General features: G+C 30.7%; 7 protein-coding genes, 1 non-coding gene and 1 pseudogene across 9 annotated transcripts; 4 read left to right on the top strand and 5 right to left on the bottom strand.

Annotated features, from left to right (window-relative positions):
• Positions 1-5,311: 5,311 nt before the first annotated feature.
• LOC114380584 (cyclin-dependent protein kinase inhibitor SMR6-like) lies at positions 5,312-6,120 on the bottom strand. The gene has a single exon (XM_028339715.1). It carries the CDS (start codon positions 5,779-5,781, stop codon positions 5,467-5,469), a length of 315 nt encoding a protein of 104 aa, XP_028195516.1. The 5' UTR covers positions 5,782-6,120; the 3' UTR covers positions 5,312-5,466.
• Positions 6,121-14,514: 8,394 nt separating this feature from the next.
• LOC114380572 (glutamate--glyoxylate aminotransferase 2) lies at positions 14,515-22,029 on the bottom strand. Of its 2 annotated transcripts, XM_028339702.1 has the most exons (15): positions 21,691-22,029; positions 21,435-21,448; positions 20,863-20,996; positions 19,916-19,981; positions 19,651-19,768; positions 18,152-18,233; positions 17,934-18,021; positions 17,687-17,845; positions 16,937-17,110; positions 16,715-16,846; positions 15,882-15,947; positions 15,682-15,746; positions 15,410-15,501; positions 15,149-15,305; positions 14,515-14,901 (listed from the first exon to the last, which is right to left on the bottom strand). In XM_028339702.1, the coding sequence occupies exons 3-15, from the start codon at positions 20,977-20,979 to the stop codon at positions 14,772-14,774; spliced, it is 1,446 nt and encodes a 481-aa protein (XP_028195503.1). In that variant the 5' UTR covers positions 20,980-20,996; positions 21,435-21,448; positions 21,691-22,029; the 3' UTR covers positions 14,515-14,771. The 2 variants fall into 2 exon arrangements, with proteins under 2 accessions (XP_028195503.1, XP_028195495.1); XM_028339694.1 differs by lacking the exon at positions 21,435-21,448 and having other exon boundaries at positions 21,691-22,025.
• A 3,978-nt stretch (positions 22,030-26,007) lies between these two features.
• Positions 26,008-30,335, top strand: LOC114380564 (ribose-phosphate pyrophosphokinase 4-like). Its single transcript, XM_028339681.1, has 7 exons — positions 26,008-26,481; positions 27,370-27,685; positions 27,819-27,914; positions 28,294-28,362; positions 28,532-28,660; positions 28,786-28,885; positions 29,816-30,335. Exons 1-7 carry the CDS (start codon positions 26,099-26,101, stop codon positions 29,947-29,949), a joined length of 1,227 nt encoding a protein of 408 aa, XP_028195482.1. The 5' UTR covers positions 26,008-26,098; the 3' UTR covers positions 29,950-30,335.
• A 1,124-nt stretch (positions 30,336-31,459) lies between these two features.
• Positions 31,460-34,261, bottom strand: LOC114380556 (uncharacterized protein YuxK). The gene is made up of 3 exons (XM_028339670.1): positions 34,001-34,261; positions 32,290-32,457; positions 31,460-32,069 (listed from the first exon to the last, which is right to left on the bottom strand). Exons 1-3 carry the CDS (start codon positions 34,179-34,181, stop codon positions 31,849-31,851), a joined length of 570 nt encoding a protein of 189 aa, XP_028195471.1. The 5' UTR covers positions 34,182-34,261; the 3' UTR covers positions 31,460-31,848.
• A 1,111-nt stretch (positions 34,262-35,372) lies between these two features.
• Positions 35,373-35,568, top strand: LOC114404197. The gene has a single exon (XR_003664853.1). It is a non-coding gene; the product is annotated as a U2 spliceosomal RNA (small nuclear RNA).
• Positions 35,569-38,139: 2,571 nt separating this feature from the next.
• Positions 38,140-38,321, top strand: LOC114404561 (annotated as a pseudogene).
• A 182-nt stretch (positions 38,322-38,503) lies between these two features.
• On the bottom strand, positions 38,504-40,051 carry LOC114370402 (peroxidase 5-like). The gene is made up of 2 exons (XM_028327751.1): positions 39,592-40,051; positions 38,504-39,519 (listed from the first exon to the last, which is right to left on the bottom strand). The coding sequence occupies exons 1-2, from the start codon at positions 39,952-39,954 to the stop codon at positions 38,740-38,742; spliced, it is 1,143 nt and encodes a 380-aa protein (XP_028183552.1). The 5' UTR covers positions 39,955-40,051; the 3' UTR covers positions 38,504-38,739.
• A 2,549-nt stretch (positions 40,052-42,600) lies between these two features.
• Positions 42,601-47,526, top strand: LOC114380547 (AP-1 complex subunit mu-2-like). The gene is made up of 11 exons (XM_028339659.1): positions 42,601-42,826; positions 42,914-43,060; positions 43,155-43,217; positions 43,312-43,488; positions 43,577-43,680; positions 45,328-45,435; positions 45,560-45,656; positions 45,769-45,866; positions 46,018-46,159; positions 46,256-46,378; positions 46,929-47,526. The coding sequence occupies exons 1-11, from the start codon at positions 42,698-42,700 to the stop codon at positions 47,025-47,027; spliced, it is 1,287 nt and encodes a 428-aa protein (XP_028195460.1). The 5' UTR covers positions 42,601-42,697; the 3' UTR covers positions 47,028-47,526.
• A 3,319-nt stretch (positions 47,527-50,845) lies between these two features.
• LOC114380537 (L-tryptophan--pyruvate aminotransferase 1-like) lies at positions 50,846-56,218 on the bottom strand. Its single transcript, XM_028339647.1, has 5 exons — positions 56,046-56,218; positions 55,522-55,828; positions 52,581-52,864; positions 51,561-51,862; positions 50,846-51,230 (listed from the first exon to the last, which is right to left on the bottom strand). The coding sequence occupies exons 1-5, from the start codon at positions 56,132-56,134 to the stop codon at positions 51,034-51,036; spliced, it is 1,179 nt and encodes a 392-aa protein (XP_028195448.1). The 5' UTR covers positions 56,135-56,218; the 3' UTR covers positions 50,846-51,033.
• Between the last annotated feature and the right edge of the window lie 8,434 nt (positions 56,219-64,652).

Below are 64,652 nucleotides of genomic sequence, written 5' to 3'. Positions count from 1 at the left end.
GGGAGAGCATCTTGGAGTGTTTGTCGAATGAAATTTGACTATTCTTGGTGTCGCATTAAGTCTCCAAAACTTCTTTTTTTTTTTTTTTCAATTTAGGGTTGTTGCATTTGAGTTGTCACTACTCGTACCATAAGAAAGATGGATTTAATGAGGTGGTAAGCAAGTATTAGAGTATGAAAATGGTTTCCTTTGAAAATTGTCATAAATGAATGATTTGAGAAGCTTCAAAGGGTAAAAAATAAAACATTTGTTAATTAAAATTTTCAACACCTATAAGCTCAGGATCTTTAAGTTTTTATGCAATTGCTTCAAGATGTGGATGGCTGCTGGGATTCTAAATTTTAAATCCTAAATAAAGATTCCATACCATAATCTGAAATGAGAATTAGCCATTTTTCTTTATTAACAAAAGTCATCAGTATGATCTCATTTCGAGTCTTAACTTTTTTTATTGACTTTAAATAAAAATCACCCTTGGATATGATCAAAGACAAAATAATTAATATATTTTTATTTCTTTATTAACATCGAATAATTAATTTATTATATATTTATTCTGATTTGTCGTAAAATAAATTAACGTTTTATGCTATTTAAACTGGAATTATTTTATTTTAATTTTTACCTTTACAGTTTTTCACAATTCTTCATACTAATTTTTAATGGGTTTTTAACATTTTCACGTTCATTTGTAAACACTCCCCTCAGGCCCTTACACCTCTCTATATCTCTTTCATTTCAATGACATGTTTCGTCATATATTTTCGAATTAACCTTCAACACTGATACTGTTATTGTTAAGGCATAATGTAATACATATATAACAATAAAATACAACAATTTGTACAATATTATTCTTTATGTCTATTTTTCCCCTTATATCAATTATTATATTTTTTTTCTCTTTTTCTCTATTAATATTATAAATTGTCGTAAAAATAATCATACAACTAAGATTTCTCTGATGTAAAAGAAGGGTCAATGACTATTCATTCTTAATCCTTATATCTTTGCCTATATAACTTTTGTAAATTCCTCCTTTTAGTGTTGGTTCTAATCCCCAAGACCTTGGTGTTTGTGGTATGCAAAATTAAATGGCACGCGGGTAATTGAGTAGAACAATCTACAAGAACTCTAGACAGTGACATTCTAATATTGATTCATACTTGCGTAAGAACTACGTCACAATACTGTCATTTTTTGTTAGCATTCTTCAAGTACCTAATTAACATTGCATTCGTTTGTTGTATCCGATTGCAATTACTTACTAGTTTAAAAAATATTTTTGGTTTTTAAAAGAGAAAATTTTATTAATTGTTTTTGTTCAGTATTCTCTTTCAAAGGTAATAATATAGTAGTATAATTTTAGACACTTACACCATCAATCTATATAAACTGTACATGTTTACTCTATGTTAAAAAATCATATCCGAGATGGTTTATGTTTAATTAACAACCTAAAAATCTTTACTCTATTTCTTCTTCTTCTTTTTACATCAAAGTTATCTTTCAACCGATAATCAGATATTAGTGGCTTTTATCTTTTTCACGTTCATTTGTAAAAACTCTCTCCCTTCACACTGCACCTCTCTATCTCTTTCTTTCATTTCAATTAATTAATTATTACATTATTTTTTTCAATATAACCTCCAGCACTAATTTTTGTCAAGGTATAATGTAAAAGAAGTGTCAAAGTCTACATTCTTTCTTAATCCATAGTGTATCTTTGCCTATATAATTTTTGTAAATTATTTCCTCCTTCAATTGTCGGTTCTAAGCCCTAAAGACTTTGAGGGTATGCAACATTAAATGACACATGGGTATAAAAATTAACCTACAAGAATCCTAGGCAATGACATTCAAATATATTGATTCATCCTTACATAATAATTACGTCACAATGCTGTCATTTTATGTTAGCACCCTCCAAATACCTAATAAACACCGCTTTCATACGAATGTGATTTTTAACAGACGTAAAAAGCGTTTTGTCCAATAGTACGTTTGTATTGTATACGATCGCAATTAATTAGTTGTTTAACAAATATTTTTGTTATTTTACAAGGTAAAAGTTAAATGACGAGAGTACGTACAATCTAATACTATTAGTCATGTACATTAAAAAAATGTTGTTCTGATACGTAAAAAATAAAAGAAAATTTAGCACCTTCATCACTATCCCAGACTGTTATCCATATGATAAAGCGAAGGCATAGGGTTTATATACGCTACTCATAATATGAAGGGCACAAATAATTAATATATACTATTTTCCTCGTAATCCAGACTCAAGTTCTTATCTTAATTAAGGTTACGTTTGGATTATTTTCTCCGTATATAAATAATTCTAAAAAATAAAAAATAAATAAATTAATAAACGTCTCTATCAACTAAAATTTGTTTATGCATAAATATTAAATAATCTTTTAGATAAACTAACATGGGAGTGATTCTACATATGAGTTTATGTGTAAACTAATTTTTAACTTATAAAAAAATTCATTTTGATTTTCTTCTAAATACTTATGAACAAATTTATCTAAACACACCCTAATTCTACTGCCATTTTTGTGTCAAATGGACTTGTATGAAAAGAGAATATAATCAAGTTTCAGTGAGTTCATATAGACCACAAAATAAAATACCAAATCAAATCCCATCCTTCTTTATAATGAAAGCTTCACAATATTATATATGATATATAATATCCCAAATAGTCCACACCTCACTTTAACCAGTAGACACTCGAGTATAAATTAAGTTAATTAGTTTTAATTAATTGTTTGAATGACGAGCATTAAAATGTTCTTATGGTAAGTTGGTTCCTGGTTGTAGACTTGTAAAACCACCAACCACTCCAAATCTTTTCTAGAACATTTTGAAAATAAAATAATATAATAAAAAAATTCTTTGATCCTTGTCTCCCTCGTTAGAAAAACCAAGAAAAATAAACGAATTGCTAAGATATCAACACACCTGTATGTGTGTGGGTATATGCCAAACAACTTTGCTCCTCTCCATGTGATCTCCAATAATGAAACTCAATTAAGAATTAGTAGTGTATAGTAAGCCAAGCAAATTCTGCAATCTTTTTTCTGTTTCTTTTAGGGTACAAATCTTGCAGTGTTCTTTAGACGTGTTAGAATGCCATTCCCTGAATAACAGGCTCCAATCCCAAGAATCATATATTGTATTGTTTAATGCACGATTCCATGATGAACTCCCCCTGACCACTATTGTAACATTTGCTTTGCCTTTTCTTGCATCTTCCCACTATTGGAGTTTTGCTATGTCTATATATATAAAGATTTCATTCATTCATTATTTGATAGTGTACTAGAACAGGATATTATTAGGATAAGATAACAATGACTACTTACTATAGTAGCTTTCATTCATTCGGTCAATTATTGACCTTCAAATTTTAGCTTTTACAAGTTCAGAAATGTGAGCCATTCAACTAGCATAGGATTCTAATCTTCACCTCCACGTGATTTGTCGCTTTACACCACATGACTCCATGAGCTAATATCACAAAAGAATTTACACAGAACCTTCCCACTCTCTGCATGAATCTGATGAGGTGGGTGGGGGGTCATTTGCAGTTATGTCACTTCTTAATATTTTTTAGAATATTGTTTGTCATATTTATAGTAATTTCTTATTTATTACCTTAATTTACAGTACGTTACATATCACACCCTTAAGGGAAAACTTAATTTGAATTTCTTTCTCTTCAATTTTAACCATAAAAAGAAAGCGTAGAAGAAATATAAGAAAATAAATAAATTAAAGTGTAAAAATAACATTGTTATCAATTTTTATTCATATGAGACTAATTTTTTAATTCCACAAACTATATATCTCTTCTATCAAATCTCATTCTACATTTTTCTAACTTTTTAAAGCAACATTTGTTTTAAAAAACAAGTATTCCATGCATGCATATGTTACCCTTCCTGCCATTTCCTTTTTAGAGGCTATCATACTATATATATATATATAAATTCGTAGACTTAATTAATTACTACTAGTATAGTCGTTGGCGCACTAAATGTTAAGGAAAAAGTTATTTAATGGAGACGTGGGACACTATGTAAGACCCTGAAACTCTAAAAGGAGCAAGATGACAGCAGAAGACTACGAAGCTAGAAACTGGGGCTATGGCTTGAGGACCAATTAAGTGGGGCTTTTGTTCTCACTCAATCAACAACAATAAGATCGAAGCATCTGTCAGTGTATGCAGCATCTGCCTACCCCATTGAAAAAGGATTTCACTCCCACTTTGCATTTTGAAACTGTCACATTCAGATGCTTAGCTTAACTTGGCCTTATGAATTTTGATCTAGATTTTCTCATTCCTGCCCATGGTCATCAACAGTGGCACACAGAAATAGGCATTCATTGATACAGGAATTAATTAAGCTAGTTCAGTTCTGTACATTTACATTTTTTAAGTTTTGAATCAATTTTTATATAAGTTGATTTTCAACTTTCAAGAGCTTACTAAGGTCAAAATAGCACTATCAAAATTTAGAAAATTTATTTTAAAAATTCTCCCTCAATAAAATTATCACAAGTAATCATAACAACAATAAAATCTTATATTATATGAATTACACTATCAATATTCTCCCTCAATAAAATTATCACAAGTAATCATAACAACAATAAAATCTTATATTATATGAATTACACTATCAATATCATTCAATTTAAATTTATTTTTCTATAAGATATAATCTTATAAGTCATTTCTTATTTTTACCCATTAGACCAATTTTGATTACATTCTGTACATTTACAGGAATCAATAGAAAGAGAACTATTGTTTTATAAATTTACAGATAACGAAACATGTCTTTATGCAATATCAAAAGATGCAGATAAACATGCAGCAGACAATGTCCATTCAATTTGACGTCAGCTACTTCACCACATTACAATCTCTTCTTGAAGAGAGAGACTCACAACGAAACGAAATTAACACAGGCAACTAAACTAGAAGAAGATCAACCATGCAAGCAAGCAAAGCAAATAAGTAGTTTTAATTTGTTTATTCAGCTCTTTATACAAATACAAATACCCTAATAATCTCTAAACTATGTAATATTTAAGCTCCAATTAATTTGATTTTTTTTATCTTAATCCTCTACTTTATGAGAAGAAGAAGATTTTGATTAATATGAAATAAAACCAAAAAATAAGTAAAATATCATCAAAAATTATTATCATAAAAAAATTAAACTCGAATATTATTTAAATGATTTAACCTTTATTTCAACTAACTAGATTAATTAATAACAAAGAATTAAAATGACTTAAAAACTTGATAAAATATAAAATAGAAAGTTGCATAACAGAACTAAATTAATTCTAGCTAGCTCTAATTAATAACAAGCTAAGGTTTAATAGGTGAAGGGTTATTTTCATTTTCCCACCTCTATGAATTGATCAATTAGCTAGCTAAGCCCTTTCAACATGGCGTATAAACACAGTTTCTAAGTCCGGTGGAGTGAAGAACTCTCTTGATCCACCACCACCACGATAGTTGCACTTCAAAGAAGGTTTTCTCTTCTTAGGAGCTGGTGGACACTTCAACGAGGTTGGAATCTTTGCTTCTTCCCCTTTTGGTGTCGTTGATGAGCACTCTTCTTCATCATGTTCTTCTTCTTTGGTGGTGTATATTGGCTTCAATGGAACTCGTGAAGGGATTCCAGCAATGACCCATTTTCTAGTACTATCTGACTCTTCCACTTGTGGCTTCTCAGAGAACCCCATATTTAACCTCCAAAAGGGAAATATATGAATATGTATATGTATAGGAGGGAATAAAGATGGTTCTTCTTTTTTTCCTTTCTTCTTTTTTCTTTTTTTCTTGTTCACTGTACTCTTTTGGGTGTAAACTGGTTGAGGAATCAGATGAAACCAGTAGGAAAGTGTTGACTGGGGAAAAGAGAGAGTGAGATGAGGGAAAATAAGAAAAAAGTTTTGCACTGAGAAAGATGGAGAAAACGGATTAAAAGAAAAAAAGGAGGTGGTTTGGTTAAGGTTCAATGGAAGTGTTTCTTTGATGATTGTTGAAGGTGAGGGGACAAAGAAAAAGTGATGGTTAAAGAGTTTAGAGACTTTTATAGGGCTTTTTGCTGCGCGTACGTGTAAAATGATTACAGGGTATGGAAATTAATTAACTCCAAAAATGATACTACCACGCATGCAGTAATTGGTACAATAATTGTAATAAAAAGGGTGTTGACTGCTAATAATAAAATGAGATAAGCTCATAATTATTAAATTTTAAAAATCGCATAGATGTTTTTTTTATATGTTGAATCGAAATCAAATAAATATTAAAAACTTATAATAACTCACACGCTTTACTTCATAAATTCAAATAAATTCTCCATAATAATTAAATAGATACTCTGTTTGTGTATGTGTATTGTGAAGGAAAAAAATATACTTAAAAGAATAGACTTTATTAAATATAATTAACCAAAAAAATTAACAAATATTATTTATCAATAAATTTAATAGATGCTTATATTATATATTAACCAAAAAAAAATTAGATAGGTGTGTCAAGGAATAGGTAAATTTTTTTAATTATTTAAAATTAGACAGGTTAACGGTAAATTGCCCAAAATAAATAAATGGAGAGAGAAAATAATTTAAATATATCAAGATCAATAAATAGATAAAAAAATAATAATTTTACAAAATTAATGTTATTATTATTATTTTTTTTTACGGTCCATATCATTAATGTCATAAGAGATATAAATAAAATAAATAATTAATGTTATATTAAAAAAAATGATAATTATTTTGGAATAAGTTTTTTACATGATAATTATTATAGGGAGCAAGAAGAACAAATAATAAATAAATTTAGCTAGACTATTATATGCACTCTATTTAATTTAACCTAAATTATAATTTTAGTCCCCTTAATTTCTCAAATTCGTAATTTTGATTTTTCTGGATTTTAATTATAATCGTTGGTCTCCTTAATCTTATAAATGAGTAATTTTGGTCCTCCTGGTATATTATTAATAAATAATTCTAATTAATTGAATAATTTAATTATTAAGTTAATTATAAATTAATCAAAATTATTAAGTATTAAAATTTTAAATAAAAAATTATTAATCCTAATTTTTCATAACACTATATTTCTCTTTTTTTGCAAATATGTATTCTATCTTCACTATTGAATGTAATTTTACTCATAATAACATCACATCAGAATTAATAATCTTTTGTTAAATTTTTTAATAATTTATAATTAATTTAATATTTCTAATAATTATAATTATTAATTAATAATCTATAAGAGAATCAAAATCACAAATTTATAAAATTAAGAAACTAAATATTACAATTAAAAATAAAAAAAATAAAACCATAAATTTAAAAAATTAAAATAATCAAAATTATAATTTAACCTTTAATTTAATTTAAGGTTCACACATGTTTGGTGAAGTATTTATAAGTGCTCAATTTTATATTATATTTTAATATAAATTTTTTTAAATAAAATATTTAAACTCATTGATGGTCCTGAGTATGATTAAGATAGAGGATTGTCCAGGACTCCATTTATAGAAGGGACACAATTTTTTTTATTATATCTATATAAATATTAAAATAAAAAATTTATATAATGTAACAATGAAAATATGGATTTCAAGAACTTTTTTCATTTAGTTTTTATTTAATTGGGTTATAAAATGTAAAAATAAATAAAATAAGAACATGAAAGAAAATAATAAAAATAGAAATTTCTCTAAAAATGATAATTTTTAGAATTTTTATGGTGAAATTTTATTCAAATAATTAAAAGTCATTAGATGGGTTTTAACACAATTGAATTAAAATCAAATTTTATGACATTAAGTTGTTTCAAGGCAATTAATTACTTTTATAATGCATGTACAATCTATAATATTAATTATTCGTTATTTTTTTATTTATGTAAATTAAACACAGTATCATATGATTTATAATATTCCCATATCACCCACCCTGATTACCTAACTTAGTTAGACATCATTAGTATTCTTAATGTTATTATTGTATCTATTAAAAGAAGTTTATCAAAATTAAAAATATTAAAATCTTATTTTAGATTAGATGGTTTTAAATAATATTAATTATGAATAAATTATTAACGAATTTTAAAAAATAAACAGAAAAAAATATTTAAATAATTATGGGACATGATTTTTTTGTCCACCTAAGACAAAAAAAAACTCAGGTTTTTAATTTCAATTTATATATTATTTAACGAAATCAAATTTGCCATATATATGCTCACCAAACGATACGTACTGGTCATTAACACCTCCCCGCATTTGCAACATATAAGAAAGAGGTGCATTTTATACGTGGAACTGTGGAAGTGTTTGACAATAAATGCAAAATCCTTGAACGTTAGAACTTAGAAGGAAATATTTTGATAATTTTTTCATAATTATTTTTAAAATAAAAAAGTGTTTAATGTTTAGGCTGATTATATAAAATAATTTTATATTATCATTTAATCATAAATTATAATTTAAATTACTTTTTAAAATAATTATTAGATGATTGTGTAAAAAAAATTTACACTATGCCTAAATTTTTTCAGTAAAAAAGGATAAAATAAGTTAATATTTTTTACAAGTTAAAATCAGTTTATACATTTTATTTTTTATAAAATCTTTCTTATTTAACTTATTGAATAACTGAAATATATAAGTTAATTTTAACTTAGGTAAAAAAAAGATTTTTTTAAATATTTATATATAAATTTATTCAAATAGAACTTAAATATTACTATAAAGTAACATAAATCAATGAAGACATTACTATTTTTTTGGATTAATAAAAACCGATAAAACTAAAGAATCGGAAACATAAAATACATTAATTATTTAACTATGAAATAGTGTTATGTTTTGTTATAATTTTTATTAAATTAATATTTTATAAAAAAATAATACATTGAATATCCTGAAAATTTAGAAACATTTAATACATATTATAATTATAATAATTATAAGTGCTAAATAAGACAGTAAAAAATTATTATTTCAACAATTAATTTTATTGAATAATTATAATTAAATAAATAAAATTTTAAATTTTTAACAACCCATTAACTTTAAAATTTATAATTAAATTTTCAATTAATTTTACAAAACATAATCAATATTTAAATAACAATGATATGAACGGAAAAAATAAAGAGAGAAATGTGGGTGCCCGTGACAGTAGCTGACCGTCGGGCAGCAAATAATGGAGAGCAACAATTGGGTTTTGGCGCCAAGTTTTCAGGGTATTGGGATCACCAACCACCAATAATAATATAATTAATCCTATGTTATTCTTCTCCCTATACGCTTAATAAGTCTCATGCGATACATAGCAAAGCACTTTCGATTACATATTTTCATTCGATTGCACCCTTTTTAAATTTGAACACATACTATTGACTGATGTTTCGATCTGCATATTGGTTATGATTTTTCACCTTTATAAATGTATACACCATGTCCGGTTTAATTAGTTTTTAAAATTTCACAATCTTCGTCTGGGTAACAGAATAAAAACTTCCCCTAAAATAAATGGAATAAAAACTAACTATCACAAATAGTTTCACAAACCTTTTTTTTTTCTTATATATACGGTGTAAATAATAATAATAATAATAAATTTATTTTTTTCTACAAAATGTTTTTATTAGTGCTCTTAATTACTTTCTAAATAAATGAATTGTTAACATTTTTTTTTTGAAAAAATCTCAAAATCATTGAGAGGGTCGATATACTGTCAAGTTGTGGAATTCTAATTTTTTAAGTGTCACTGAGATCCCATAGGGTACAATGATAGTAAATGGTTCACCTGAAAGAAATAAGACAATAATGATAAGGATCACAACTCAAGGTAGAAACTCATGAAGCTGTGTTGTCCATCTTCGTAGTCATGGATGCTAGAAATTTAGGAGATGATCCATATGCTCATTGCCTAGCTAGGTAATATTTTAGGATAAAGAACGAATTAAGAGTGCGGCCTAACGTCTTGATTTAACAAACTAACTATTTAAGTTTTCAAAGTAACAAATAGAATGCTATTTTTAAGCAAGACGGTAGCTCTTTCTTAAGAACATACCATACAAAAACAAAAACACATTGTTTATACTAAATGTTATATAGTTTGTATGCCATACAAGAAAGACAACGTGCTTACAATCTTATATGACTTAGAACTTAGAAGTACACTCAAAAAGTTTAAAAAGCTAGGTCAATGAGATACAAGGCTACATAACTCATGAAAATACATTTCTACCTATAAGAAAGAGAATTACACTGTAGTATCTAATCAAAAGCAAATATATATGCTCATTGCCGCAAGATTTTCTATACAAGCTAGAAATGAGACATAGGCAAACTCTTTAATCTTATCCAAATGACTAGGTGAAAGATATTAAATGCCTCAACAAACATTTTCTCTCTTTGAAGGAAATAGAAGAATGAAGCTCTTTTCAAGTCTCAATAGATACTTTCAAAGACTTCCTATAAATATCAAGATGCCTTGTACAAGACAACAAAGTTGTTGAAGCTTAACAAACTTATGTTCTAATCTTGTAGCAACCTTTTGTAAATGTAAAATATCTGAGTGTAGAGTCTTGAGCTTAACTTGTACATTGTCTAATAATAAGATGATAGAGATCAGTGAACTTTATCTTAACCAAGTTTTGTGTAACTGTGATTGAAACTACCTAAAGAGACTTTATTGGAAAGAATATTTGGATGTTTGCTTAAAGAAGCAAGTGAAATACTATTTGGGTTTGAGCATGAAAAGGCTAGTACATAAGAAGAATACTTATAACTTATTCAAAGTTATATGACTAGAAGTTGGGAGTATCAAGATCTAGACGTAATTTTGGGATGAGACGAACAATATAAAGCATTTTTTGTATTTTTATCTTTATTTTCTTATCATATATGTGGTTAATCATGTTTCAAATTTTTATTTGATATTTTTTTATAAAAGGTTTTGATAAAGAGATTTAAAACAATTTTGCATATCATCTTATAAATTACGACACACAGTCCTTCAAAAAGATTTGTGAAAAATATTTAAAATATAATCTAACACGTTTCTTGTGTTTTGTAATTTTACATAATGCTTTCCGACACTAATGACTATTTTAGTGCCAGTCTCAAGGTCAATGCTTAAGCCACACGCTACTAAGAATTCAATACCTCCTTTTTTAAATAAAAAAATAGTCCGAATTAGCGTTGACCTAACCAAAGCCTTATTTTTTTTACTCTTTTTTTTTTTTTTTTGCATCCTCTTCCTCCGCTTCAACCTTCACTTTTTGATACAGTTATGAAGTTAGATATGAGTCTCAATGTTTACAGCCCCCATGACGCTCCATGCATGAAGAGCTCTCGTTCTAATTCAGAGCCTTGAGGGAGGGAATTTTTCATTGTCAAACAATCCCCCATGCTTCCTCCAAACCCTTGTTTGATTCTAATGATGCCCTTTGCATCTCCAAACACCCCAGCAAATATAGATAGATAAATAAATAACATTATTATTGGTTGGGGAGAAGAGAGTGGTGGAAGGTTCGAATTTCTTTCACTTATAATATTCTAATAAAACTAATAATTAATATTTATTAATAAATAAATAAATAAAGATAACATTATTCATTACATGATCAACCTCTAATTTTTTTTCCTTTCTTGCTTGCAAAAGACGACTATTTTGTGCCATTCTAAGAATGTTTCAGTAGCTTTGGTTCAACTTCAAGTCTATATGAGAGATTCCCATTCCTATTATTATTTATAAAAAAGATTGAGGAGCTAATGAGATGTTTTCTTGGGTAAAAATCAGACGATATGGATAAGAACGGAGTAATTAAAAACAAACGGCAACAGCTTTAAGCAACAAGGTTACTTTTAAATGCCCTATATTCCATATCTTAATACCTTTTTTTACATCTCGATTCCCATTGCTTTCCAATTTGGAAAAGAAATGACTTTTTATCCATCTGGATTGAAATGCAAAAAAAATTATCCTCACAGCTTGAAACAAGAAAAAGAAAAAAAAAAGGGCAAGGATCAGGCCAATTTCTAAAGAAACAAATTAAATGCAAATTCCAACACACCTTTGCAACTTCTTGAAGCATTAATTATTGGCCCATTGTATTTTTGCTTTTGTAAGAAATGTCTCCCACTGATTCTAGGGCATAATTTTCTCTGACGTATGGAAGATAAAAAGGGTAGAGTCCTCTAAGTTAAGTCGTTTTTTCTTCTTTTTTTTGGGGTGACTTTAAGTTTTTTTCTATTTACAAAGAGTTGGAATCAAATCCTATTATCCCAACTTCTTATTTAAGAGGGAAAATCCTTACCACCCATGCCAAGGTCATGAATTGATTATTAGTACTGACCTATAATTTAATGCTTTAATTAGTCAAGCTATAGGACAGGGAAGAAGGTCCAAAATGTGAAATGTCCAATAAGAAGACAGGGACGACGATTATAATAATATAACCAATAATAATATAGGAGGCAAATTTACTATAGGGGGTCCCCTTTACAAACTATTTACGTAAAGGGGTCCCTTCTTTAACATTTTACGAAGGGGGTCTCTTCTTGGGGTGGTGCCGCCAGCGGAATTAGCGGCATAGACGTGCCGCCACTAACAGAAGCGGGAACCGCAGGGGGTGCCGCTATTGGCAGCAGCGAGACAGGGGTGAGCGAGGATACCGCCATTGGTACTGGCGGGACATGCCTACGTGGGCAGTCCCGCCATTGGACATAATCCAAAACCAGTGTACGTAATTACGTATCCATATTTCTTACCAAGAGTAGTATTTTACTAAGCTACAATATTAAGTCTACTATATAAAATTAATAAGTACGTATTATTTAGTATTAGTCTTAACAGAGCTCCCAAGACTCAATTCATAAAAAAAATTCATCAACAAAGAAAAAAGATATCAAATCCTAGAGCAATATATTTGTTCTCAATTGTCATAGCCTTATTAACACTTGGTAACATTGCAAATTCTTTTACTAAAGCTAAAAGTATTTTTCTTAGAGTCAGAACTATTTTTTTCATTCCACAAAGTGTTGGAAATTTTTAAGAGATGATGTGAAAGGTTTAACTATTAAATCATTGTCACAAACTTGTTGGAAAAGACATGTAAATAGCATATATGCAATTAAACTAAAGTTTCAAACAAAAGAAATTTCCAACTAACTAAAAAGAATTCTTTTTCAACCATCTCAAATTACTATTTCAATTTATTTTTTTTCATATTTTTTATAAATTTATTTTCAATTACTTTCTTAAAAATTATCAATGTTAAAAATAACTTTGTATCACATTATAAATCAATCATAAATCTAAAATATAATTTATATTTTTAAAAATAACTATATTTATTATAAATTTTAATGATGAAAAATAAATATTTATTTTGTACATTACACAAACTAAATAGTAATTTTAACTGTATAGTGAAAACAGTATAAAAAAATCATCAGTATTCCGAAATTATCATTTTCTTTCATTTTCACTTGCTCAACCACGTACCTTCTTATCGTTATAATTACTAAAGGCAAAAACCATGAAAGGGAAACCTGAAAATAATATTTAATAAAAGATAATGAAAAATAAGAAAAGGGATGATAGATAGATGAAGGTATCAAATCAAGTATCACTTTTGTTTACGTCAATAAAAGATTAAAATGTTGTTGCTTCTAGATGTCTTCATTCCCAATTGTCTAAGCAGCAATATTCTGCCGGTAGATGATAACTACATCCACTGTCTGAGAATCTTTAAATATTTGAAACCATCATCATCATATTATATATATATATATATATATATATATATATATATATATATATATATATATATATATATTAACAATAATTATAGGAAAATACACTTTGAGTTTGAAGGGTGTGCATCACATTATAATTTTCCTTTTCTCGAAGATGGAGTATATTGGAGTTTCAATTTCAAAAGGGACTACACTCTTCTGTATAACAACGTGTTGATTTCAGATCAGAAGGAATATCTTGTAACACTTTTATATATGTTTAAATATGTTTTTGTTCGAGGTAGATTTATTCTTTTAATTTTAGTTTCTTTAAGTTGATGTTCTTCTAATTTTAATTCTTGTAAAAAGAAAAATTCATTTTAGTCATTATAACTTGTAAGTTTATGTTTTTTAATTTAGTTCCTTTAATGATTTTAATTTTTTTATTTATAATTCCCATAAATTCGGACTTACATGAACTAAAATGAAAAAGATACAGGATTAAAAATGAGTACAATATCTTATAGGGATCAAATTTAAAAAAAAAAACAAATTTTTTGAAACTAAAATTAAAAAAAGTTAAACTTACAGGAATAAAAAAAACACTAACTTACCAAGACAAAAAAACATATCTAGACCTTATATATATCTATGTCAAATCTTTTTCTTAGGACATTTAAACACATGACGCAAAACCATCACATTCAAGACGATTGTTTGATTGCCAAGCATAAAATGATAAAAGTTCAAGAGAGATTAAATATACAGCCGAAATATTGTAAGTTCAGAGATGATATAGAAGAAAGTGTAAGGTTTAAGAATAATCTCCAATGCAGGACAAATAGTAGAAACGGAGGTTATGTTTTTTTTCTCTCCAAGGGATGGATGGATGAAGAACTTCCAAAAGCGCAAGAGTATAATGCAGCTTTTACAATGATTTTCTTACAACCTTGAATAACCTCTATCGTCTTCGTATTGCTCCATGAATTCATCATTGAACTTTTTGAAACTATCCATAATATCAGGCATGTCTTCCTCAGCTGGTAAAATAGTTGTCCTCAAATGGAACACCCTGTAAGCATAAGTTTGACATACACAATCATTAGAAAGTAGTAAAAGAAAACCAGTGGAATATGTGCTTTCTACATCATATATGTTGTAGTTCTTGAAGTTGAAGATATATATACTTCAGAAATATATATGGCCTAGCTAAAGCACATTCTCATTGCATGAAAACCATAGGAATAGGCATGTGGAATCACTCTAAAGAAAGGAAAAGAAAAGGGGATAAACATGAGAATAAATGTATAAGTTTGTACCCTTCTTTCTGACCAAATCCTGAACCAGGAACAGTGGATATGCCAGTGGCTTCCAAAAGCTTGAGGCAGTAGTAAACATCTGGAACCTTTCCAGCCTGTTTAGCAGCCTCTAAAGCTCTTGGCGGCAAGCGTATTTGAGGGAATGAATACATGGCACCTGAACAAAAACTTGAGGAATGACAAATGTTGTACGAGGCAATCAAAGATTGAAATTGAAGCACGAGAACATATGAAATTGTTTTGGAATACTATTGTTTATACCTTCAGTAAAATTACAAACCACATTTCTGCAACTGTTGAATCCATCAGTCATTATCCTTGCTCTTCTTCTCAGTGATTCAAGTATTCCGGTGCTGCAAGTTATAGGTAATTGTCAATTCTACATAATGACCCCTTTTTTCTTATGATTTCAAACATTTGGGAAGGTATGGGAGAAATGATGAATTTCTCATGCTCAAACATGGCCTATATAGAAAATCAAATTAACTTGACAAAATATTTGGCATTTATCAAATTAGTCTTGGCATGATTACCTCTCCCTAACAAATTTGTCATAAGAAATATCTCCAGGTTGAGGTGGATTGAGCATAACTCCCATCTGTAGAACAGGGTAAGAAATATGAATAATGAGGAAATGCCCAAGGAAAGAGAACAGTACTCACTCAAATAACACTTTGAACAGGTATATTAAGTCTAAATTAAAATATCTGAGAAACATTCAGATCCAACTCACAAATATTTGTGCTGGAACATTTGGACTAAGTGATATTGATGCAACCTTGTAGATCTCATCAACTGTCTGCAAAAGAAAATCAGGATAAAAGAAAAGCATCATCAGTGAAGCTATAGCAAAAATTGAAGAGGTGACAATTTGTATGAACACCTTACATGTAGAGTCAGAAGGTCCTACATCCAGACAAACAGGCAATGAGTGCAAAAAAAGTATTTTACAACAGAAAAGTTATTCACTTCACTATATTACAAGTGGCATCCATATGCCTAACCCATTGGTTAATGTGTAATAACCTAAATTTTCGGAGCATTATAGTCATCGACATATATTCAGGTATATTGTTAGTACTCTTTGTTCATGTTCAACAGCTTTTCTAACCCCTCTATTTTTGACATGGCCTGTCAATGGTTTAAACTTTGAAGCACTAAACTGGAACTAGATGCAATAAATCTTGACAGGTATAAAATCATTTATGTGCATTCATCTAACAGCTTGGGATAGTTCATTCATGACATAGTATGACCATAAGGCCCACAGTTTTAATCACTGTCAGTCTGCCACCCTCATTCTTCTAAATAAAAGTTAAACTTCAGCACAAGGTTGGGTGAACCTGATCATTGTTCATGCTTCAAGTGGAGCCTAAAGGTCTCTCGCTTGAGAGAGGGTGTGTCAAAAATAAAACCATTGATGAGTTTTCACCTCACATTTTTAAGCTTTTAGAATAGTTTATTCGTGACAAATTTGTACTGAAATTTTAACATAATGCAAACGTTGCAAGAAATACCAGTTTGAAATTCATAAAATTCAGTAACACAAGATATGAAAAGGCAAACCTCTGGAGGAATGTTGGTCATTTCAAAATATCCACCTCGCTGTCCACATTCACCATAATAACCTTTTGACACAGAGTGAAAAGAAATAAGCTGAACTTCCTTGCTTATAGGTGGCCCCAATTCCATCAAAACCTTCTCGTGTAGAAAAGTATATATTATTAGTTCACATTAACAACTGAGGCAAAATATCAGTTTACCAGCGCTGCAGCACAACAAGCATACCTTTCTAGAACTGATGAAGGGTCGTTCATCCTGATATATATTCGTCTGGTAAACCTCATCTCCAAGCAAGGCTAAATTTTCTTGATAGCAGAATTGCAAAACCTCTCTTAGATTAGCTTCACTAAGGCATTGACCAGTAGGGTTTCCAGGATTTATGATCACCATTGCTTTAACCTACTCAAAATTAAATTTATGATTTTGTTGCTTCATTCAAATAAAGCATTACATGAATTGATAAGAAAAGGTTTTGACAAATACAAAGAACATATAAGAAGGATGTTAAGTTTGGCCATCCAAATTTTAGCATAACAAAAATAATTCATCATTACATGATTTCTTCACTGGTAGAAAATTATTTTCAAGAAACAGCCAACATATTGTAAAATTTCATGTGGGAAGATAGTTCATCAATCAGCCATAAGCTATTTTGTTTCTTTTTCCCTTTTATGTTGCACAAAGCAACCAGCGAAGTCATTTCTAGTAGTCAACTTAGAAGTAGGAAGAGAAGTATCAACAATAAATACTTTCAATATGACAAGATTCACTTCCTTCACTGGCATTCCTAGTGTGTATGGCAATTGTTGTATGACAATTTCATATGGCACCAGTTCGAATGCTAGTAAGAAAGAAAAAACAAGATTCACTCCCTTCACATTGATTCAGCATCTTCCAAACATTTAAGTGTTTAGCTTTGTAAATTTAATGTTGAAACAGAGTGGAAACATAACATTGTAAAGACAAAACACATACAGTTATTCCTTTAAAGCGAGCCTGTTCAACTGATTGACGAAGTTCATTAACATCAAGACCCCAATTTGCTGTCTCTTCAAGGTAGTATGGAACAAGGGTACCACCAAGCAGAGCAATTGTTGCTGAGTAGAGTGGGTATTGTGGGACTGGAACCAAAATCTGGCAATAAGAAGTGTTGGGCAATTCTTTCAATGGCACTGTGAATATAGAAAACTAAGGTACTAATAAGAAAAAATATATATATTACCCCATCGTCTTGACCCCTGATGATAGTATTTAATATCTGCATCACTCCTTTGCTTGCACCATCAGTGAGATATATGAGCTCTGGATCACTGTAATGGAGCAAGAAGCAATTAATCCATTTGCCTAACAAATTAGAAACTAAGCTTAAGACTCCCTTTTAAAGAAAGATTTTACAAGATAAATTAGAAAACAGAAAGAGACTGTATAGAGTATAAATACGTTGGATAACCATCACGCCTGAGTATGAACTCAGCAACTTCCTTCCTCACTCCTGGAAGGCCACGGGAGTCACTATAAGCACCTGCATCACCATTAGTTGCAGTTCATTAGTCAAGATTCTCATATCAAAGAAAAGTCTTAACTCCTGTGTCGGTTATAAGTAAAAGAATTGGTAAAACGCCCAATGGTACACTAGTTATAGTAACATGTAAAATTTTACACGGGAACAGCAAGAAATTTTGCAAGCTAAGAAGAATGCTGCTGGGCATAAAAACTTAACATGCTCTCAGTAAAAAGCAATTAATATGGTTCAGACTTTGAAACATTTCTTTTGCTTCTGCTGTTGTTTTATCAGATTAAGTCTTCAATTCCAGGCGCATTTTCATGTGATAGATTGAAAGCGGAAGACCACTAATGATATATAAAAACTTGCTGATGGTTAGATATAAAATCATTCGTGATTCTACACCAAACAGTTTAAAATTTAGGGATAGTTGATTTATGAGAAGGTAGCAGAACTCTATGACTGAGTTGTCAAGAGTTTGTTCCCTGCCACGCCATTTTATATACGTATGTGAATTTCAGCACAACGTAGAGTGGGCATGTGCATTTGTCCATGCTTAAATCCCAAAGTGCACTTGGGTGTGAGGGGGCGTGTTATATATAATATCATTTATGATCCTTCACCTAACATTTAAGCTTTTGAGACAGTTTATTTATAACAAAAAAATTTCCCTAATATTTTTTAAGTGCAACCATCTTTTTGGGGCAATTTCTTCTTTGGTCAACTAAAACTTCATCTGAGATCCTTAGGCAAGAAAAACAAAGGATAGTAAAATGGAAAATTCAGCAAACAGATATAAAGTTACCTTAAAACTATGACTTGTGTACTCAGTTAATGGAAATTGTCTAAATATTTCAGAAAATTGTTTTAACAAGAGAAAAACACATAGAATCTGTGTTCAGTACATAATTTTTATTTTTCATAAACCAAGTTTTAGTTTTCCCCATGTTTCCTAGGAATTTTGAATAAGCTGGTTTTACACACTAAACATTAAGCAACTGATAAGAGTACAAGGATTCCTAGTGCATGAAGCTCCTAGGCTCAAGCAATGTGAGGTTTTGGGAGGTCCAGATGTATGAGGACCTTATCCTTGAAAGAAGAGAGGTTGTTTCCACAATTAAAACATGCATGTTGGCTACAAGGTTAACCTTACCCTCATTTCAAGGCTCCCCCCACTATGCAACTGATAAACTACATCTAACTAATTTTATCATGGGCAGTATACAACCAAAAAATATATATTTAACAAATAATGTAGTTTTTTGTTGCCAGGTATTGCTTAAATTATTAGACTTACCAGTATCGCTACTTAATTTTAGGCATCAAGAGACAAGAATAGGGTAAAAACTAAGGTTGCAGAGCAATACTTTTAAAGCAGATCAAAATATGTAAAATTCTACCATGTTATAAAACAAAGTAGTTGACATATGAATACCTAAACCACCCGAGGTCAATGAAAGATAGTGTTTAGCTCTTGCAATTGCATCAGCAGGGAATAGCAGTCCAACATTAGGATCATCAAGTAGGAATGGAGCTTGGCACAAAGCAACAACCTGCAACCAAAAAAATGTTGTATGTTAGCATAATCAACAAATAAAATAGCTTAATGCTATTTAATTAGATAAGGAGTATGTTTAGCTATTAACATAATAAAAATTACAAGATCCAGTAAAAGAAGAAATATGACAATTATGTTAAACCTGGCGAGGGAAGCTCAGTGGTTTCTGTCCCAATGCATGCGGGTTGCCAACATTAGTAAAGATAATCTGCCAACAATTGAAAATGAGTTACTGTAAATATGAGTAGGGAATTTGACTCCTCTAAAGTTAGCAAATGTGTAGTGTTAGTAAGAGCACATTTACTGTTGATTTGAAGTTAGTTAAGCTATCATGGTAGTCCAATTCAAATCAATGTACTCTTACTTCTTCACATTACACATTTGTTCATTTTAGAGGAGCTAAATCCATGACTAAGTACAGGAACACACATGTATAGATGATGGCATGAATATAAATATATTTTATTTGTGTAATTTGGCTTGAAGGTAATGTAAGCTGACAGTATTCATAATAAGACTATGTTTGCATAGACATCATGGGTAATGATGCTCGCATTTTTATGCAAATCCATTTTCAGGATACGCAAATGCAAGTTGGCGATAATAAAAATATAAATATGTTTAAATTCAAGCAGCTAAAGAGTTTAACAACAACTGATTTGCTTTACGGCAGATACTTCAATGTAAAAAAAATTAGAACAACTACTTTGCCAACAAGCCTTTAAGAACAAAAACTGGCTATTATAAAGTGCTTACTATTAAGTTTCAAATGAAAAACATGTAATAAGTAACATACTACCACTACTATGATGGCCATGTAATAAGGGTCTAAGACACAACAACAACTTGTTCAACATGGTGCATACTTATGGTCCCCTCTAAAACCATATAGAATCAACGAACAATTTGCAATAGCAGGCTTCAAAGTTACTTTGAAAACCCAATTCTTTATAATACCAGATAAAAGACAAATTCAATAGAAGGAATTTTTTATCAAGATCAATGTATTCCTCCAACCAAAGGGTGCAACGTGTAAGTCAAACAAATATAACATTTTGTAAATGACCTGGAAAATAACTTATAACCCACCTTTTTGCCCTCTTTCTGAAGTTCAGAAGCTCGAAGGTATAATTCACCTCTGACAGCATATTGACTCTTCTTCACGTTTTCATTTATTGACCCATAGTCTAAAGGCTTTGGTGGCATGGTGAAGCAGAAGAATTCTTGCAGATATTACAGAATAAGAAAAAAAAATCAATTGCCAACCAGAACAGTTCAATGAGGGAAAAGGGAAAATAATGAGAACTGTCACGCAGACATGCCTCGTGAACAAAGCACCATAAGATTACCCTATTCTACTACATGTGAAGTGTTTCGGTTAAGGAAATTAGATTTCTTCAATAACAGAATTCAAGCTAACTAGTGAAGTAAAGACTGACATGTAGACTCAGCTCCATAATTAGACTTCTCTGATTTAATCATAACTTCATCAAATATGTAGACTCAGAATACTTAAAGGAATATAACATATGGCTTAACAAATGCAACACCAACCAGTTTGCAAGATAATAGAGAAAACACGGTTAAACCATAACAGTGAAAAAAAAAAAAAAGCAAAAGCTTGTGCACTGTGCACTGTGCCCTGAGGAATCTGTGTTCACCCCTAGTCAAATTTCTGCAATGAAACGATGAAAAAGAAAATAGAAAATAGAAAACAAAAAAAGGGTCAGATTCCTGAAAAAAAATCCCTTCAAGTTAGCGACCAAAAATCATTTTTTTAAGAGAGAGACAAGAATCTAACACTAACCCAGTTGACACGAAAGCCAAAAAATTCGATTTTTAGTTTTTTACCGCAAGTGGGTCATTTAGTGTTGTATTCATATAGATCGAGTGCAGTTGATGAGAAATGATTGTTACCTGTGGAATTGGGTTTGAAGGTTTTGTGAAGCGTAGAGTGTATCGTGGATCACTTGCAATCGAGACCACCTTCGCTTGATTGAAGAAGAGTGTTCGGTATGGGAAACACCAAGTAGTTGTAGTAGAGAATGTCATACACTTATACGTGTCTGACAAAAGAGTGTGAATTTTATTTGTCTGTAGTGAAGTGTATTTGTGTGGCAGTGGCGGTTGGTGGAACGTAATGGCAGCACCAGAGCCACTGAAAAAAGTGCTAACGGATTATCGAAATTGAGATTTGAGATGGCTATATTAATCCAAAGGGATAATGCTCTCGTGCTTCAATTGTGGCCAAGCTTTGGACTACAAGTCTCTACGTAGATAACACTGGCCTTTGGCTTCTGCACGAGTTTGATTGAAGAGTGTGTGTATGTGTCATTGTCTCTTTGGGGAGTGGTTCTTGTTAGTTCCTTTTGATTGTTTGGATACGTGCCATATTCACAAAGATGTTTCTCGGGCAACCTTGAATTCTGTACAACTTTAGAGAAAAAAGAAGGAGTGAATAGACAATTTAGTCCCTGAGATTGTATCTATTTTGCATATTAGTCCCTGTTGAATTCAAAATAGTCTCTATCTTTGCATAAGTGTTGCAAAATAATTCTTCCGTTAAATTTGAAAGTAACGCCGTTAGTGAGGTCAATTTTAGTGATACGTGGACTATCCAACGTGGCACTAAAGGATGACGTGACATGACACGTGGACGTGCCTCCTAAAAGATGTCACGTCATTTGATGATAACAAAACGAGTAAATAGACAATTTAGTCTCTGACTTTGTACCCCTGTTGCATATTAGTCCCTAACTTAATGAAAAATTCAAAATAGTCTTTATCTTTTGCATAAGTATTACAAAATAGTCCCTAACTTAAAAGATGTCAGAAATCGTGCTTAAAGTGTTCATGCATTGCAAAGGTTGTGCCTTGCATGATTTTTGGCGGCACAAATTCCTCCTTGGATTCCTTGTCATCTTTTGATTCCTCTGGTTTTTTTCTCTTCTTCTTTCTTTTCTTCTTCCTCTGCTTTTTTCTCCTCCACTTTGTTTTCCTCTGGTTTTTTCTCTTCCTATTCAAAACACACAAAAAATCAAAACTCAGAATGATACATTGATGGTAATTGAAGAACAAAAAAAGGAAAAGAGAATGGTTATGCATACCTCATCCATTGGTGTTGACGGCTACAGAGATAAGGTTGTTGCTATGAATTTTTTGTTCTTTTTATTTGTGCAAGTGTGTGAGGGTTCTTTTTCGTATATATGCCTCAATTGGTTCAGAACCATCAAATTTGAAGAAGCCACTAATTCTATCATCATCAAATGACGTGACACTAAAATTAACCTCAGTAATAGCGTTACTTGAAAATTTAACGGAATGACTATTTTGCAATACTTATGCAAAAGTTAGGAATTATTTTGAATTTTTCATTAAGTTAGAGACTAATATGCAACAGGGGTACAAAGTCAGGGACTAAATTGTCTATTTATTCGTTTTGTTATCATCAAATGATGTGGCATCTTTTAAGAGACACGTCCACGTGTCATGCCACACCATCCTTTAGTGCCACGTTAGATAGTCCATGTGGCACTAAAATTGACTTCACTAACAACGTTACTTTAAAATTTAACGGAAAGACTATTTTGCAACACTTATGCGAGGATAAAGACTATTTTGAATTTAATGTATTTGTTTAAAATATATATTTATTTTAATAAAATAAATAGATTTATGTTTTTTAATGTATTTGTTTAAAATGCTTTTGTTTAAACAAATAATTTTATATTTATTTTAAGAAACAAATCTTATATGCTTCTTAAAAAACACTTATATAAGACATGTTATTTTAAAGTTAATTTTTTAAGTTGAAACAATCTCATCCATTATTATTTGGAGCCCCTAAACTTGAAAAGGTTATTATACTTACTAAACACAAAAATAAGTAAGCAAATGAATGATTTCAGTCACAATGCTCAAGTTAGTTAATCATATAATTAAGAAAATAAGGGGAAAAACAATTACAAAGGAAACATTTATTGAAGAATCAAATAAAAAAAAATCGAATATTGTTAATAAGCTAATAGAAAATCAATTGCACAAAAACACTAATTGAATAAAATAAGAAAAATCAATTCCAAAACACATAATATATGTCACAAGTTACAACCCATATTTTAAGTTTACAAAACAATGATGAAAGAAATGGTTTTGTAAAGATAATGAACATAGATCAATACATTCAATTTGGAGTCGTCTTTTTTTTTTTTCAATCAATTTAACAAACTAATTTTGCATTTTGTTGCTTCTATTTACTAATAAAGATTGAAAATTTATCAACTCCATACATTATTGGTATATAAGTGTTCATTATGTAAAAGATTAAAGAAAACAAGATTTTCTAATAAGAAACTTATAATTTAAAGATTTTAAAAATCGAACCTATAACACCCCAATGAATCATATCAGAAAAAAAGAGATTCAGAGGCTCTACAAGTATGAGACTGTACAGTTGATGATAATTTAAAAAGAATTAATTGGTACTACCTATACAAACAAAATGTTTCTACTTTTCAGTAACTCGTCACTTAAGAACTCCACAATTAATCATGTTCAACTTGAAGTAGTTATAAGACGAGTGACTTTCTGAGATATTTATCGAAAAACATGTGAGTGAGGACAAAACACGCTGAAAAAGTTTTGTATTGGTTTGTGGGGACTGTTATTAATCCTGAAAATTAGTCAAAATAGATTTTCGAGGTCTCAAAAAGGACCACCTACGAAGGATTTTGACCGATGGAGGGTTATGATCAATGAAGAGTTTAGTGAAGTGCCACAGTGTGAAGTGTCGTGGTGTGTGAGCTGTCGAGAAGTCGATAATCAATAATGCTACAAATGATATAAGAGCAAACTTTTCTTCTAATATGGTGTGGTTTGAGGAAGAATTAGACGAAAACTGTTGGACATGTAACACCTCAACGAATCACACATGAAAGAGAGGGATCTGGAGGTTGTGTAAGTATAAGCTTGTACAATTGAGAATGACTTAAATGAATTAATTGATATTACCTATACAAACAATATGCATATACTTTTTAATAGTCTATCACTTAATAACTACATAGTTAAGCTACTTGACTTGAAGTAATTATGAGATGAGCCACCTCTTGGAAAGTTTTGCAGAAAACGTGAGCGAAGACAAAACATGCTAAAAAATCTTGTGTTTTGTAGGAACAATCATTGATCCTAAAAAACAACCAAAACAGATTGTCGAGTTATCAAAAAGGAATACCTATGAAGGGTTATGATCAACAAGGAGTTGAGTTGTCATACATAAAATATCATAGTGTGTGAGCTACCAAGAAGTCAACAATCAGAAATGTTATAGGACCAATCAGTAGGTGACTATAAAAAATTGGAGCATTTCATAATCAGTGAAAATCGATACAAAATTGGTGTTAAATCCAAGTTGAACATCTTTTTAATTTTATTTTTTTTACTTTTTTTAATTTTATTATTTAATATAAAATATTTTTTTAGATAAATAAAAATACATTTAAGATCGACTATTGGCTCAACTATTATTAATTTTTATGTTATGAAACATATAATTTAATTATTTATATTTTTTAAAATCCTAATTTTTTTAATTATATATTATTTTATTATTTAAAATATTATATAATATTAAAAAATATCAAACCGGTTTACTACCATCTTCCAAATATTTTGAGAGACAATCAAATCACCAATTCAATTTTTAAAAACATTGATAATTTATGCGAAATCAGACAATCAATCAAAGAACAACATACAAACATCAACATTGTTGAATACAACTTATAATAGATAATTATTTTGAGAGAAATTACATAATCTATCACAAATTACACACATATCACTTATCTAAAAGTAACCACTTTGTACTAACAAACCCTTATCTTAGTACATAAATTTGATTGTGTAAAAAATCAAAATCATCATATATAAAAGTTAGAATACATAACCAAAAGTCAATGCACTAAGACATTAATTTACAAAATTCAGTTAATAATGACAATAATTAAAAAGACATGAGAAGCAAAAGAGACAGCATATAAAACATAACAATATTAAAAATACTAATCTTAGTTTTGTCCTACGTGTTATTCAATCAACGGGAAATATTTTTGATGATGGGATGACACTTAAAAAGAGATCTACACTAGTACAAGTAGGATTTAGAAACTAATTCAATCAAGTCTGAAATATTATTTATTGTTTTAACTTTTTGTAGAATACTAATTAACTAATATAGTATCGAACTACGTAGCAAAGTATTTTCCACCAGTCCCCAAAAGCGAAAGCGATCTTCCAGTGAACAACCGGGCGGTTGTCGCCGACAATGGCGGCCACGCCACCCCCTCCGTCTTTCTCGCTTCATTCAAACAAACCCTCTCACTCTCACTCTCTGCTTCGCCTCTCTTCCAACGAAAACAGAACCTTTTTCTCTTTCAATTCGAATCTGAGGTGCGAGATCAAAGGCTTCGAGAGCCACCGTGGCTGGACCATCGAGCGCGTCTCCGACATGAGCAAAGACTCCGCCAATTCTCACATCACCAACCCTTCTTCTCCCTTCCTCTCTGTCTCCTCTGTCACCTCCGCTTCCCAATTCCCCACCAAAAATGCCAAAAGAGTCGTGCTTTTCTACTGCCCCGAGACCAAGGTTCTCGCCGAGAAAATCGCCGCGCAAACTGATTCCATTGAACTTCGTAACATCTCTTGGGGGTTCGTTGCTTTTCCTTCACATTGCACTCCTCGCCATGGATTCGTTTTTTTGTTCCTCTATTCTGCTGTTTTGGTTTCGATTTTGACCAATGTGGTGGTTTGTGTGTGTTTTTCGTCTGCCCCATTTGGGTGAATTGCTGTTTTGTGTTGGAATTCATGTCTTGGTGGTTGCAATTTTGGAACTTGGAAATGCCCATTACGGTTATACTTGTCTCTGTTTTTCATCAACTTCGAGTGCCCCCATTTTGCTAAATTGCTCTGTTGTGTTGGAGTTGATGTAACCGTGGATGCAATTTTTGGAACTTGGAAATGGCCATTACGGTTAGAATAATTCTAAGACAAATGATTTAAATATATCAGTTTATCTTCAAAAAAGGGAAAAATGGAATGAATTGATCGCAAATTATTATAAGATTTTCCGATTTCGAATTCCCTTAAGGCTAAGCACTATCCTTGCACATTGATTAAAAAACTAAAAGAATAAATATTTTTAGTGTGGTGTGCAAAAATGCGTTGTTCATTATTTTTTTTATGTTCTCATGTGATTTCCATAATAAATATTTTTTTTCTTTTAGTTTCTTAAACAATCTCTCAAAGGATACTGGTTAACAACATCCTAATTCTTAATCACACTACATCCTCCTACTTACTTTGTATAAGTATTAAATGCGTATTATATTTCCAAGACACTAATTGCATTACTTTTTCATTTACTTTGTGGTAGGAGCATTTCTTGGAGGATGTAGCATTACTTTATGCTACCCCATTGTGAATCTTGATGCCTGAGATTATCTGGGTTGTTTATTTTTTATTTTTCTAGCTAGTTTGTGTTATGAGTGAATTGTATGATTTGTTTCACTGAAGTACTCTGTGCAACTGAAACTTCAGCAAGTTTCCGGATGGCTTCCCCAACATTTTCATTCCGAATGCTCAAGGAATTCGTGGGATGCACGTGGCTTTTCTAGCCTCATTCAGTTCTCCAGCTGTGATTTTTGAGCAGATTCCTGTTATTTATGCGTTGCCAAAACTGTTCATTGCTTCATTTACCCTTGTCCTTCCGTTTTTCCCAACGGGAACTTCAGAGCGTATGGAGGATGAAGGAGATATTGCCACAGCTTTTACATTGGCCAGACTTTTGTCAAACATACCTATTTCTAGGGGAGGACCTACCAGTCTGGTGACATTTGACATTCATGCCTTGCAGGTCTAATATGGGTGGAATTGCTTTTTACAATTTTTTCCCCATTTTTTGGTTGGTCCTTGTCATGTTTTCCTTGTCTTTCTTTCTCAGCTGTGAAATTCCTGGCTATAATATTTTATTATTTGTTCTGATTCAGGAGAGATTCTACTTTGGTGATAACATTTTACCATGCTTTGAGAGTGGCATACCATTGCTTAAAAGAAGGCTCCAGGATCTTCCTGATTCTGATAACGTGAGGATTTCATGTATATGTATTTCTTTTATTTGTGGCTCTGTTTTGATAGATTTTTTTTAATAGTTCTGGTTTTTCCACAGTATTCTTTTGTGAATTTTTGATGATGGAAATTATGTTATGGCTTAAGCACATGAGTAAAACTCAACTCAAAAGACTATTCTATTTAGTGGGAGAGATTCATAACTTAGTATCACACCGAGCTTATTCTACTCAACATGGGAATCGTAACAAGTTACTGATCTTTCATCTTGCTAGTTATAAAAGTGGAACAGACCAATATTTATATTTAATATATAATAATGGAAAAAGTGAATGAGAATCACTGTTTTTATACTATCTCAAATTCAATGACAACTCTGGTTTTCTTCTTTCTCAGATATCAATTGCTTTTCCTGATGATGGTGCTTGGAAACGATTTCATAAGCAACTGCAGCATTTTCCAACGGTATTGAACATAGTTAATCTAACGATGTTTCTCAAATTCAGCAAAAGTTATAAATATCAAACTGGTACTAGTCTAGTGGCTACTAGTTTGAACTTTGAAGTCTGAACGTAGACTAACTTGCTACAGTGGTTCCATCTGTTAGCACTTACACAATGGATATGATATGCAGATAGTTTGTGCAAAGGTTCGGGAAGGAGATCAACGGATGGTTCGTATTAAGGAGGGAGACCCTAGGGGTCGGCATATTGTGATTGTTGATGATTTGGTTCAATCAGGTGGAACTCTGATAGAATGCCAGGTATAAACATCTGTGTATGTGGATTCTTACATGGCACAAAAGGCGAAATTTATGCTGTTTTATTTATTGTAGCAAAGGTGCTTTCTCTTTATATCTTGTTAACTTGGTAATTTGCCATCTTTCAGAAAGTCTTGGCAGCTCATGGAGCAACGAAGATTAGTGCTTATGTGACTCATGGGATTTTTCCAAATAAATCATGGGCACGCTTTGGACATGATAATGGGGGTAATGCTTGCTTTATTTTGTTCATTAAGCCAAAGTTCATTGCCTGCTCTTTGTTATAAAGGAAAATATGTTCATTTGAAATGTTTATAAATTAATACTACAAATTGATGAACTTGTGCTGATATCAACTAGGTGCGACATGTTAATCTGTTCTCTTACATTAATTTGATTTAATTGAATTTCTTGCAATTTTTTTCTTCTTTTGAGTGGGCCTTAAGTTCTTCTATAAACATGTGGCCAGATGTCAGTTAACTTCAAGATCCGACTGGCTTGAACCCTTTAATTTATTGTTTAGCACAAATATGCCAAACCTAGAACGGATATCCAATCACCTCTCTTTTAGACCATTGGCCATATGTTTACCATGATTTTGTTGTTATAGTTATAGTCAAGTTTCTAGTTTTTGGCAAGGTCTAACTCTTGTCAGTACCTGTTCCACCACTTGTGAGTGGAATAGGCATTTAGATGGCTTATCATTCATGTCTGGTTAGTTATTTTATATGGAGGACTGGAGGATATTTAACATATTAGGAAGAACAGTTGTTCTTCTCACTCTATTATGAAACCATTCTGTCTTGTGATTGAACCTTCACTCACAAATATAGTATTGCTTTCAGTAACCAGTCATTACTGTATTTGGTTAAAGGAGATATAAGGTTAGGCCAGTGATTGGGGATGGGTGAAGGGAGAAGGGGGGGGGGGGAGAGCTCACGGGTTCAAATCCCTCCCACTGACATTTCTAACAAAATTAACAAATTAACATTTGCCTTAAAAAAAAAAAGACTGTATTTGGTTAAAAGGAAAGAAGAAGATATACTTCCATGTGTTAATAAGGCTTTTATTTTGTGTGTCAATCTAATATTTGATTTAATGGCTTACAATTTACACTTTCTTTTCTCACCTTGGGCCATTTCTGACTTTCATGCACAGGGCATCCAGAGTCTGCATTTACTTATTTCTGGATCACAGATTCATGCCCCTTAACAGTGAGAGACGTGATGAATAGGCCACCATTTGAGATTCTCAGCCTTGCAAGCTCCATATCTGCCAGTCTCCAAATCTGACGGGAACATACTGTCGTCATTTTCATTCCCTGCTCAAAATAAAATGGAGAAAAAAAGCGACCCGGTTAATAATAATAGTCAAAGTTGAGCTCTTAGGCTTTAGTATGCGGCTTATAGTAACAGGTAGACAAGGGAGTAGAAGACTGCACAAATTGTTTCATCTTTAAAAATATCTCCCCTCAACATTATCATCTAGTTTTGCCAAGGTTATTGCTGCGGCATCTACCTGGGTTGCTTTCATCTAGAAATTGCTGCTTAGTGGTAGTCCATAGAATACTGTTGTGTTAAAAACAATGTACTCTATCTTATGGATTTTGGTAGTTTCAATTGTGTGTCTCATCCTTACTCTATCTTTTCAAATTAAATAAATTATGATTTCAAATTTCCATCTTAAAATTTTTGCTAAAGAACCTTTTGAAGATCCAAATTGTCAAGTACTGAAAGAATGCTTCATTTTAGTTTAAAGTTGTTTGAGGTCCTAACATTACAGTTTATAGATTTTAATTCCTCTTAGGCTATGTTTGATTTGCCGGTGGGGAACTTCAAACTTAGTTTGGAGAGAAAAATGCTTCACATTATGTTTGGTTTCTCATAAAAAATATCAAAATTTTGTTTGAGGCTAAAATTTAGACTCAACTCAGTTTGGAAGAAACAACTATTTGATACTTTTGCAAACTCAAATGAGTTTGCAAACTTAAGTTTGACATACACTTAATTGACAAGAGGTGTAAAATGAAAAAGAAAGATTTATCCACTGTTGATTTTAAAGTAGCTTAATTAAAATTAAATAGATGCATTCTTATTTTATAAAGTCACTAACATTGACAATTAAATAATAATTAGAATTTAAATTCATACGAAGTGTGGGTAACTCTCATTTTCTTAATATTTTTAGGAAAAATAAAAACAGATCAATCGAAAAAAAAGAAGTATAAAAGGTGATATAATTTAAAATTTAAATGAAAACATTGAAATGATAACGAGACTTTTTAAATTTTTAAATGTTTACTCATTATAATTTAAAATAAAAAAGTCATGTGAATAGTACTAGATGTAACGTCATTTTAAGATTTTTTTTAAATTAGCTTATGATAAATTAAAATTTTTGTATTAATAAGAATATTTTTTTTTTAATTTATTAATAAATTTTTTATAATCTAAAACCAAATTAAGATAAATAAATTATGTGAAGAAAAGTGAGGAAAACTATTTTTTTTTATAAAAAAACTTCAAGTAGTTGTGAGTGAAAGTTCCTCTCAAAGAGAAAAGACTAAAAGAGACAGTGTGAATAATGACCTAAGTGAGAATTGAGAGAGTGAAAAAAGTCGGAGTCTCGTTTACTAAGTTGTGTACTTTAATTTATATATAGAATAGATTATTTTCTAACATTTTTTAATTAAAAATTAACAAGACTAAATCAAATCATCAAAAACACAGTCATCAACTTATGACTGCCAACTAAATTCTAAAATATAGAAGATGTATCTATAACTAACTATGAACAAATTAATTAACTCATCAACTATCTAACTATTTACTATCATAATAATAACTGCAGCAACAAATAATGTACTCTTGAAGCACCGTGTGTTCCCAAGAATCCCAACAATAAGTTCTCACCAAAATGCGTCCATGATTTAACATTTGCACTTGTGCTTTAGCAATCTATTCTTCGACCTTAAGCTCTCCCTTAGCTCAGATCAAATACAAGACTGCTAGTATACAAGACAAGTATCAAATAACAAGTTTAGCATTTGATTCTTAAACTAAGCCACTCATTACTTGTCCATCACTACAGATACAAGTGTAATTTGCAATTCTTAAACATTTTTTTAACAAAAGAAAAAATCTTGATTGTGAATGTGAATTGCGGCTGATACCTTCAGGCAGCAGCTAAAACTAGGAATCCTTATCTCGACTCATCAGTTCTTCCCTATCTATGAAACGCTCAAGCAGCTCTTTCTCTTGCAAAACCAAATAATCGTCAGCCTTACCAAACCATTCGTACCTTCGTTTTGCTACATAATTGTAGACACCATCTCTGAGTGGAGATGGAATCACGCAGAGCGCACTAAAAGCAGAGTAAGGTAGTGGCAAGTGCGACAGTACTCGCAATGCAGCTGCAGAGTCAGAACTCACAATGAGATTGACACACAAAACCACGTAGAAAGCAGCAGAGTGGTGAAAATATAATTGATAAATGCTCATTTGTGAATTGTGATGTATACTAGTATGCCAAAACCAAAGTTATGCAGTAAAATAGTCTAAACAATGTAAAAAATAAAATAAAAATATAATGAATACCACTGAAGTAAATCAAATGAGAAAGAACATCCTAACCAGTGGATCCCTGAGAGTAAACATTCAGGCCTTCAACAAACAGAATGCGGTGCAAGACATCCTCTCGTTCAAGACCACAAGCTCTCAGATAGAGCTCAGCAGTATCAGACTGAACGCAACAAAATTTGATCTTTCTGTCCTTGTCTGCTCTGATTACCCATTTTACTCCTGTCAATGCAGAATTATATAAAATTGTAATACAAAACACAAGTCTACATATTAAAAGTTGTACTATGAAATTAAATGAAACATAAAAAATTAGAAGAAACTTGGAACAATGAATAAGATAGTCCAGAGTAGGGATTGAGGGGGAGTGGCAAAGATTTTTCTGACAAAATGAGGTGAAACTAGTTTTTACTTTGCTTTTTGCCCATGCATTTTTTTTCACATGTATGGAAATTAATGAGTGATGACAAGCCAGCAATGCCAGATTTTAAAAACATTAACAAAGACCCACAACTAGAAGTGTTATAATTTTATAACAACTAAAACTTAGTATAACACCTATAGTTTCTCGTCCAAGTCTATCTTATTCAACATTATATAAATAGTTTCCTTCCCACAACTAAACCTACCCACAAGAAACTACATAAATTATACTCTAGTCTTTAAGATTATTTCCACATGAAATGAAAATAGTTTAGTGGAAAACTCACTGCTCAGCTGAAATAATCCAGCAAGTTGACATTGATTATCAGATGCTAATGTAATACTACAAATGTTCAAAGGATGAACAGACAAGGGTCAGCAATTTATCCAACATCATCTAAACATCTTCAATCCCTATTACACAGGGATACTCAAATTGTCATCTACCATGGATACCAATTAAAGTGAACTACATTCTTCAACTCCTCAGCTAAGAATACTCTTAGCTATATGTCTCCCTTCAAACACAAGGCTGTATAGAAATGCAAAAAATCTGAACAAGTGAAACTAAATCATTACGCACAAACACACACAAAGTAAGTACCATTTAGCATTCTAGGAAAGAAACAAAAGGTCTGAAAGTTCCAAACTAATAACGACCATAAAACAAAGAAAAATCCACCTCACATTATAAGACAAAAAAAAAAAGAGACTCTTATAGGAGAGTAACAAAATTCCAAAAAGAACTAGAACATTTGTCACCTATGTTCAAGGTTTTAAAAAATTGTTCATGACTACAATTTCAGCCACATCGTCAAGGTCTTTGGAGTCTCTGCAAAAGCAATTGCGGCTTCACGGAGATATAAGGTTGGTTGGGTGGTTAAGAAAAAATAGAAAACGAAAGGTAAGGGCGCGATTCCTTCTGCTAAAAAAAAATCTAAAAAACTAACAATTAACATCTGTGGACAAAAAAAATAAAATTGCGGCTGCATCAGCTGCATTTGTCTACAATTCCCCACAACATCAAGGATCGTGATGAAACTGTGACCACAATAGCAATTTAAAACCTTTCCCATGCTAGCAGACTACTTAGTTAATTTCCTTAAGCATTACATTTATTAACATTTGTCAAATGGCCAGATTCTTAGAGCAGCTTAGATACGTACCCATTAAGAAAGGTGCCATTTTTATTCTACCCGAGGCAGCGAACAAGCAAAAGAACACACACCCACGAGTTGGATCACACGAAAAAGTGAAAAACAGAAACCCCACCAATTGAATAGAAAATGCAAGCAGAGTGATGATCCTGAAGAATGAAGAAATGGGAAAGGGAAATGAATACCTCGGTGGCAGAGGTGAGAAACGGCGTCGTAGAGAAGCACTCTGGGCTGAAGCAGAGTGGGGGTGGTGACGCCCTTCAACACCGAAGAAGAAGAGTTGAAACAGCGCAACCCATTACCCCACCCTCTCTCTATTGGCGTCTTGATTAAGCTTGCGAGTCCTCTCTTCATCCTAATGTCCATTCTTCTTCTTGCGTGTCCCCTCTATATGTAGCAAAAAAGTTTCAACCTTCAACTTTGTGTTCAACACTCTGTTTCGTGTTCTAACAAACTCAATTGCTGGCCCACTTAGAATTTATTATTATTTGAGGAAATATACAATTTGGATTGGAAAATTCTGTTCCCTTTTTACTTTCTGGTCAATTACAAAAAATTAATTTTTAAAAGAGTGAGCTTATTAATTTAAGTAATATTTACGTCCATATAAATGCATATTTTGTTATTAATTAATTATAGTTAAAACTTATGATAAATAGTAAAAATAAATATATTTGAATATATTAAATTTATGATGGAGAATTTAAACTGATATAAAAATATTTTTAATTATTAATAATTTTAAAATTTATTGAAATTCAATTTAAATACAGAGATAAAAGAATGTAAATTGAAAAAACAGGCTATTAAAAAATTAAATATATAAATAAAAATAAAAGAATCTAATTTGAGGTGGCTGAGGGTAATTTTTAAATTAGTTGTAGAAATAATTTGTAAAATGCATGTTTGAAAGGAAGAAAAAAGATACTATTGAAACTTATAAATCAATAAGAGCAAGGGGAAACCACCGATAAATCATTAAATCAATACTCTCAAATGATTAGGGGCTGCTGATTCTATATCTTGTTCTTCTAACCAAATTAATCAACTCTTCATCACTCTTCAGATGGGGTTATTGCCAGTGTGCCATTTTGTATGGTGTGCTTCTTCCCTATCGGATACATTTACTTGTGAAAACAGAGAAGATTGGGTTGTTGCATGGATAAGAATTTCACATTTGAGCACTAAGAATACACACAAAAGATCGTGTTCCCTTAGTAAACCTTTACTTAACTCCTTTCTAGTTTGAAACAAGTCCTATTAGTTCGAACCATACATGGTTAGCAAAGGCCCGGAGAAGAATTGGCTTAGTAACTAATAGAAACACATCCAAGTAAAACATCTGTGAAAAGATTACAACGTGTTTGAACTCAATTATTAGTCTCAAGTTTGAAGAGTACTGGATAAACTCAACTGCTGCATTAAATTTGAAACTGTTAGTTCTTGTTTGGAGATTTTAGAAGCATCTTACACAAGTCAGAGCCCCACATTCGTCAGAACACTGACAAGCAGCTAATGCTCACAGTATAAAAGTTGAATACTTAGACGTTTCAAAGCATACCTTTCTCGGCCTTTTGGCTAAGATCAAGTGTAGTATCTGTTCTTATCAGTTTAATATCTGATATGTGGACCATTGGTTCACACGATATTAAATTTATTTTTTGAGGGAGAGGGTCCAATGCAGTAGCTTGCTACTGTGGTTCTCTAGTGTCGCTCTTGTCTTGCACTACTGCAAGGGCCTGGCGCATCCCACCTAAAACAGTTCAATTTAGCAGTGTAAGTTGGCCACATGAAATTGGCTTTTTGGTAGTAGGTAGGGATTGTTGGAACATGTTTGATAACCTGTCGCGTTAATTACTTAAAGGCAACGAAAGACATTATTTTTCCAGAAGTTGTTTGGATCCTCTGTGTGTGTTAAGAAAAAATGATCTTATACCCCTAGTTTTCCATATTTGCATTAAGAATAATAACTTTAGCAGCTTATGAGTTTCATTTTTTTTTCTCTGAATCAAACACATGGAAGCAAGTAATTAAGTAAACATGAATATGGTGAACATTTGAACCCAGCAAGGTTGCATCATTCTATACACAGGTAAGTATGCCTTACATTGACAGCAAGATAGGGAGGTTGTTGCCAAATAAACTCAAGGCAAACCAAAGAAAATGGGATAAAGAGCATGAATGCATGTGCATATACCAACGAGAGAAACTGTGACTAACAATATACATCCCAAGACTAGATAATATAGAATCAAAGTAAGTCTGAAACCCACCTCTAAAAATTGCTGGGGGATGTTTCTTTATATGATCCCTTAGTTATTCTATTTAATGAGTGGCTGACTGGTTGCAGAGAAAACAACACGTTTAACCCCTTGATTGAGTCATTCCAATTTTTCCGTTACAAGCATAGACACAAATATCGGTCCCAAAAGTAACAATCTAGCTCCAGCAGATTTTGCTGGATGCCAACAAGTAGATGAATTGCCCTACCCTACGACAGTACTTTCTTGCAAAATCCACTTTTCGTTAAATTTGAAAAGAAAAGGAATCAAAACATCAGCAAGACTCTCCTTCATTATGAAGTTGACACCACTGATAATACATTACTCTCTCGAATGATTAGTAGCTGCTCATTCTACATCACGTTATTCATGAACTCTTCATCACTCGTCGGGAGTGCTCCATATGATTGCAAGTCTGCCATTTGCTATGGACCCATATGCGAGGGTCAATATATATCCATATCTTGTGAAAACTCAGATTTCTTTTTTCTTCTGATAGGCAATGAAAACTGAGAAAATTGTGTTGTTTCCATTGTCTTTTCTTTCATCAACGTTGGTGTTATTTAGTGACAAGGTGAACTCAGGTGCCGGGACTGACAACAACAACAACAACAACGCCTTATCCCACTAGGTGGGGTCGGCTACATGGATCAACTTCCGCCATAATATTCTATCAAGTACCATACTTCTATCCAAATCATCAAGTGCCGGGACTGACATTGTTCCAAAATAACTAGCATGCATTTTAATTCACAACCCGCGTAAAAATTCATATTTGAACACTAAGAAATACATACAAGAGATCTTGTTCTTCTGTTAGTAGAATTTTAAATAATCCTCTTCTCAGTCCTATCAGTTCTAATAATCCATGGCGATTAGCAAGGTCGGAAGAATAAACATAGTAGGTAATAGTAACATATCCAGGTAAAATATCTCTGGGAGGATTATAATGTGTTTGAACTTTTATTAGTCTCAGGTTTGAACAACAATATATAAATTCAATTGCTGATCTAATTTTTAACCCTGTTTCTCTTGGGATGCGCCAGGCCCTTGTAGTAGTGGAGGACGAGCATACCTTTCTCGGCCTTTTGGCTAAGATCGTCTCAACACCTAAGTTCTGGCAAATGCGGGTCGATGATTTAACATCTGCACTTGTGCTTTAGCAATATGTTCTCCATTTTAAGCTCTCCCCTAGCTGAGATTAAATACAACAAGACGAGCATCGAATATCATGTTTAGCATTTGATACAACAAGACAATTTTTCACAAAATTTGGTTTACAATTGTTTGCTGTTACAAACTCTGTGATCATGCCATAATGTTATTTTCCACCAATTCAAACAAGCAGAGCTTATGAAAACAAACTTTATGATGTTGTGCATCGAATTTCCGTCCAAATTGCAGATATGAAAGAATGAATAACAAACCTGATGGAAACAAGCCGAAAAGGATTGCTGTGAACATGGATTTAATTGTTAAACAAGTGATTATCACTATCTAATCTAATGCATAAAATTTTCAAACTCCCTCACCCCCTCTACAACAATTATCCTTCAAGCTCCTCTTGCTACATTTCATTTCTCTGACATCTGTTCCTGTAGCAGCAACGTTGCTATGGATTAATACCAAACTGCAGTTTGAACTGTCCACAATCCATTGATCCGTATGGCATGACTTTTTAGAAGCCGATGAAAACATAATTGAACCCAGAAAGGCTGAATCGATATGTACAAAAATGAAAACAGGCCTTACATTATAATAGCAAGTAGTGAGGATGCTGCCAAATAAACTCAAGCCAAAGCAAAGGAAGTAGGATGAAGAGCATTAACACATTGCATATAGCCATATACCAATGAGAGCAACGTTGTGTAGGGGTTATTAACACATACGGCTGATTCAAATTTGAAACGTTGCTGCTCTTGGGTAGGGGTTTGACCGTTTGGGAGCATATGACACAAGTAATGAAGTCCCACATCTGTCAGAACTTTGACAAGAAGCTAAAGCTCAGAATATAAAAGTTGAATGCTTAGGCATTTCAAGGCATGCCTTTCTCGGCCTTTTGGTAAAGATCAAGTGTAGTATTTGTTCTTATTAGTTTAATGTCTGATATGTGGACCATCGGTTCACACGATATCTTTAAGTGAGAGGGTCAATTACAGTAGCTTGCTAACACCTGCAAATATCAAATTTGTTCAAACTCAAAGGCAACGCAAGATAACATTTTTTCAAAAACTGTCTTAACTCTATGGCAAACAATTCTTACTGCTTAACTAATTAAATGTGTTAGATAACCGATGGCATCAAGTTGGATCCATGTCCCTTTGAAGCTAACTGTTGTTGCTTCAGCGTATTTTGTTTCTTTTTTCGTTATGTTGGACGTAATATATAACTCAAAGGCAAACATACTGAAAATCAGCTTTTGAATATTTCTTCTATTGTGCTTCTCAAACACTACATTACTATTAAAATGCCGTTGGCTGTTATTACATGACAGAAATTCCACATGAAATGAAACCAAGCAAGGAGGCACCGATCATAATCACTATCAGGACAATGGCCCCATGAAAAAAAAAAAAAAGAATAACAAATTTAGTTAAACATGCATGCATGATCTCCATAAATTTATTAATTTTATGTCATGGTTAATTGGTGGACCTACAAATCTTCCTGATCTCGCCTTCATTCCCTGTGAGGACATTCAAAGAACCGAGCTTAAGCATGACCTCAGGAAATCTCCTGGGGAACAAGCTAGGGTCATGTGCAAACTGTTGCACAAGTGGCAAAGTCCTCTGATCTGTCAACAAATGGGAATCCGTAATGAGAAAAGTTCTGTTTCTCTCGACCATTTCCATGTAGAAGAGGTTATCAAGCACAGTTGGTGTTGCATCAAAGTTGACAGGGGGGTTCCTGTACTTAGGTGTATTAACATTGGGGCATGCCTTTTTGAATTCCTCAACCGCTTCGACGGTAAGGGTAGGGTCGGGTTTCCCTGTGTTTTGGAAGTTGTATGCCCTTTGGATGAACAAGTCACAATGAGCCATGCCGATAGAATGTGCACCGAGTAGGATCACCATTTCTTCGATGTTGAAGCCCTTTTTGGTGAAGAGTTTTACCATTTGATCCATGGTCCAGTCTGGCAAAGGGAGGTTGTCGGCGTCTGCCGCACTGGAAAGGGAAACCAGCGCGTCTCTACGGCCACCGAGGGGTTTCCGAGGGGGCAAACCCGCCATGGTCATTACCTCGTTGGCTGTAAATGCCAATGTGTCAGCACATGACACAGTTTGAGGACACTGCTCCTCCAGCTTCAACTTTATGTCATCGATCATATCAGCTCCTTTCAGGAGTAGACCATTCACCATTGAACTTTTCTCCACGGTGTCACCGCTTGGCGAGTAATCTAGCAAGATCGATGCATCGCATCCCTGTTGAAGCAAACGTGTGAGTGTAATTTAGAGAGAAGAAATAATAGTATATGATAATAGGAAAAAGCTTACATTAACGAAGCAGTCATGGAATTGAAGGCGAAGTAGGTTTCCGAGAGCGCCGGGATTCTTCTTAACGATGTCTGCAAGTGCATCGGCCACGATTTTTTGGGCATTGGGGCAAGTTTTTATGTAGAAATCTGGGCTGAGTTTCTGAGGTTTTTGGTCGGCGGCCTGTTGAGGCACGTTCTGAAGGTCGTCCTGTGGACCCTTTAGTGGTATGTTGGCGTCTTCTGGACGGCCGAAAAATGGAAATAGAGAATGAAATGTAAATGGAAGTTTTTGGGGAGATCCAGGCTGGGCCTTGGAGAGATTCAGCTGGAGGAGCAAGAGGCACAGGGAAAGGGTGCTAAGGAAGATCCTTGTCATTTTCATCTTATGATTCAAAACTCAATGTTCTATGGCACCAACCTTTTATAACCAAACAATAACAATGTCTTTAATTCAACTTGCCATGCCCAGCTCTAGGAATAATCAAACAGTTTGAGGCTGCCACATTTATAGATCTCTCTCTATATAGTTGGAACCTATGCTTTATTTCCTTCATTACCATTAGGCCAAATATAGAGTCAAAGGACTTTCTCAACCTCTCTTTTTATTTCCCCTTTATATTCTTATTTACTTGTTTTGGTTAGAGGAAGGAATGGCGGGAGAAATTAGTTGTTCTAAACAGAGTAAAATACCCACCAGCCAGCACTGCAAGAAAAAACTGATGATGATTTATTAGTTGGAGCAAATTTTATTTAGTGTAATATTTTAAACTTAATACTAGAAAATAAAATTTTCATGATACAAGGTAATATAATTTTAATCGACAGTCATAATAAATTTTTAATATTAAAATGTTTAAATAAAATAATCTTGACTATTTATGATATATTATCAAAATTAATACGTGTTTAGTTTAGCTTTTAGAACCAAAAATTATGGTTTTGACAAAAGCTACAACCCAAACCACGGTTTTAAACTTCCATGTGTTATAAAAGAGTCTATTTGATAGAAATGATAAAGAGGTTACAATTGTATTAACTATACTATATAATTTTTAATATATAGTTTGGTGAGTCCATATGATAAGATAAATATTTTATTAGATTTTTATTTTTTAGCAAGATTTTTCTATTAGCTTAGTCTACATTGTTTATTAATTAAAATTCATCCAAAAAAGGAGTTAGGTTAGGGAGAAGTAATAAGATACAATAAATAAATTTAGTTTAAATTCTTTCCTTTTTCTTACAAATATGTTAGTTTTTACTTTTAGTCCTTGTATTTTATTTTGTTTATAATCTCTGCAATATTCAAATTTTTCGTCTTTTGTCTCTCTTCTTAGTCTTTGTTTTAAAAAAAAAAACTTTATGTTCCATTTGACATTGTCACATAAGCATTTCTGTAATGTGGTGTTGCCACATGTCAATGTTGATAAAGCCACATATGCATTTTTATAACAAAAGGACAAAAAATTAGTATGTCTGAATATTGCAAGAATCATAAAAAAAAATAAAAAAAATCAAAGAATAGAAGTAAAAGTTAGTTATTAGCGAGGACATAAAATATATTTAAATGCATATAACTTTTTCCTTTCAATTCTTACTCTTACATTGTACTTCCTTTGCCTACTTATCGGGCTTATGCTTGTTACCATTGTCATCCCTTACTAACACTACTCTTGTTCCTATCCCAACCATCATTTATCTTTCTATCCTACCACTTTCATAACTATCAGTGTTATTACCATATGCTTCACAATCATTATCTCTACCATTGGCATCACCTTTCATCACCATTGTCATAACTTTTGCTTGTTACGATAAACTTACCCCCCTTTTGGCTGGATTTTAGTTTTAAGTTCTAAAATTTCTAAAAACTAAAACCAATTTTCATTAGTTTGCAGTTTCAATTTTTTTTCAATTTTAACAACTTGTTTTTGATCTTATAATTTTCCCCTTAAAACAATCACTAAAAGAGGAAACTATTTACATGAGGATGTGATGAGAGAATCTAAAGTGAAAGTATAACAAAATATAAAATAAAATAATTAAGTTTTTTAATAGTTTTTGCAAGTTAAGCTCAAATAAAGTTATTATCAAATTGTGCTAAAAATTTCTAAATTTAATTTGTTCTCAACTTTTAAAGCTGGTACCCTTTTTTTCATGATTAACTACCATTAATAATAATGATCAGCAAAAGGATTTTAAAGTGAATCTTTTAATCCTTGAAATTTATATTTTAATTTTTAAATGTTACTCTTTTAAACTTGTTAGTTAAAGAATCTTAATTGAGAATTAAAATCAAAATTTTATAACTAAAAAATTCATTTAATAATTACATGGACTAGAAATGATATGTTTAGAAACTATAAAGATTAAATAGACAATTAAACTTTTGAAATAAGAATTTAAATCTACATATTTTTAAATAATTATTTACTTTTAATTTTTTAAATAATAATCATCTTAAAAATGTGTTGTAAAACTTTATTTACTTTTTCTTATCATTATTTCTTTTTTCAATGTAATCAAGCTTCTTTTATAAATGATATATATAGATATATCTATTCTATAATTATTATAAAAAAATAATATTATTTAGTGACATCTTTCTTCTAAACTTTTTTTACCCTCAAGTATTATAAATCATTACAGTATTTTATTTAACTTTCAGTTATATATTTCAAAACAAATTACACTTAATTATATATATATATATATATATATATATATATATATATATATATATATATATATATATATATAATTAACTTCAAAGTGTCTTGTTTGCACTAATATAAATAAATAAGTCAGAACTGCTTATAATTTTAAAAAATCGTACTAATTATATATTAAAAAGTCTTAAAACATAATAAATTTTATATTTTCAAAACCAAACAATCTAATTCAAACATTTCTCAAAACGAGATAAATTAAAAAAAAAAAAACTAAACACAATTTATTTGTAATTAACTATTGTTCGAAATCTCAGTCGCTTGAAAAACAATAAATAAACAAAATAAAGAATTAGTTAATTTACTACTTTCTGAGATAACGACGACGTTGTATAGCAGTCCTTCTTCTTCTTTCTGTGTTGACGGTGGCGTTGATCTGATTGGAATTCAGGATCAATGGCAGGGGCAGCCTCTGCTCTGTTCCTCCTCGACATCAAAGGCCGCGTCCTCATCTGGCGCGACTACCGCGGCGACGTCTCCGCCCTCGACGCCGAACGCTTCTTCACCAAACTCATCGAAAAACAGGTTTCACCTTTTCCTCTCTCTTGTAAACCTAATTTCGCATTCTCATTCTCTAGCTCCAAGCTCTTCTTGTTTTTCTTTTTGTTGAAGGCCGATCCGCAAGCTCAAGATCCGGTTGTGCACGACAACGGCGTGACCTACATGTTCATCCAGCACAGCAACGTCTACCTCATGATAGCCACCAGACATAACTGCAATGCCGCCAGCCTCCTCTTTTTCCTGCACCGCATCGTCGATGTACGATAATCATTCTCCTTTAAACCTTTCCAAATTGAGAATTTCGCCATTATTTCGTATAATAATTATGGATCCGTGTATTTGTTTCTCGCAGGTGTTTAAGCACTACTTTGAAGAATTGGAAGAGGAATCGCTTCGGGACAATTTCGTCGTCGTGGTAAAATATCACCGAATTTAGCTGTCTCTTCTTTCTTTTCTTTTTTGGTTAATTGTGTGAATGTATTCGTTGAATTGTATTGTGTCGTTGGCAGTATGAGCTACTTGATGAGATTATGGACTTTGGCTACCCTCAGTACACCGAGGCGCAGATTCTTAGTGAGTTTATTAAGACTGATGCTTATAGAATGGAAGTTACGCAGAGACCTCCCATGGCTGTGACTAATGCCGTGTCGTGGCGCAGCGAAGGGATAAACTATAAGAAAAATGAGGTTAGACATTACAAAAGTGAAGATCGTGTCTAGCTTTTTGAATTGTAATTTGATGGCCTAAGTGGTCAAATTGTACTTTTTGGCTCAGGTTTTCTTGGATGTGGTGGAGAGTGTTAATATACTTGTCAATAGCAATGGACAAATAATTAGATCTGACGTCGTTGGGGCTTTGAAGATGAGAACGTATTTGAGGTTTGCTTTCTACTTTTCGCGAGATCTATTGAAATTTTCTAGCTAGTGGTTTGAGATGGGCTGCTAACTGACTAGGCTTTCTACTATTTTGATTGATCTTTCTACCCTCAGTTTTCTGATTTTCTGTTTGGGTGCTTCTGTTGTCGTGTTCGCTTGTGCATGCTGGTTATTGGTGAGGACTGAAGAGGTGCATTAGGGATTAGAGAACCAAGCCTAAGCTGAGTTTTTATATTGAATTTTTTTAAAACTATTTTTGAATTATGTATAGGTAAATTTTGAAAAATGTAAATGAAATTAGCAATCTGGACTTGGGAGTTCATTCTTTTCCTGTTTTTACTTTATGCTGATGACACGTGCTTGTTGATATCTTTATTCAGTGTTTTAAATAGCATGCTATAGTGGCATAGCAGTGTGGAGATGCCCCTGCTCGCTAGAGGGTCTGCCGTAGCAGATCAAATAGCCAGCTGAATAGTGGCACTATGTGTTGATTCTAAAAAAAGGCCCTTTGAGCAAAGACATTAGGGCTTTTTTGGGGATAAACTATAAAGTCTTGGATAATATTTCGAAGATGATAATTGATGATTCCTATCTAGAAAACTTGTATTTGACTTTTGTTGGTATTTACTTGAATGTTTTGTTTAAGACACCTATGACTTTTTATTGTTAATTATGAATTGAATGTCATTAATTTTGAGTATTTTTTTTATCATTTTTTGAGAATATATGTATATTTTTTTTATACATCAGAAATAAAAGAGCAAAAAGAAACTAGCTCCTAACATGAACCACTCCCATTACATCAGCAGATAAAAGGGGAATTAGCTCAGAAGGAGAATTTAACCAAGAAATAAAACTATCAACATGGTTGGCCCCATATTTAGCAACCCAATCAGCACAAAAGTTTGCCTCTCTTAGAGTGTGTTGCAAACTAACGTTCCAGTCTAAAGCTAGAAGGTCCTGATACATTATATAAACTATATAAAAAAAATCAAAATAGCAGCTATCCCAGTATAGCGTTTTTGGGGCTGGCCGCTACACGTTGCTATCTGGGGTTTAAAACATTGGCTTTATTTCCTTTGGGTACTCCTTAGCCCAGAGGCTTTCTTTAACAACTCGTGCTAAACATAATACATATCCACTGCCCCCTTGTTAGGTATATTGCAGATAGGTCCAACCACTGAATCCATATTATACTCCCTACTTTTTAGGGCGTGTTTGGGATAGCTGTGAAAATTAGATTATTTCAATAATCGATTATGGGCCAATTTGTTTAAACTTATTTGTTGAAATAAGCAGCTTTCTGTTTTTAGTGTGTTTGTCTAAACTGTTTTTGCTTAAAAAAAGTAGTTTTCTGATTATTTTAAGAAGCAAATCCTATCTGCTTCTTATATAAGCGATTTTTATAAAAGCTCTTATTTTAGAGTTGTTTTTTTAAAGTTTAAACAAACTCACCCTATATGTATAATCGATTATAATCAGAATCAGTTTTTTGTTTGGGTAAGTTTGCTGAAAAGCTTTTCGAAAATAACATAGCTGAGAGTTATTTGGAAGATTGTGTTAACCATGAAGTATTTATTATTCTAACCGACTTATATGCCAGAGTATTTATCTGAAAACAATGTGTTGTTCATGGCTTATCTGATGCAGTGGTATGCCTGAGTGCAAACTTGGTTTAAATGATAGAGTATTGTTAGAGGCGCAAGGTAGAACAACCAAGGGAAAGGCTATTGACTTGGAAGACATAAAATTTCATCAGTATGTATGCTTGACCTCGTTGTATTTACAAACTGATCATTTAGAGAAAATTTTATATAATTTCTTTAAGAATGTTTCCTCTTCTTGATGCTAGTTCTCAAATTATATCTGGCATTTTATGAAGGTGTGTGCGTTTGGCTCGATTTGAAAACGATCGAACAATTTCCTTTATACCACCTGATGGATCGTTTGATTTGATGACATACAGGCTCAGTACACAGGTTCATCTTTTTCTCTAGATATGACATAAGTTTCTGTTTTGAGAGGTAAACACAGAAAGAGAGAATAAAAGAATTTTAAAGTCTCTGTTGACTGTATCATCTCTTTTTTCAGGTTAAGCCTTTAATTTGGGTGGAAGCAAATGTTGAAAAGCATTCAAAGAGTCGGATTGAGATTATGGTAAAAGCTAGGAGTCAATTTAAGGAACGTAGGTAATGAGATTTCTTCTTTTCTTATGTTTGTTATGTTTCCTTCCCCACCCCTCTTGATGATAGAAGATGAGGGAAATTAGGTTTTTGCTGTCTAGAAGTTAGACTGCCTCAACTGTCTTTGCTTCCCCAACTAATAGAGTTTATTTTATAGCACTGCCACAAACGTTGAGATTGAGTTGCCTGTGCCTGTTGATGCAACCAATCCTAATGTTCGAACTTCAATGGGATCTGCATCATATGCACCCGAAAAAGATGCGTTAATCTGGAAAATTAGATCCTTCCCCGGAGGCAAGGTATGAGTTCACTTGGAACTGGCATTGAATCCTTGAATAACACCCATCTTGTTACCTCATTTTTATCATGATTTATTGGATCTCTGATACTTTCAGGAGTATATGTTAAGAGCAGAGTTTCATCTTCCCAGTATAACAGATGAGGAAGCAACTCCTGAGAGAAAAGCTCCTATACGTGTGAAATTTGAAATACCATATTTTACTGTTTCTGGAATACAGGTATTGCTACATAAACATGGTTTTCTTATATTCAGAATATTTCTAGACTATTTTTTCAACATACGAAATAATGTTTGGTTGTATCTCTGATTAAATTTAGGTGAATGTTTCCCTTTATTTTAATCAATATCAACAATATAATTCTTCCCTAGTTCCCTTCCCTCTGTTTCTCTCTCCATTTGCCTATTAACATTTTGATTATTTCAATGGATTGAGGGTGGTAGTGAACTAGATGAATTTGTTTTAGTTCAAATTATTCCCACAATTCAGTTGATATTAAGAAATTCCCAATAAATGTTTATAAATAGTAATATTAGAATAAAAAATTGATAGTGGAAAAATAACGTGACATCAGAAAAAGTTAAAAAAAAATAATAATTCACTTGATTTTATTCCATTGTCCATGATTAATAATTTTGAAGAGTAGTTTGATCCATGTGAAATGCAAAGACTAAGACCATTGGTGAAAATAAAATTTACCTCATATTTTGATGGTGTTGTTCAGTTAGCTGATGATGGTAATCAACATGTAAATGTTTTGGTTTTGTAGGTAAGATATTTGAAGATTATTGAGAAAAGTGGGTATCAGGCTCTTCCATGGGTGAGATACATAACGATGGCTGGAGAGTATGAATTGAGGCTTATTTAAGAATTTGTATCTTTCTTTGGTGCTGGAATTCCACCAAATAATCGTGCCAACTTCCATGATCAATGGTTTTAAACTGGTGGATGGGAGAGGGACTCTTGAGTAAAATTAGAGTTTATTTGGCCTGATCATCTCTCCTCTTGCGTCATGATAGTTTTGGCAACAGATCGTAAATTGCTCATTGTCCATAAAGTTCATAACTTCAAGTCAGGAATTGGCAAGTGTAAGGCTGTATCTTCTGTGTAAGTCCTTTTTGTTCAAATCTGTTTGTTGGGAAAATGTCTGATTTTTTTTTCCTCTTGTTTTCTTTTCTTTTATTTACGATCTGTCAATCTTTGCCATTGTCTTCAATTTGATTTATTTGTAAGAGAATTATTAGCTTTTGTATTACTAAGATTGAATATTTTCCCCATCTTTATTTGTATTCATAACCTGACCCATCTTGTGTATTAATATGGTGCCATATCCCTCCCTTTCTGAACAAAAACCATGTATTTTTTTACCATTCATTCAAAAAGTTGATTGCAGGTCAATGGCAGAAAAGAAAATTTGTGTTTTGTTATGAAGTCATGTGTAACAACTAACATGTAGGTAAATTTCAGTGAATATAGATAACTCTCATCTGGATATTAAGCTAAACAAAGAAAACATCAGTTCCACTTACTGTTGTAGAAAATAAGAATTCAGACCTGCTGATAAAAAAAAAAAAAGAATTCAGACCTTACTCTTTAATGTTCCCCAGAAAATTTCTTATGAGAACTTGGGGCCGTGGAGGGCCTAGAAACCAAGCTGGGCTCGAGATGTTACACTTGCATTGGGGAAGTAGAATTTTTGAATTTTTTTTTTCATTGTAAAAGGCAACAACTGAAATTTAAAAGTGAGAAATTTAACAATTTAATGAGAGTAAACCAAGTTTAAGATTGCAAGTGTTGATCATTTCAGTCTTTTAACTTAAAAAAAAATAACTTCGTAAAATCTTTATTTTTTTCTTATTTTTTAAAGGATATATTTTTTTGTTAATCTTTTTTTATTAACTTATATAAAAAATTATTTTTTAAAATGAATTATATTTCTAAAATGTTAAGAATCAAATTAAGTATTTGATAACTCAGGAAGTAAAGTGATTGATATTAATAGTTGAGTTGTGTTATTCATACAACAATCTTATTGTACCAAAAAAAAATGTTGTACCAAAGAAAATTGTTGTATAAATAACATTTTTTACTATAATTTCTAGAGAGAGAGAAAAATGAGCATTTAGTCATTTTTGAATTATGTTTGGCTGCGATGGTCATCATTACCTGATCTAATGGAGCTTCTTTTTTTTTTTTTTTTTACACAATCTAATGAAGCTTAATGGCCAATAAATTGTGTATGCTTTAATGATTTAAATGATTTGATGTTTTAAACCACTTTATAGCTCGGGAGTTACTCAACAATCTAACCACAATTGTGAACTTCATATATTTTAAATATTTTCCTTCCCAACCTATTTTTTTTCTTTATAAAAACTAAATTTATTTTTTCAATTGTATAAAGAATAAAAAGGCATTTTCAAAATAATTCCTGAATAGGAGAAAATTTTAAAAAATCTAAAATTGGATTGTATCTTGTCGCATTAGCTTAATTGTTATTTTCTTTCGTTAAAGTTAATATTTGTACCGACATAACATAACACATGTTAGCATCACTCACACGCCCACCGCACCCAGGAGCACATTAATTTAGTTATTAGATTGTTTTTGTTTTAAAGTTAACATCTATGTCAATGCGCTCAACTTGTAAGAGATATTCAGCTTACTACAACAACCCATGATATTCATTCTCGGAAGCACGTTTATTGGGAAGCCAACGAAGTGGCAGATGCTTTTGCTGAGTATGGGCTTCATATTAGGAACATTTCCGTTTTTGATTTAGTTCCTTCTTTGCATCTTTAAAGGTGTTTGCTGATGTATTTTTTTATCTTTTTTCCTAGTGGGTTTTAATCTATTGTTCGTTTAGGGGCTCCGTTCCCTTTTCTTAAAAAAAAAATAAAAAAAAGTTGGCATGTATGTCATCATGACAATCACTCACCCACATACAAATTTTTAATTTAACATGTCAAAAAAAAAAAATATAAGCATGTAACTTATAATAAATTTGTACTAGAGCGGCTAAAATTAACTAGTATGCTTTGCTTTAGAATATATTGAACAATTCATTTTTATAGAGAAATGTGGCATGTAATAAATTTGTTGAATTTTTTTTATTAACAAATGTCAATGATTAGTTTTATTAGAATATTAGTGAGAGAGATTTAAATCTATAATCTCTTCTTCCTTCTTTTTCTCTTTAATTATTGAGTTAATTTTATAAATTCATGCTTAATTCATATGAAATATGTGGTTCATTTTCAATTTCAAATTTACCTTCTCTCCAATAAAATTTATATATGTAACTTTGTAATAAATTTGTGTCAAAACTGTTCTAACTAATTAGTCACACTGTTTTAATTATTAAACATCGAACCATTTCTCTTATTTTTATTAGAGAAATGCGTCATGGTACCAATTTCTTGTAAAAATTGAAATGATGAAAAAATATATTATAAATTCATATTCAATTTTTAATTTAAGTTTTGTCCAATAAAATATAAATATGCATCTTTGTAATAAAATTTATGCTAGAACTATTCTATCTAATTACCGCCTTTGTTTTAATTATTAAATATAGTCATTTTTATTAGAACAATATTCCATGCATACGAATTTGTTGTACAAAATGGGTTGACAAAAAATCAGCAAAAAAAACTGAGCTGACAAAAAACTGTATCACAAATTCATACCCAATTTATGTTAAACCCGTTATTTATTTATTTTACTTTAACTTTTGTCCAATAAAATATAAACATGTGACTGTGTAATAAAATTGTACCGGAATTGTTCAAAGCAATTAATCCTTTGTTTCAGTATAAATTGAGGCGTTTTTCTTCAAAAAAAGAGAGTGCAAATTGAAGCGTTCATTTTTATTAGAGAAATGCACCATGGTACAATTTTTTGTACAAATTAAACTGATGAAAACTATATTACAAATTCATGTTTAATTTATATGTCAAATCCGTTATTCGTTTTAAATTTTTAATTTAACTTTTTGTCCAATAAAATATAAATATGTATTCCTTAAAAAAATATAAATATGTAACTTTGTGATAAATTTGTTAGAACTGTTGTAACTAATTAGCACGCAACTCTTTTTTCATCTTGATATTCATTTTCGTTAGACAAATATTAAATGCTATGAATTTGTTGCACAAATTGAACCAACAAAAATTGTATCATAACTTCATGTCTGATTTAAAGTCAATTCCCTAAACATGTAACTGTGTACGTAATAAATTGGAACTAGAACTGTTTTAACTAATTAGCGGTCATTATTTTCATATTTAATATCCATGCATTTTATTTTTGGTGAATAATATCCGTGCTTTCATGCAGAAAATATTATGTTTTAGATAAAGCTTAATTTGGAGCACACCCGATTTGACTCAAACTAATTAATAAAAAAAATTAAAGTGATTTTTAGGATCGTGAATCCTCTCCTATAGCTCCTATTGAGCCTTTCATTATCTTCACCTCTCTCAATATTCTTCTTTCTCTTACCATCATATTTACTCGTGCTTTATTCCTTTTTTTTCAACTTTAATTAATACTTTTGTTTTTTGTGCTGGAGAAAAACAGTTCTGTGGGGAGGGAATCTAATTTGGTTTTTCATACATCAAACTCTAAGATTTTTTAAAAAAGAAGATAAAAACTTAATTTTGAACATAAGTAACTGTACTTTATATAAATTAACTCGGTAAACATTAAACTTATTTATGAAATGTCTATGTAACAATATTTATTCTGTTTTCTATGGCACTCATCCTTTATCACCCTATTCTACACCAAAAAAAAAATAAAAAGAACTCTAAATTTTGTGATAAGGCGGTGCTCGAACTAGAGCTACACATGACATTATTGTTCCAATACATCTAGTCACATTCTTTTTTAGCATTTGACACCCTTTTCAGAAATTCATTGAACTCATCATCCGTTCCTATCATGCTAATTCTAGCATACTTTGGACTAACACCAAATCGTTCTCCTTCTCTTGCACGAATCTTCAATTTTTCCAGCAGATAACTCCCACAATCTTCTATGCCCTCCTTACACTTCAACCATATAAAACCTGCAAGATATACATACATGTTATACAAAGTATAAGAAAAAAAAAAAAGAATTTTAATGACTATACACTGTAAGTACTATAAAATATTTTTATACTATCATATAATTACAAATAACTGTCATTATAATTTTTAAGATAGTAATTATAAAACGATTTTACATAGTGCATAGCATTTTTAATACATTGAAACTACTTTAAAATAGTTTTATATCATCATAGATAAATATTGTTATGAATTTTATGACAGTGACTGTACAACGAATTTAGATGGTGCATTACATTTTTTTTTCTCAAGAAATAATGGCTCTAAGGAGTGGGAAAATTAATTACCAGGGAAAGATTCAGATGACTCGTTAGTGAAGTTGCAATAGGCCTTAGGGTACTTGGCCACAGAGAAGACCTTGCTTTCCTCAATAACTTCCCACAATTTCTCCCACCTCTGCTTCAAGATGCGTTTGCTATATTCAAAGAAGAGCTCAGACTTCATGGACCCAAAGTTTTGGTAGCCATCGCAAATCACTCCCATGATCTTAGCAACTCGAGTTTGGGATTCTTTTGAGACTCCAATGGAGCTCATCTGCACATACCTTGTCATCTTCTTAGCAACCTCAATGTCCTTCACAATGGCCCACCTTCACAGCAAAATCAAAACTTTAGCATGTTTGAAGAACAGAATTTACGTACGTATAAAGTTTTCTATGTTTACTCAGCTAGTTAATTCCTTGTGTGTCTACATGAAAAATGATACTTAACATCCTAGCCTTGCGGTAAATACACTATTTGGAGAGAGAGAAATTAAAAAAAAAATACTAGATATATGATAAGAAAAGAATTTTAAAAAAAAAAGTACAAAGAAATATAAGGTGAGAGTAAAAAATGTAATACAAACTAATTATGATTTTTTGGTACGAGCAAGTTTACCGGTATCTTTCACGTGAACTAACGTGAAACAATTTAGTTCAGAGTGAATAAGACTTTATAAACAATAAAACTATTTATCTATATAATTGTTTAATGGAACTTCATATCTCAGACGAACTGAATTAATACTACTATTTAAGCTTATGTGTTAGTTGAAAACAAATATTATGATCGAGTTTATGTAAGTAGTTTAATTTATATTTCTAATGCTTCCCTTAATGCATCTATCCTTGGATTTGAAAGGAATATCAAAACAAACCCACCTACTCTTTTGTATGAAAAAAAAAGTGAATGAAAAAAATGGAACTTTAATCACTTGATCATGTCATGAATTGACAAACTCAAACATGCAAGTTAATTATATGGAAAGATAGATGAATGATGATATATTATTAACAAGTGTGTGAAGCTCAATCATATATGACTCACCCTAAACGTGAACCAGCATGACCAGTGCATTTGGAGAATGTGAAGATCATGATATCATGGTCAGCTTGGTGAGTAATGGGAGTGTAGTGTGGCCAGTAATAGGCAAGATCATGAATCAGCTTCCCTTCAGCTTCAGATTTCACCACAGGACCCCTCATAGTCCCATCAGGGTTGTTTGGAGAGGTTACCACCTCTATGTAGGGTTCATTTTTCTCATACGAAGCAGCATCACCAGCCCATTGATACAATCCTGAACGCAAAATATCAACCTCATCTTGGTATTCCTGGAACAAAACACATTGTTAATTAATTCTTCAAATAATCACACGCTAATCAAATCATTAAATTGATACCCCTTAATCTGCAAATGCCACATGCTTAATTAGACCAAGTCAACCATTTTTTTTGTGTATAATAGATGTACTGAGATTAAAATTTATGATCTCATAAAGGCATAAAGCCTCGCCGACCCTAGTAGTTTATCAAGTCAACCATTTGAAAATTAAGTACTTCTCCTTAAAAAAAAAAATTTAAACCATGTTGGGAGGTTGACCAAACGGGGATTATCAAATTGGTGGACACCAGAAGACACACCATGTTACCCATGTTTTTGCATATGGAATCAAATCTACATCTTCATGTGTCTACGTGGATGTGTGTTTGTTGCATGTTTCCATATATGCCTAGTTTTTCCAAATCACATGTCTGTCACATTTTGGCCTCCTAAAAAGGCCAAAAAACATTGAACAGAAGGTTTCATTTGAATTTTCATTTCCATTTCCCACAGTGGGAACAACAAGTACTGGTCATTGTGTTCAACTCAATATTTTAAGTCGTAACCGCCATATGACAAGATTGGTTCATCAAATAGAGAAACTTTGGCAATAGGCATCGCCAAGAGACACGGTTTTTTAGATCAAATGTGGACGCATTTTCCCACATGACAACTCACAGAATATGGCATATATATTTTTTGTACGAGTATATTATTTATAAGAGACATAATATTCTTCTTAATATATAATGTAATATTAAATTCGGACGTCTCAATCCTAATATATAACTCAATACTTTATAAAATACTAAACTTCTTCTAAACTCTAGATTTTTTGTCAATGTCATAATTTTTAGTTTTTGACTAGTTGAATGTGGATTTCACAATTCTAGTTTTGACTGAGTGAATGCTATCTTTATAAATTTTGTCCTATTCAACTTAATTATATAAATGAACTGATAAAACTTTAATCATAAAAAATTCAAGGAAATATTTTGATATGGTATAATGGAAGCTTTTCAATATTTTTTATTTTAAAGTTTTATAAAATAAGGATATATGTGGTCTTGAAAAAATATTTCTTATAAATATTTTTGAGATTTTTTAATTAAAAAATTCAAACATTCGGACAAATAAAATATGCTAAAGTTTCATTACTTTTTCCTGTTTTCTTATTCTTAAATAGATTGGTTGCCCTGCCTCCTAAAAGTCCAAATTAAACGTATCCTAAATAAAGCACATTAAATTCAAACGTACATATATGAAAAGAAATCATTTTTAAAAACACATTTTACCGTTATATATATGAGATAGATAGGAAGAAAATAAAGATAAGAATGAGTGATGTAATAAAGATTAAGAGAAATTAATGCTATAAAATGTTAAAAACATTATATGAATGTAACTCAGAGATGAATATATCTTTATATATATATATATATATATATATATATATATATATATATATATATATATATATATATCTAACTACATAAAGGTAATTGAAATAATTGAAGGAAGCGTTTCATATTACCAAGTTTTTTCTTTCTTTCTTTTTTGAGTCAATTGTTTCATGTTTGTAAAAATAATCTTAGTATACCAAATATATATAAAAAGAGAGTGAAAATTGATTTGCTCAAATTATACAAATCAATACTTGTTAATACTTGGTGGTGGAAGATTTAAATAGTATGCATGAGATCATGTATTCCAGCTTCAATGTCAAATTGTATATGAAAAATTCTTGTTAATATTTTAAGAAAACATCAAATAATCATATACATTTAACGAAAAATAACGACCCAAAAATATAAAAGATTGATCCATCATGCATATTTATCACAAAAAATATATATTTTTGCAATGCAACCTATATAAATCAATATAAGTTAATATTCCTAAAAACAACAAAAAGTCGTGTATGTTTAATGGAAAATGACCAATAAATATAAAAAGATTGATCAATCATTAACATTTTTTTCACAAAATATAATTATCACATTATATGAATCAATACATGTTAATAATTGAAAAAATGACAAAAGATCGTGTATATTTAACGAAAAACTAGATGTGGATCCTTGTTGTTGCATGAATTATAAAAAAAAATTAAAGTGAGAAATTTTGTTATGAAAAAAGTGGAAGAAAAAAACTATTGTCCAGCACTCAGCAGCAACACGTGGCAAGGTGCTGGACAGTTTTTGTAAGTATATAAGTATATTGATAAAGAAAAAAGACTAATTGATCATTAATATTTATTTTCTTTTGCGCCATTTAGTTTTGTAAAATTCAGAATTTTTCTATAAAAAAATTACCTAAATTAATGTATACATACCCAAGTGATTTGTGTTAAAAAAAAAACGATTAATTAATTTATAGTCACAAATTCAAGCAAATATGATATACGCTTCAAAGACAATAATAATAATAATAATAATAAAGCATGTTAGCAAATGGATCTAAATCACTTGCTACATTTGTGTGTCTTCTTTAAACCATCAACGAGATTCATTCATTAATTAATTGATTAACAGCCTAACTAAGAAAACGTTAATTCTTAATGATGTCTCATTGGAAGGAGATTAAATAAAAACACATAGGAGACAAAGAAATTAATTAAGACATGATATAATAAGAATATGGTAAGGGGCAAAAGGGTATAATCACCGAATAGTATGGAACAGCAGCAACAACGTTGATGGGTTGAGAATTAGCCTCCGAAGGAGAGAGAGCAAAAACAGCTCCCTGTAATAGTTGCGTTGCTCCATTCCCTACCACAATGTATCTGTCTTCAGTAACAGCATTTCCCACCACGTGATGAAGCCTTTTAATGGCTTCCTTCATCTCCGGCAACATGTACCAGCACACGTTGCTCATGTCACTCAGATAGCTCATTAGCTCCCACCCTTTGATAACTACGGTGCAGGACTCACACATCTTTTTCCAGTATTCTTCGAACACTACCGGATCGCCCCTGTCAATTAACGTCGTCACAACCTTAAACCATACTTAGTCTCGTACCATAACAACAACAACAATAATAATAATGTTACTTTTTCTCGTGTCTCTGTGATAATATCTTCTGAAACCATCAGAACGCGAGTTTAAACGTGACATCATATCAATAATGATAACAGGAAATTTAAGAACATGACAATCAGACTATAAAAAAAGTTAAAAGAGGTCGTTACCGATCAAGAGGTAGGATGGCATTAGGAGAGATATTTGTTGGGGGGATTGTGGCATTGGAAGAAGGGAAGCCATTTGTAGCTACCACCATGATTGAATATATGCTAGCTCTTGTTTTGATCACATACACAAAGAATGCCTCACTTTCTCACTCTTTGTTTTTCCCTCGACCTTCAGTTGTGACTGCTTCTTGGCTGGGATATGTGCTTATATACACCAGGAGAAATATGGGTAGCTAACCTCTAACAATTATAATACTTTTTAAAAAAAATTAACTTTTGAACATTCTGCGGTGCAATGTATTTCGTTTTTCTATCTCCATAATTAATAAGGCCACTTTATTTATTATTTCTTTTTTTACTGCTATTTATTATTTTCTTGAAATAACCTACATTTTTAGGTAATATTTTATTTATTTTTAATGTGTAAACCTTTTGAATGAAACTATTGGAAATCTGTGGAATTATTCATGTTATTTTATAAATAAAATATGTATTTTAAGAATTTTAATATTTTTAATTGATTGAGTATGTCAATTAAAATTTTATTTTTTATTTGTATAACTTTGTACAAATTTTCAGTTCTAGAGGTAAAACAAATCCGGTTATACCTAAGCAATCCTAGTATGTTTCAATTAATTTTCAAGGTTGAATTATTTTTCCTTTAAAAAAATTTCATCTAATGACTTTAATTTCTCAATATTAAATAATTTTTAATTGATCATAAGTAGTTATAGATTTTTCATAAGATTTAGTAATTTCATTATCAACAATATCATGTCTCATTTAATGGTTTCTTTCTACCAATATTAATTCTTTCGCCCTTTTTAATTGGCTGCAGTTTCTTTAACCGAAATCATGCCATTTTTTAATTTATATTTGCTATATTTTTTATAGAAGTGTTCACAAGTACAAGTCATATATGAACTCTAATTAATCCAAATTGATTTGAACAATTTATGTTGGATCATTTATGTATTTGTATCAAAATCAAACCGAACCAATCAAAATCAAATCGAACCGATTAAAATTTTTAGAGTTGTTTGATTTGACTTAAATACTATTAATATTGAAACTGTTAGTGTTAGAATTACAAATATTGAGACTAGTGTTAGAACTTCTTAAAATATTACTTTTAGGTGAATTGTTATTTATTTCATCCTTTTTTATATTTATTTTTCTGTCATGTTTATAATATTAATGGATCATATTTTATTTATTTGTTTCAGCAAATCTGATTGTAGTAAAACTTATAACAAGAAATTAATTTATAGGAAATAATTATGATTCAAATTATTATAGTAAATATCGTTGAAAAATATTTTGTTTTAGTTTGTATTAGTCTATTTTAGAATATTATGTTGATGGTATTAAATAAATCAATTTCACTATTTTTAGACAATTGATAATATTGTGTTAATTGTATTGGTTATTTGGATGAATCATGATATAAAATAGTAATTCTAAAAAAAATATCAAATTTAAATGAATAACTCATTAGTCCAAATCGAATCAAACCGTTCATGAATGGGTTGGATTGGGTTGAGTTTTTAAAAGATTATGAAAACCAAATCCAATCAAACCGATTAAATTTGATTGAATTGGATCCTAAATTTAGTCAAAATCAATCTTAATCAACCCGCGAACACCCTTAATTTTTCAAACAAAAAAAATAAGACATTTAATTTTGTTTTATAACAACATGATACACATAAAGAATTAGGTACATTCCTCTCAAAAAAAAAAAAATAGGAACATCAGTTTAAAGAATGTTAAATAGCCCACTATTGTTAAATTTCTTACTTATAGAACAATAATGTTGGTGGATTATTAAAAAGAGTAAAGAAAAAGAAGAATAATATATTTTTATGAAGTTTATCATTTAAAATGTTTAATATAATAGAAAATATATTTTTTAATTAAGATTAATTATATTATAAATTAGACTAAGAAACACATAAAAATTATTAATTTAGAGAGAAATTTAATAATATGAGAGGCTTGTTTTAAGGGAGATACTTATTTTTGTTTTTTATAAAAATAATATTAATGATAAGTAATTTTGTTTGGAGAACGTATTTAGTTTATTTGGAATATTAAAGTAAATGCTTCACTGAATTTAGACTCTTGGAATTAATTTATTAAGAGAGAAAATTGATAAGATGTCATGAAAATATTAATTTTAAGGGAAATATTTATTTTACTATTTATAAAAAAATATTTGGAATATTTATTGTTTTCCTACTACGGATAAAAAAAAATACTTACTAAACGTTTTTTTTTTCCTCTTTGAGAAAATGCTTCACAGAAGTTAGACTTGGGTCGAGTTCGTGAAACCGTTTCTGTTCTGACTTCTGATATCCCTCTTTTTTAATTTTTTTAATAAAGACAAGCTGAAAACTTCCTTATTTGACTAGCTGCTGAGAGGAAAATAAAATAAAATTTCTTATAAAAATTAATATTAAGGAATTCATGAACTGTAATCAAACTAGTTATGGTATCATCATTTAAAAAGAATCCTCTCCTCTTAATTTATTAATTGCATAGTTATATTAAATAAGGTAGCTTTCTTTAGAAGTGTTTAACCTTTTAGTTTATTTTTTAAGAAAATTATATACAGTATATTATAAAAAAAAATTATATTTATGTATATATTAAAAATATTGTATTGTTGTATTTTAAAATTAGTGTGTGTGTGTGTGTGTATATATATATATATATATATATATATATATATATATATATATATAAATGATGTACTAAATCGTTATTAAAATTTTTTGTAGCTTTTCTTTGCTGGATAAAAAAATGTGTAGATATAACCTATGGAAGAAAAAAAAAACAAGAAATTTAATCTAACGGTAACGGTGAATTTTGAGAAAAATATATTAAATATAATAGTTAGTGTAAAATTACACTACTACATTTAATAAGTTTTAATTATATATATATTGAAAAAAACTTCAAAATGACTCTTCGTAAAGTTATTTCCTTTTATTAACTCTTCATATATATTAAATTTATTAGTTTAACTATTGAATATTTTGATATTAACTCAATAATTGTGAATACCACTAAACAATTAGAGTATTAGATCAAGAAGGACGACATAAAAAGTTACCGACCTAGTGCAAAGCTGATAAAATAAGTGTCTTAATTACTTATTTTTGAGTGATTTTTAAGTTGTTTATCTCTCTTTTATCCTTAGAATTATGTTTTAACTCAATTTGTGTTAATTTATTAAGTAATATAATTAACTTTCGGTGTAATTGCTTATTTTCTTGGTTGAATCTTAGTATTTTACTCTTATTTTTTTTGTAGAAAAAGGAGATCAAGTGAAGGTGTAGAACATAATTTGGAGCTGAATTATGAAGTACTAAAGCTTCAAAGAGTCATATGAGGCAGAATTTTCATAAAGTAGCAGAATTAGTTAATCAGCTAAGTCAGAATACGTGGTTGAGTGAGTTGTCACTTAAAATATAAATTCTACTTTTGTATATATAGGCCCGACCCTCATGGCTAAGTTTTTCAATTATAAGGGATTAGATGTAACTAAACTTGAACTCTTTTGTATGCTTCAATATGGTTTAATTTATATTTTAGATACTTGTGTTCTATGTTTGTATCTTGTTTCTTTACTTAAAAGTTTGTTGTGAAATGGTCACTCATCTCATGATTTTTGACATGAATGATGTTGGAAAACACTTTCCTTCTTTAAAATTAAAATAATATACTCAATAGGCTCAATATTTAGGAATGAAGCTTAGTTTGTTGGTTATCTTTTGTCATAAAACTTAAAGCTAATATCTTTGTCTTTTCTTTTTTAGTTAAATGTAATTTTAATTTTTCTATTTTGTTTATTGTAATTTTGGTCCATCCACTTTAAAATAGAAACATTTGATCTCCTTATTTTAAAATATCTTCAACTTTAGTTCATCTATTCCAATATAGAAACATGTATTCTTTCTACTTTAAAAATTCTGCAATTTTTATTTTCACAAAATAGAAATTAAAATCAAACAACACAAACATTTTCCGATGAACTATGAGACCTTGAGTTTCTCATTTCAACAAAAGATATGTGAGAGTGAGAATTAAATCGTCTAGCCAAAATTAATTTTCTTAATTATATGTTGTTCATTTATTTAAAATTATTTAATCTTATTTATTTGTTTAAAAGGGGTGAAATAATATTTTTAAGGTTAGGTTATTAAAGAATATTTAATTAGAGATAATTATCTTTATAACAAATGTTGTAAAGTGTTAATATCTTCTCAATATAGAATTGATTCCCTAACTCAAGATTTGGTTTCAAAGATTGTCTTTTTAATTTAAAAGGTTTTACCAAAAAAAATTCTAAAAAATAAACTTAAGACATTTTTTTCGTGAGAAAAAAATAAACTTAGAGTGCAACTTCTTGTTTTTTTTTTTTTTTCATTGTCTTGTTGTAGTCGTAGTTGCCACAAATGACAACTTTACTCAAAATATTTAGAGAGTAAAGACTAACGTAATTAAATGTGCAAAATTGTTAATTTTTTTCTTTCTTTATTGAATGCCTTATTTGTTGTTTTATTTTTGTATTTATTATCTTTTTATTTACTTGTTTATTTGTGTCACTTAGTTAATAATTATTTGTTTTACTACATAACAAAGTTGTTCCTTATTATCTATAACAATAGATAAAAGAGATATTGTTTGCATTAATTATTTTTTGTCTCCATTTTTTAAGATCATTTTATTCTTGGTGATATTAAATATTACATACCTTCCTCTTTTTGGTCTTTTTTGGTTGAAATAGCCTTTAACTGCCGAAGTAACTGCACCCTCTCCATATTCATGTTACAAACTATTCTCATAACACTTATGGACATTTTTTCCTTTACTGTACAGTGCCATTTAATTTAAATTTTATTTATTCTTAAACTATTTTTTAAGTAACTGTACGAACGTGTTTTTAAATCACTTTTATTATCTTCTTTTTTTTTTATCAATTTCCCCTCTCCCTTTTTCAAATTCTCCTTTAACAGGTCCTTCTATTTCTTTCTCATCACCTCATCACCCCAATCTTCTTTTCCATTCTTCTATCTCCAGATACCACCCAGTTCCTCAAACCTTTCTTTTATTCATTCCCACAACTCCTTCAAGCAAAGGCTACTCAGGCTATTCTTTTCTAATTATTCTTAGAAAGAATTTCTCAATTTGAATGCTTTGTTCAATGGATCATGTAGACGCTTGAGATGCTGGAGAAAAAAGATGATGCATGTGCTTGATAAGAAAAAGAAAAAAAAAGCACAAGAGGAAAAGGCCAAAGAATTCGCTAAGGGAAATAAAACTACATAACCATTCAACTATCATAGTGCTCATCAATCATATATTAAACAATATCATGTTATTCTTTATCTCACCAAACCCATACCTTCTCATATATTGTTATTCTTGGTAATATCATGTTAAACAATATTTGTTCTTTATATCATTTAGTTTAATTTCAATTTATAATTTATTTAATCTATAACAATAAATAAAGGGGATATCATTTGTATTATTTATTTTTTGTCTCTATTTTTAAGACGATTTTACCCTTGATAATATTAAATATGACATACATCCCTTTTTTGTCTTTTTTTTTTTTGTTGAAATAGCCTTCAACTGCAAAAGTAACCGCACACTCCCCATATTCATGTTACAAACTGCTCTCATGGACATTTTTTCCATTACTGTATAGTGCAATTTAATTTAAATTTTATTTATTCTTAAACTGTTTTTTAAGCAATTGCACGAACGTGTTTTTAAATCACCTTTACTATTTTTTTTTTTTTCTGTTTCCCCTCTCTCCCTCTTTCAAATTCTCCGTTAGTGGGTCCTTTTTTTTTTCTTTCTCACCCCAATCTCTTAGCGTTGAATTTGATGGGGGAGAATTTGTGCGAAAGTGTTTCCTAGACAGATAGATCCTTTCCTGGACTAACAAAATTTGATTTAATTTCTTCAAAGTTCGTTCCTTTAAATTCCATTTCTGACCAACTCATTCTTTGTTATTCAGTTTTTACCATTAAGTTTATCATCATGCATATTTTCATCTTACAAATAATTCAAGTTTATGTTTTTTCAACTTTTGCAGGAAAAGGAAAATCCCTTAAAGGTATGATCCTTTTTCTTAAGTCAAAAAATCATAGTCAACATGAATTTTCTGAAGAAAAAAAGTTATTACTTATTAGTCTTTGTGGGATGATTGTATAAGAAAACAAAATTCTAAAGCATTTGAATTAATTAAATTTGTTATCTTTGTCCTCATTTTTTTGGTAGAGGCCCAATATGACAGCTTAGTTTATATGGAATTATTCATATAATATATTGTGTTAAGGTGTCAAGTAGAATTGCATAACAAGTGGAAAGACTTGTTGCGTTTCATATTAAACAAGTGAATTATCATTTAAAGATTCAATTCTTGGCGAAATCAGATTGTTTGTCAATTCGAGAAACAAGGAATGCCCAATGATTTCTTTGGTTTTAACAAAAAATAAAACTAGTATTATTTAACATTTTTTTTCTCAATGTGACTATGTAAGTTATTACATTTAAAAAAAAAAAAATCTTCCTCTTTTGTAAAGTAAAATTCACTTTTGGCTTGGAGCACATGAAAAATATGAAAATTGGGATAGTTAAAACTGCAACACAGATTCATAGATAAAATCTCAAGTGTTAAAATAAATAATAAAATTAATATACAATTCGATACATAATAGATAAATTACAAAAACATATTCATTTTAGTAACAAAATAGAAATATGGGCACTAATATTAAAGTAAATGATCAAAGAAAGAAACTGGCTGGCCGAAACAACTAATTCAGTTTCTCCACAGTATTGGACATCCCCAGTAGAAGATAAAAAGACTTAAGCCACACATCCCCTTGAATCTTTCATTTCTTCTACCACTTGAGGATAACATTGAGTCATTTTTGGCCTTCACATTTCTGCTTGAAAATATAAAACGAAAATGTTGTCTCCGGTTTTGCTTGTAGTTAATTTGTTTTTGTTTCGAGAGACAGGTCTGGTTCGAAACACATGACTTGTGTTTGCACACAAGTGAACAAAACACGAATACATAAGAGTTTGACTCCTGGCCCAAGTGGTTCTCATGTGCTTCCAATCATGATGCATGTGGCGCTGAATGCTGATGCCACCACATGTGTAGTGAATGTTTTCTATTAATTTTCTATTTTTTTCACTATATTAATTAAAAGTCAGTTTAAACAATTTTACATAAATCATCTTTCTATTGCATTAGATGCTTATATTAAAGGGCAAAAAACAGTATTAACGTTAAAAAGTAGTATTTACTCTGTTTCTATTTATAAAATCAATTTATAATATTCTTTGCATTAATTATTTTAGATTAAAAATATCACTTTTAAAAAAAATAAAATATATTAACAAACCATTAGAAGAGAAAAAAATATTAATAATAATAATAATTTTAGAAAATTTATAAATTGATAAATTTATTTTTATCAATTAAATTAACCAGTCTTCATTCCTGATGAATTAAATAATTGACTCTTTTATATCAAACGGATGAAATATTTATTTACAATTTACTTTTAAAATAATTAAATGTATTTAAGATATATTTGACATCTCCTAATTTATGTGTTAGTTCATGTATAATATCTTTGTATAAAAAAGAATACATTATTAATTCGGTCCGTCTTTTTATTTAATAGATTCAATTTGTCTCTTTTATTGTTCAGAAGTTTAATTTGTTTCCTTAATTTTCAAAATCGATACAATGTTGTTCTTTTCATCCAGATCATATTAACATTGTTCGCTTTGCAAATTTTGGTGATTTAGAATTCATTAAAAAAAAACTGCCACAAATTGATCTACACACATAGCAGGCAGTTTGTAATTGTCATTATTTAAATTGTTTTACTAAATTTTGAAAAAAATAATATTTATTAAATTTGATTAATGTGAAAGCCATCTATTTATTTAATATAATAATTATATAATATTTTAATAAAAAATAATTTTAATTAGTTATATATCATATATTAATAAATAAAACGTTTAATACCAATACATTCAATTTTACTTGGACCAACAGGGGAATTGATATTCTAAGAGGATATTACTTAAGGCAACTCAATATTTGCTTTGGTGTAGAAGTGCACCAAAATAAATAATGAGGAGTGTACATGAGTTGCTATTAGTTTCATTAAAATTTTCCTTGACCCCTATCAAGGGGTTAATGCTTTTTTTATTCAAAAATTATTCTTTTCATGAAATTATAATTTTATTACGTACCTAATTTTGCATCACTTTATCACAACGGAATTGAAATTTTGTTGTATACATACACAATGAAATCACAATTCCATTATATATTTTTCTCTCACTCCATACATAACAAAGGCATTGTGATCTTCAAAACAAAAAAAAATAAATATAATGGAATCACGATTTTATCATAGATTTCTCTATAATGAAATCATGATTACATTACTTTAAAAAAAATAAAAAGAAAAACTACGAAATCACAATTCTGTTGAATATTAAAATCCAAAAAAAAGTATCAGAAAGGAGGAGACACGGAAAAGGAAAGGGTTG

This window comes from Glycine soja, chromosome 2, assembly GCF_004193775.1.
Source record: "Glycine soja cultivar W05 chromosome 2, ASM419377v2, whole genome shotgun sequence".
Taxonomy (NCBI): domain Eukaryota; kingdom Viridiplantae; phylum Streptophyta; class Magnoliopsida; order Fabales; family Fabaceae; genus Glycine; species Glycine soja.
This window is presented reverse-complemented; position numbering and strand designations above follow the sequence as displayed.

Bases quoted from the DNA above. Each gene is read 5' to 3' on its own strand.
- LOC114380584 (XM_028339715.1), bottom strand. From the start codon at position 5,781: ATGGGGTTCTCTGAGAAGCCACAAGTGGAAGAGTCAGATAGTACTAGA.
- LOC114380572 (XM_028339702.1), bottom strand. From the start codon at position 20,979: ATGCCACCAAAGCCTTTAGACTATGGGTCAATAAATGAAAACGTGAAG. The intron at 19,982-20,862 runs GTGGGTTATAAG...AATTGTTGGCAG, and splicing joins TTCAGAAAGAGGGCAAAAAG to ATTATCTTTACTAATGTTGG. The intron at 15,502-15,681 runs GTAATCATGCCA...TATAACTTGCAG, and splicing joins GACAAATTTGTTAGGGAGAG to CACCGGAATACTTGAATCAC.
- LOC114380564 (XM_028339681.1), top strand. From the start codon at position 26,099: ATGGCGGCCACGCCACCCCCTCCGTCTTTCTCGCTTCATTCAAACAAA. The intron at 27,686-27,818 runs GTCTAATATGGG...GTTCTGATTCAG, and splicing joins TTGACATTCATGCCTTGCAG to GAGAGATTCTACTTTGGTGA. The intron at 27,915-28,293 runs GTGAGGATTTCA...CTTCTTTCTCAG, and splicing joins ATCTTCCTGATTCTGATAAC to ATATCAATTGCTTTTCCTGA.
- LOC114380556 (XM_028339670.1), bottom strand. From the start codon at position 34,181: ATGGACATTAGGATGAAGAGAGGACTCGCAAGCTTAATCAAGACGCCA. The intron at 32,458-34,000 runs GTATTCATTTCC...CTGCATTGACAG, and splicing joins TTCTCACCTCTGCCACCGAG to GAGTAAAATGGGTAATCAGA. The intron at 32,070-32,289 runs GTTAGGATGTTC...CTGACTCTGCAG, and splicing joins TTACTCTCAGGGATCCACTG to CTGCATTGCGAGTACTGTCG.
- LOC114370402 (XM_028327751.1), bottom strand. From the start codon at position 39,954: ATGAAAATGACAAGGATCTTCCTTAGCACCCTTTCCCTGTGCCTCTTG. The intron at 39,520-39,591 runs GTAAGCTTTTTC...TTGCTTCAACAG, and splicing joins TCCATGACTGCTTCGTTAAT to GGATGCGATGCATCGATCTT.
- LOC114380547 (XM_028339659.1), top strand. From the start codon at position 42,698: ATGGCAGGGGCAGCCTCTGCTCTGTTCCTCCTCGACATCAAAGGCCGC. The intron at 43,218-43,311 runs GTAAAATATCAC...TGTCGTTGGCAG, and splicing joins GGGACAATTTCGTCGTCGTG to TATGAGCTACTTGATGAGAT. The intron at 43,681-45,327 runs GTTTGCTTTCTA...TATCTGATGCAG, and splicing joins AAGATGAGAACGTATTTGAG to TGGTATGCCTGAGTGCAAAC.
- LOC114380537 (XM_028339647.1), bottom strand. From the start codon at position 56,134: ATGGTGGTAGCTACAAATGGCTTCCCTTCTTCCAATGCCACAATCCCC. The intron at 52,865-55,521 runs GTGATTATACCC...GTTTTGTTCCAG, and splicing joins CTGCTGTTCCATACTATTCG to GAATACCAAGATGAGGTTGA. The intron at 51,231-51,560 runs GTAATTAATTTT...TATATCTTGCAG, and splicing joins GTCATCTGAATCTTTCCCTG to GTTTTATATGGTTGAAGTGT.